Below are 71,211 nucleotides of genomic sequence, written 5' to 3' on the forward strand. Positions count from 1 at the left end.
GAGTCAGGACGCCTGGGTTCTACGCCCAGCTGTGGGGGGTAGGGGTCAGATCAGGGGTGGGGGGGAGTCAGGACGCCTGGGTTCTACGCCCAGCTGTGGGGGGTAGGGGTCAGATCAGGGTGGGGGGGAGTCAGGACGCCTGGGTTCTACGCCCAGCTGTGGGGGGTAGGGGTCAGATCAGGGGTGGGGGGGCGTCAGGACGCCTGGGTTCTACGCCCAGCTGTGGGGGGTAGGGGTCAGATCGGGGTGGGGGGGAGTCAGGACGCCTGGGTTCTACGCTCAGCTGTGGGAGGTAGGGGTCAGATGGGGGGGGAGTCAGGACGCCTGGGTTCTACGCCCAGCTGTGGGGGGGTAGGGGTCAGATCGGGGTGGGGGGGGGGAGTCAGGACGCCTGGGTTCTACGCCCAGCTGTGGGGGGTAGGGGTCAGATCGGGGTGGGGGGGAGTCAGGACGCCTGGGTTCTACGCCCAGCTGTGGGGGGTAGGGGTCAGATCGGGGGGGGGGGGCAGTCAGGACGCCTGGGTTCTACGCCCAGCTGTGGGGGGTAGGGGTCAGATCGGGGGGGGGGCAGTCAGGACGCCTGGGTTCTACGCTCAGCTGTGGGAGGTAGGGGTCAGATCGGGGGGGGGGAGTCAGGACGCCTGGGTTCTACGCCCAGCTGTGGGGGTAGGGGTCAGATCGGGGTGGGGGGAGTCAGGACGCCTGGGTTCTACGCCCAGCTGTGGGGGTAGGGGTCAGATCGGGTGGGGGGGAGTCAGGACGCCTGGGTTCTACGCCCAGCTGTGGGGGGTAGGGGTCAGATCAGGGGTGGGGGGGAGTCAGGACGCCTGGGTTCTACGCCCAGCTGTGGGGGGTAGGGGTCAGATCAGGGGTGGGGGGGAGTCAGGACGCCTGGGTTCTACGCCCAGCTGGGGGGTAGGGGTCAGATCAGGGGTGGGGGGGAGTCAGGACGCCTGGGTTCTACGCCCAGCTGTGGGGGGTAGGGGTCAGATCAGGGGTGGGGGGGGAGTCAGGACGCCTGGGTTCTACGCCCAGCTGTGGGGGGTAGGGGTCAGATCAGGGGTGGGGGGGAGTCAGGACGCCTGGGTTCTACGCCCAGCTGTGGGGGGTAGGGGTCAGATCAGGGGTGGGGGGGACTCAGGACGCCTGGGTTCTACGCCCAGCTGTGGGGGGTAGGGGTCAGATCAGGGGGGGGGGGGAGTCAGGACGCCTGGGTTCTACGCCCAGCTGTGGGGGGTAGGGGGGGGTCAGATGCAGGGGTGGGGGGGAGTCAGGACGCCTAGGGTTCTACCGCCCAGCTGTGGGGTTGTAGGGGTCAGCTCAGGGGTGGGGGTGGGAGTCAGGACGGCCTGGGTTCTATCGCCCAGCTGTGGGTGGTAGGGGTCCGATCGGGGTCGGGGGGGAGTCCAGGACGCCGGGCTTCTACGCCCAGCTGTGGGGGGTAGGGGTCAGATAGGGGTGGGGGGGGAGTCAGGACGTCCTGGGTTCTACGCCCAGCGGTGGGGGGTAGGGTCAGATCGGGGGGGGGCAGTCAGGACGCCTGGGTTCTACGCTCAGCTGTGGGAGGTAGGGGTCAGATGGGGGGGGGAGTCAGGACGCCTGGGTTCTACGCCCAGCTGTGGGGGGTAGGGGTCAGATCAGGGGTGGGGGGGAGTCAGGACGCCTGGGTTCTACGCCCAGCTGTGGGGGGTAGGGGTCAGATCAGGGGTGGGGGGAGTCAGGACGCCTGGGTTCTACGCCCAGCTGTGGGGGGTAGGGGTCAGATGGGGGGGGGAGTCAGGACGCCTGGGTTCTACGCCCAGCTGTGGGGGGTAGGGGTCAGATCAGGGGTGGGGGGGAGTCAGGACGCCTGGGTTCTACGCCCAGCTGTGGGGGGTAGGGGTCAGATCGGGGTGGGGGGGAGTCAGGACGCCTGGGTTCTACGCCCAGCTGTGGGGGGTAGGGGTTAGATCGGGTGGGGGGGAGTCAGGACGCCTGGGTTCTATGCCCAGCTGTGGAGGGAGGAGGGGGGGCTGGGAGTCAGGACGCCTGGGTTCTACGCCCAGCTGTGGGGGGTAGGGGTTAGATCGGGTGGGGGGGAGTCAGGACGCCTGGGTTCTATGCCCAGCTGTGGAGGGAGGAGGGGGGGCTGGGAGTCAGGACGCCTGGGTTCTACGCCCAGCTGTGGGGGGTAGGGGTCAGATCAGGGGTGGGGGGAGTCAGGACGCCTGGGTTCTACGCCCAGCTGTGGGGGGTAGGGGTCAGATCGGGGGGGGGGGAAGTCAGGACGCCTGGGTTCTACGCTCAGCTGTGGGAGGTAGGGGTCAGATGGGGGGGGGGAGTCAGGACGCCTGGGTTCTACGCCCAGCTGTGGGGGGTAGGGGTCAGATCAGGGTGGGGGGGAGTCAGGACGCCTGGGTTCTACGCCCAGCTGTGGGGGGTAGGGGTCAGATCGGGGGGGGGGGAGTCAGGACGCCTGGGTTCTACGCCCAGCTGTGGGGGGTAGGGGTCAGATCGGGGTGGGGGGAGTCAGGACGCCTGGGTTCTACGCCCAGCTGTGGGGGGTAGGGGTCAGATCGGGGGGGGAGTCAGGACGCCTGGGTTCTACGCCCAGCTGTGGGGGGTAGGGGTCAGATCAGGGGTGGGGGGGAGTCAGGACGCCTGGGTTCTACGCCCAGCTGTGGGGGGTAGGGGTCAGATCGGGGTGGGGGGGAGTCAGGACGCCTGGGTTCTACGCTCAGCTGTGGGAGGTAGGGGTCAGATCGGGGGGGGGCAGTCAGGACGCCTGGGTTCTACGCTCAGCTGTGGGAGGTAGGGGTCAGATGGGGGGGGAGTCAGGACGCCTGGGTTCTACGCCCAGCTGTGGGGGGTAGGGGTCAGATCAGGGGTGGGGGGAGTCAGGACGCCTGGGTTCTACGCCCAGCTGTGGGGGGTAGGGGTCAGATCGGGGTGGGGGGGAGTCAGGACGCCTGGGTTCTACGCCCAGCTGTGGGGGGTAGGGGTCAGATGGGGGGGGGGAGTCAGGACGCCTGGGTTCTACGCCCAGCTGTGGGGGGTAGGGGTCAGATCAGGGGTGGGGGGGAGTCAGGACGCCTGGGTTCTACGCCCAGCTGTGGGGGGTAGGGGTTAGATCGGGTGGGGGGGAGTCAGGACGCCTGGGTTCTATGCCCAGCTGTGGAGGGAGGAGGGGGGGCTGGGAGTCAGGACGCCTGGGTTCTACGCCCAGCTGTGGGGGGTAGGGGTTAGATCGGGTGGGGGGGAGTCAGGACGCCTGGGTTCTATGCCCAGCTGTGGAGGGAGGAGGGGGGGCTGGGAGTCAGGACGCCTGGGTTCTACGCCCAGCTGTGGGGGGTAGGGGTCAGATCAGGGGTGGGGGGGAGTCAGGACGCCTGGGTTCTACGCCCAGCTGTGGGGGGTAGGGGTCAGATCGGGGTGGGGGGGAGTCAGGACGCCTGGGTTCCGCTCCGGCCTGGGTACCCTCACGTGAGCCCGGCCCTGGCCGCCGCCCTCGGCTCAGCCCGGGCGCCGCCCGCTCGCAAAGCCCAGCGGCTCCTGCCCCGCGTGCCCCGCTAGGGGGCGCCCGCCGACCAGCCCGCGGGCGCCCGGCAGCGCCCAGGCCCGTGCGCTACGTGCGGCGGCGGCGGGGTCTCGCTCCGGGGCTGTTCTCGGAGCCTGCACCGCCGGCCCACGCAGCCCCGCCGGCCTGCGGGCCGGGGGAGGGGCGGGGAGCCCGGACGCCTGGGTTCTCGCGCTGCCATTCCCACCCCACCCCGCCTCCCTGCCTCAGTTTCCCCCTCTGGCCCACGCGAGGCCGCTGCCAACTCAGGGAGCCGGTGACAGGCCAGAAAAGCCACGCGGGCCACGTGACCGATTCCTTTGGCAGCATCATGGGAACAAGACTCACCCTTTCCCCGGGGTGCCCCGCCCTGCCTTTAAGCGCCGGGACGGGGGGGGGGGAACGGGCCTGGTCAGACCCGTATGGGGTGGAAAGCGAGCGAGGAACATGCAGGCCGGGGGAGAGCAGGGGGGGCAGGCGTAGCATCCAGGGCGGGGGTTGGGCGCCTGGGGTCCGGGTGAGTCAATGCTGGGGGGGGAGTGTGGGGTGCATGGTTGTGGCTGCGGGCAACTTTGAGCAACTCACATCCTGGGGCGCACTCATGCTCTGTGCCTCAGTTTCCCCATCTGTGCAATGGTGCTAATGAGCCTGCCGGTAGCTGGTGTGAGCGCGGAAGGGACTCGCTCACACTTGTGGCTAGACAGCGCCCGGCACAATGGGGCCCCTGCTGCTGCGCGGCACCAATCAGGGTCTGTGCACCTCCCCGGGGAGGGGGTCCTGAGTTCAGCTGGGCCGGCTTAGTGCTACCGTAATATACCTCATAACAGGCATTGAGCTTCCCCTGGCCGGGAAGATGGATTAGATGTGGGGGGTGGGGAGCAGCCTGAAGATGTCTGGCTGGGGCTGGCTCCAATGGGCCACTTGCTGGAGCGGTGCCCACCCCAGGCCTGCAATGCAGCAGCCACGCCACGGTTTTCCCCTGGCGCTTGAAACCAGAGCTCGGCTTTGCCTGGCTCGCCGTGGGGCCTGCACTGGCAGATGCTGCTAGGACAGCCCTAAAGCAGCCTGACCCCAAATGTCATGTGTGTGCCATGGGGAGGGGAGGGTGGGGGCTGGGGGTGCGACCAGGGATGGGGCTGGTTTTGATGCAGGGAGGAAGCAGGCGCTGTTGAGTTCGCTACACCCCAGACCCCCCCCAAACACTGGCTATTCCAGCCTTGTCTGTGCCGGGAGACGCCGGTGAAGGTTTTACAGCCGGGAAAGTGAGAACGGGATTATACTGCTCAGCCAGTCGGACCTGCTGTGGACACAGGCCAGAGTGTCTCACCCAGAGTCCTGACTCCCAGATCTGTGCACTAGCCACTAGCCCCGACGCCCCTCCTGGAACCCAGGCGTCCAGCCCCATCCCTACACCAACCACTCAGCCCCCCTTCCCCTTCCTCCATCCCCCAGGCGGTTGGCTCTCGGCAGGCGCAAGCTGTGACTGTCTGGGATTGGAGCCCGGGCGGGCGCGGGGGACTGACCGGGATATGGTTTCAGGATAACTCCATTTCCTTTGCTGCTATTTCTAGCTGACATTTCAGATCAAAGCAGCCCAGACAGACGACGACTTCCTGACAGGCTGCTGGCGAGTGACCCCTGCAGCCCCCCCCCCGCCCGCCCCCAGCGCCCCCAACCTCCCCGCTGCTGTCCAGGCCTGGGCACACATGTGGTGTTCCTCAGTGAGGCGTAGCTAATATTTTGCACAAGATCAAACACCCCTTTTTAAACCAGTGGCCCCCCCCCGTGGGTGAGCCGGGGGAGGGGTGGTGGGAAAGGAACCCAGACGTTTTGGCAGGACGTGGATGGGTGCAGATGCACTGTGGAGGCCTCGGGTGACAGCTTTGGGAGGGAGGGGGGCTTGAGTGGGAGCAGGGGTGTGGTGTCTAAGAGGCAGGACTCCTGGGTTCTCACCCCAGCTTTGGGCATTGGGTCTAGAGCAGGGGAGCATGAGTGTCTGGACACTTGGGTTCTAGTCCCAGCCCAGCTCTGGGAGGGGCGTGGGAGTCAGGACTCCTGGGTTCTATTAGTATCATCTTGGGAAAGTCCCTTCCCCGCTCCATGCCTCAGTTTCCCCTCTGTCTGTGGGGTTGTTGCCTCCTCCCAAGCACAGTTCTCAGTCAGCCCCAAGAGTAATTGAATTCAGGCCCCACTGTAGCAAATTGGAGGGGGTGTCTCAGGCACAACTCTGCAAGCACCTCCCCCTCCGCCCCATCCACACTCCCTCCAGGGATGGGGGGAGGGGAGCTAAGGCGCCATGGCATTGGCTAGGGTCGGCTTTGTAATGTGGACTCGGGTCCTGCTATGGGTTGTGCTGAGCCCCATGAAACTCACTCCATGCAGGGCAGAAGAGGCAGTGACCAGCCAGGCAGGGCTAATGAAGCCTGGGACTTGGCCAGGCTTTGAACCAGCAGCCCCGAGGCAACCGGTTCACTCCCCCCAGCTAGCCACGGCGCCATGTGTTACTGGGCGAGGCCACATGGTCACCTGCTAGCCTGGCATGCGCCCTCCCCCAATGTATCAACATCCTGTGTATGACATTCCAGCCCCCCCACCTCCTGCCTTGCACGGGGGGCAGGCCAGACGGGTCTAGGCGCCAACCAGCCAGGGAGCCAGTGACTCAGAGCGGGTGGGAGCGGATCCCCTTAATCCGCTAATTGCCCACGAGGCCTTGACTTGCTGAGAAACGTTCCTTTGAGCTGCCCTGGGCCAGGAATTTGCCCATGGGGCTGCCCCAGAGGGACTGCGTGGGCTGGGGCTATGCTGGGCGGGTGGGGACCGGGCTCAGCGCTGTGAACTTCTCGTTCAATTCAGCACCCTGTCCTGGCTTGTTTCGCACGCCTGCGATCACGGGCGTCACGTTGCTCAGTGTCAGAGCCCATGGGGAGACTAGCATCCCTGCATTGAGTGATGGCCGCCCTGCCCCTAGCGCTCGCCAGCTGCACGGGGGCAGAATCATCACCCCTATTTTACAGAGGGGGAAACTGAGGCACCAAAGGGGGGGTGACTTGGCCCCCCAGGTCACATGGTCAGTGTGTTAGCCACAACATCCTTGCCTAATGACTCTTCTGCCTCCCTAAATTTCCCTGTTTTCATGATGTGACTGATTTTTCCTTCACTTCCTGTCCTAAAGAGCTATGCAGCCGTGCAACTGCCATACTGCTGCCCCAGAGGTGGCTGCATCTCAGTGTTGGGTGAGCAATCCTTGTATAAAGAGCCCCTGTACCTGACGCCGGAGACGGCTGCATTTCAGTGCCAGGTGAGCAATCCTCCTGCAGCATGAAGTGGCAGCTGAACAGCTGCCATGTTCTCCGCACACACACCCCCCCAGAGACGCCTGCATCTTGGTGCTGGGCAAGTGGTCCCTAACCACGTTGAGCCTCCCCCCGCAACCCCATCCCATGGGTGGTGCCCGTCCCCGTCCCCCCTCCCTGTGTCACAATAGCCCTGCGGCTCCGTGTTCCCGTAAGAGGCCACTCCAGGAAGCCTGTGGTTCTCCCAACCGTCTCCTCCGATCAGGCTCCATGTGGCGGGTGGCGAGGGACATGGCCACTGCACATTTCCTCCCACCGCTCGGTTTCTTAACAGAGTTGCAAAGGAGGAACCGATACCCCCCACCCACCCCCCAGCCTGCAGGGCTGAGGCTGTACTGCGGGACTGTGGTGCTGAGGGCCTGCAGGCATTGGGGGGCGGGGGGAAGGTTGTGGGGAACATGGGAAACACCCCCTCAATTCCTTCTCATTATCCTGGGCAGCTAGGAAGAGCAGGATCCCCAGCCATTCCCCTCCTCCGGGGATGTTCGTTGACGTGCGTGGGCCGCATCTGGCCTCCAGCCCCCGCCGCTTCCTGCCCCTGGGGCAGAGGAACCCAGCCCTTCTGTGGGTCCCCTTTGCACAGATCCATGGGAGAAGGCTGGAGAAACACCCAACATGAGAGTTGGGGCTCCCTGGCCGCACCAGCGGCCCGGCTGGATGGGCTGGAGCTCAGGTAGGGAATCGGATTCTGAAACCACGCGACTCGGCTGCACGGACAAGGTCTGGGCCCACTGCTCAGACTGGGTCAGCCCAGGGAGGCCCCGCGCGCGCCGGTGTCCAGCTCGAGCTGTCAGCTTGTTCTCCAGACCCTCAGCTCTCCTCACAAAAGACATGACAGGAAGAAGCCTCCCACTGCCACGGTCGTGGAGACGACCTCAGAAAGGCCCCGAGGGCTGCCTGAGTTTGCAGAGAGCCCGAGCCTCGCCCAGAGAGGTGGGACCTGCCGCCTTCAGCTCCGGGAGAGGTGGACTCAGATGATCATTTAAACGGCCACATGGTTCACTCTCATCCCTGCTGTAAAATGTGTGGTTGGGCACTTGGGTTAGCAGAGGATTCAGAGGGGAGAGCACCCCTTATTGAGTGACGCCCGCCCCCCCGCCACAGCAGAGCACCCCCTAGCACCACAATGGGGGTCAGCACGGATTGCAAGGGGAGAGCGCCCCCGATGGAGATCCCCGCCCTGCTCCCAGCAGCACAGCGCCCCCTAGCACTGCACTGGGGCCTGGCCCTAGCTGCCAGGGGAGAGCCCCCCCAGATTTGGCCTGGGAAATGTTCTGCTGAGGCCGTGGGGGTGGCGAGTTGTGCACAGGGGCCATCCCGGCCACGTGGGGGCCAGCTGGGTCCCATCCCCCTGACAGCAGAGAGCCCCCAGTGTTTGTAATAACGTGGGTGTCCCTGTAAACACCAACCCTCTGGCCCCAGCTGCCTGGCAGGGAGGGGAACTCCGCTCCCCCACCCCCTCAGCTAAATTCTACTGGTCGGGCCGTGAACCCTTCCCCCCATGGCTCTGCTGAACAAAGAATCGGGAGAACTGGGACAGAACCCGAGTGGCCTGACTCCTATCCCCCACCACCTCCGTTCTAACCACTAGTCCCTACTCCCCTTCCTGAGATGGGACCAGAAACCAGGATTCCCATCCCCCACCCTCATTCTAAACACTATGCCCTACTCCCCTCCTGGGACCAGAACCCAGGAGTCCTGGCTCCCAGCCCCTCCCACGAGGTCACCACTCTCCCCCCCACCCCGGACATCCCGCAAGAAATGGCTTGGAGGCTCTGACTCAGCAGCAGCGTTTATTCCAGGAGCAACCGCCTGGGTTCAAAGCTTCTTAGCATCTCCCAGTGCAGACAGCAACACAACCCCCCCCACACACCCACCCGCCACAGGGGGCGCTCCGGGCACTTTGCCCCACTGACGCAAATTCCATGGGGTCCCCCGGGCACCCTGGGAGCAAAGGCGGAGCGGAATGAGGGAATGGGGAAGGCGCAGAGGAGAGGAGCGGAAGGAGGGAATGGGGAAGGCGCAGAGGAGGAGCGGAAGGAGGGAATGGGGAAGGCGCAGAGGAGAGGAGCGGAAGGAGGGAATGGGGAAGGCGCAGAGGAGGAGCGGAAGGAGGGAATGGGGAAGGCGCAGAGGAGGAGCGGAAGGAGGGAATGGGGAAGGCCCAGAGGAGAGGAGCGGAAGGAGGGAATGGGGAAGGCGCAGAGGAGAGGAGCGGAAGGAGGAAATGGGGAAGGCGCAGAGGAGGAGCGGAAGGAGGGAATGGGGAAGGCGCAGAGGAGAGGAGCGGAAGGAGGGAATGGGGAAGGTGCAGAGGAGAGGAGCGGAAGGAGGGAATGGGGAAGGCGCAGAGGAGAGGAGCGGAAGGAGGGAATGGGGAAGGCGCAGAGGAGGAGCGGAAGGAGGGAATGGGGAAGGCGCAGAGGAGGAGCGGAAGGAGGGAATGGGGAAGGCCCAGAGGAGAGGAGCGGAAGGAGGGAATGGGGAAGGCGCAGAGGAGGAGCGGAAGGAGGGAATGGGGAAGGCCCAGAGGAGGAGCGGAAGGAGGGAATGGGGAAGGCGCAGAGGAGAGGAGCGGAAGGAGGGAATGGGGAAGGCGCAGAGGAGGAGCGGAAGGAGGGAATGGGGAAGGCCCAGAGGAGAGGAGCGGAAGGAGGGAATGGGGAAGGCGCAGAGGAGAGGAGCGGAAGGAGGGAATGGGGAAGGCGCAGAGGAGAGGAGCGGAAGGAGGGAATGGGGAAGGCGCAGAGGAGGAGCGGAAGGAGGGAATGGGGAAGGCGCAGAGGAGAGGAGCGGAAGGAGGGAATGGGGAAGGCGCAGAGGAGAGGAGTGGAAGGAGGGAATGGGGAAGGCGCAGAGGAGGAGCGGAAGGAGGGAATGGGGAAGGCGCAGAGGAGAGGAGCGGAAGGAGGGAATGGGGAAGGCGCAGAGGAGGAGTGGGAACGGGGTGGGGCCCAGGAGTCCCCCCAGCCCCAGGAAGGATGAGCCCCTTGGCTGCGGAGGAATCATCTGGTCATGGTGATCTCCAGCCTGACCCTGGCTCGCCCACGAGGCTCTCTGGGCTCCCCTGTGCTGTGCGGGGTGGCACAGCGCCCCCCCCCCGGCAGCGGGGGCTCCTGGCCGGCGCGAGGCTGGAGCCGGACTCCTGTTCCTGCTGAACTGAGCCAGTTTAACCAAAGCGACTGAGTATCAGCTCAGTAGGCACCGGAGGCAGAGCCCGGGAGCGCGGCGCGCAGGGCCCCCCCGGACACAGCAGCGGCACTGGGAACGGAACCCAGGAGTCCTGACCCCCCCCCCCCGCAATGCTAAGCACTAGACCCCACCTCTGTGCACCTGGGGAGCCCTCCGGGTGGAGCCCAGCTGCTGAGGAGGTCCAGAGCCCGAGGAGACGGACCCCAGGGGGCGGAACTTAGCCACTGTGAACACGATACGGATGCGAACTCTGTTCACAAGTGAGCTAAGCCCTGCACCCCGGCGTCGGACAGGCATGGGGCAGCTCAGGGACTGGCTACACCCCCGGCCTCAGCTCCCTCCCCAGCTTCTGCTCCCCTCATGCAGCCCCCCCACCCACAGCTCCTCCTCCTTTGCCCTGGACCCCCCTACCTGGCCTCAGCTCCCCCTCCTGTAGAGGAATCCCCCAGCTGTCCCATACCCGGCTCTGAGCTGTTACCGTGACGGGTGGGCTGTTCCTCTTCATCTCTGGGCTCCTGCCGCAGGCAGCAGAAGGAAGGGATGGCTCGGGCCCACCCCCTTGGCCAAGCCGTCTCCTGGGCGCTGTGGCCCGCTGCCCGTTGGAAATCCCTGGCAATGTGATTTTGGGTGGTAGGATAAAAATCGCATCACCAGGAACCCCAGCTGGCAGGGGCAGGAGAAACTGGCATGGCTGCTGTCCCTGCTGGGTGGGAGAGTCTGGGGGGACCCCACACCCCATCCAGCTGCTGAAAAGACAAGAGAGGAAGGCGTCAGCATCTGGGGAGGAGTCGTAGAGTCTCCGGTCAACATTATGCCGGCACCTGCAATTGCTGAGCAAAGAGCAGGTCGGATGCACAGTTCCAGAGCGCCTTCCACCCCACAGCGCTGCGCCCTATGCTCAGATGCAGTCCCCTCTGGGGTGGGGCATGAGGGCTGTTTACACAGGGATCCCTCGTCCAGAGCGGAGATGCAGCTGCCTCTGGGGTGGGGGCTGTTTATACAGGGATCCCTCGCCAGGCAAACCTCCACACAGCACAGCGCCCCCTAGTGCACCACTGATGCAGGGAGGAGCGTGCCTGCTCCTTATAGCTTCAACGCAGGGGGAACAGCCCTCTGCGAATCCCTTTGGACAGGGGGCCTCCCCACTCTGGCTGCAGCGGGACCTGGGGACAAGGCTGGTGAACTCTGGCCATTCTCTACCTCCCAGGGGTCATGGGGGGCAGAACGCACGTTCCAGCCGCTCCAAGGCTGCTCTAACTTACACCAGGGGCTGGGCAAGATCCCCCAGGATATTGGGAGTAAAAAGGTGGCTCCAAGTTTCTCCCTCCCCATCTCCTCCCGCCTCAAGCTCAAGAATGGACTCCCTGCAATCAGGCCCCAGGCTGGGTTCACATCCCTCTTGGCTGGGAAATTGCCCCCCTCTCCCTGCCCCTCCCACACAGGGGCGCAGACCCAATGCCCCCACTGCAGTGCCTGACATGCCGAATGGCCTTAGGGCAGGGGGGCGGGGAGAGGAGAGATCAAGGAGCGTAAAGAGGAGGATGCTTCTGGTTTCCGCTTCAGCAGCTGTGAAATCTGGCTGCGTCCTGCACCAGCTGGGCCTCCGAGCCTCCGCTGCGGGGGGGGGGGGGGCTGTGTCTGAGCGTCCTGGGCCGGGACGAGCAAACGCAAGCGGATCTCGGACACCAGGCAGCCCCGGGGAGGCGGGAAACGGCTGGGGTCGGCTTGAGCGGGAAGGGGGAGGCTCGAAGGAGCCCCGACCAAGCTGCCCCGGATTGCGAGGCCAGAGAGCAGCGAGTGCTGCGGGCCTGGGGCGCTGCTGCACACCACGGCTCTCCGGCGGCCTGCAGGTGACTGCACCGTGCATCCTCGTGCGTCCTCGTGCGTCCTCGCCACACCTGTGCTTCGTGACACGCACACTCATACCGAAACCACACCCACGCCAAACCCGCCGCCCCCCAGACAGATCCCAGCCGCCCCCACGCTCCTCACACGCCTCCAGCCAAACCCGCCGCCCCCCAGACAGATCCCAGCCGCCCCCACGCTCCTCACACGCCTCCAACCAAACCCGCCGCCCCCCAGACAGATCCCAGCCGCCCCCACGCTCCTCACACTGCCCCACGCGCCTCCAGCCAAACCCACCAACCCCCAAGTAGATCCCAACCGCCCCCACGCTCCTCACACTGCCCCACGCGCCTCCAGCCAAACCCACCAACCCCCAAGTAGATCCCAGCCGCCCCCACGCTCCTCACACTGCCCCACGCGCCTCCAGCCAAACCCACCAACCCCCAAGTAGATCCCAGCCGCCCCCACGCTCCTCACACTGCCCCACGCGCCTCCAGCCAAACCCACCAACCCCCAAGTAGATCCCAGCCGCCCCCACGTTCCTCACACTGCCCCACACGCCTCCAGCCAAACCCACCGACCTCCAGACAGATCCCAGCCGCCCCCATGCTCCTCACACTGCCCCACGTGCCTCCAGGCAAACCTGCTGACCCCCAGACAGATCCCAGCCGCCCCCACGCTCCTCACACTGCCTCACGCGCCTCCAGCCAAACCCACCGACCCCCAGACAGATCCCAGCCGTCCCCACGCTCCTCACACTGCCTCACGCGCCTCCAGCCAAACCCACCGACCCCCAGACAGATCCCAGCCGTCCCCACACTCCTCACACTGCCCCACGCGCCTCCAGCCAAACCCGCCAACCTCCAGACAGATCCCAGCCGCCCCCATGCTCCTCACACTGCCCCATGTGCCTCCAGGCAAACCCGCCACCCCCCAGACAGATCCCAGCCGCCCCCACGCTCCTCACAGCGCCCCACGCGCTTCCAGCCAAACTCGCCACTCCCGAGAGAGATCCCAGCTGCCCCCATGCTCCTCACACTGCCCCACGTGTCTCCAGCCAAACCCGCCACCCCCCAGACAGATCCCAGCTGCCCCCATGCTCCTCACACTGCCCCACGCGCCTCCAGCCAAACCCGCCGCCCCCCCAGGCAGCTCACGGCCGCGTATGCAGAAATCACACCTACACACGCTCACACACTCCAACAGGCAGAAATCACACCTGTGCTTCATCTCACACGCACACGCTCCTTAGCGGTGTCACGCGCACTGTCTCACACCCGGCCCCGTGGCCAGCGAGGACTGACATGGCCGGGGGGGAGGGGGGGCTGGCATGCACAGCGGGTATGGACGCTGAGCAGAATGGGCAGTGGGGACTGGCCCCAGCCTTTGCCAGCATCGCTGCTGGGCAGGACAGCGTGAAGACCCGGCTGGCCCCATGACCTGGCCTGGCCGGGCCAGGTGCCGAGGGGAATTTCGCAATTGTGCCCACCGCGAGGAAGTGACTTTGCGCCTGCTGCACTGGGCTGATGCTGTTTCCTAGAAGCCGGCGCCCACCCGTCGAACCACAAGCCCATCCCCCTCCGCCTGGCACTGCTGCGGGCTTAACCCTTTCCTCCTCCGGGCATAGCCCCATTGCCCATCCCCCTGCGTTCCCATCCCCCAACTCCTGGGCCTCCCCGCAGCTCACTCCTTCAACCCATGCAATTCCACAGGCTGGTCATGTCTCAGCTGGGGTGGGGGAAGAAATCACCTGGTGGCAGAGCCTTTCTGATTGTACACAGGGAACACGCACCCGCCACAGAAATGCAGCCACCTCTGGGGTGCGGCGTGGGGGCTTATTACATAGGGATCCCTCAGCCCGGGCTGGGGTAGGGCGTGGCAGCTGTTTTCATCACCACACAGCAATGCTGCTTGGGGATTGCTCGTCCCACCCTGGGGCAGTTGTTTCCCTGCCCCTGGTGCCTACAGAGATGGGAGGCAGAGATTTGCTACATGGGGGAGCTGGGTACAAATCCCAGTCTCAGCTCCTCAGCCCCTGGGCAGCTCAGGCCCCAGGCCAGGCAGAGGAAGGAAGCAGCCCTTTCAGCATCGCCCCCGACCCCCGTGGCTAGTTAGGAGAGCGGCACTGGCTGCTAATCACTGGGGCACCCAGCCTGCATCTCAAAGGCCAGTGGGTGTGACGTGGGGGGAGCAGGGATGCAGTAAGAGGGACTCACCAGCCAAACAGGTACATGGGCAGTGTCTGGAGGGGCAGGGGGTGCCCAGTCTCTTCTGGATTCACCACGTCAGTCAGGTCCCTCTCTGAAATCTCCCAAGGGGCACCTCCACCTATACCTAGGAGGAAGGGAAGGCAAGGTGAGCAGCTGCCCACCTGATCAGTGACTCTCCCCAGCCCCTCATCCAGAGACCCCAACCTGATCAGAGACCCCCCCGTCTTGCTCCATCCAATCAGAGAACCCCCCCCATCAGAAACCTCTCTCCTGGTCCATCCAATCAGAGACCCCCCATCCAATCAGAAACCCCCCCCCCGCTCCAACCAGAGAGCCCCATCAGATCAGAGAACCCTCCTGCTCCACCCAGAGATCCCATCCAATCAGAGACCCCCACCTGTTCAGAGCCCTCTCTCCTGCTTCATCCAAACAGAGACCCCATCTGATCAGCACCCCCCCACACATCATCCCAAGCCCCCCCCCCCAGCCTCCTTGGGAGGATTTCCCTGGCGCTGAGCCTGCTCTGAGACCAGGAGCTCTGGAGCCAAACCAGACTCTCAGGTCTCCAAGCCACCCTCACGGCCCTCCCCTCCCCTCTCCCCCCAGGACGGGGGCATCTGGATTCTGGAGCAGTTAAAGAAAACCCTAAAAATAGATTTTAGAAAGCAGTGAGATTAAGTGGCAGCTCCGGAAGCCCTGTCTCAGCAGGGTGGGGCCCTGGGCGTTCGGCTGTTTCCAGCCATCCTGTCAGAGCTAGTCTTTATTCGTGTGTATCAAACAATACGAGCTCCTGGGGCCCCTCCTAACTGGGCCTGCGATGAACCTGCCTGGGCCCTGAGCTCCCTCGAACCAGGATCGGCACCCAAGCCCAGCGCTGGGGCCTCCTCTTCCCCCACGACTCTCTGCCCTAGAGTCCTGGTCTGCTCCAAATGCTGCCTGGCTGCAGAGAAGGATGCATGGGAAATTGAGAAGAGGGAAGGTCAGAGCAGGGCAGGATTGGCAGTCTCTGTTCAGGAGGCCCAGGGCGGGGATAGCAGGGGTCTGCGGGTCGGGAGTGAGGGGCACTGGCAGGGGAGGGCTGTGGGAGCCCAGGGCAGGGATAGCAGGCGGCTGCGGATCGGGGGTGAGGGGCACTGGCAGAACTGTGTGTTTGGGGTGTCCAGAGGTGGAATAATGGGGGGCTGCGGGTCGGAAGTGAGGGGCATCTGTGACTCAGCAGCTGAGCACCAGAACAGTGACTCAATCCTATGATGACGGGTGCACCAAAAATACCCGTAAGAGCATGGTGCACCGACTCCATTGCTAATAGAACCCAGGTGTCCTGGTTTCCAGCCCCACCCCCAACTAGGCCATGCTGCCAGGCCCACAAACCGGGGATCCTTCCTTCATCTGCCTCTGATGCCCCCCTGCCTGTCCTCCCCTAGCCGAGGGTCGGGTGTGGGGTGCCTCTCCCTGACCACATGGCCGGAGGTGAGCATGCTAGCGGGAACACCTTTGCTCAGCCTGGCCGCTCCAGAGCATGTGACATCTAGGTATCTCAAAGGCCAGTGAGTGTGACCCGGGCGGGGAGCAGGGCTGCAATAACAGGGACTCCTCAGTCAAACAGGGACATGGACAGCTAGTAACTAATGGTCCCTACTGAGGGGAACAGAGCAGGATCCGCACTCAGCTTTATGGCATTTAGAACAGTGCGGCTCCATGTCTGGGCTCCCTAATCCATAATTTACAGGGCCCAGCACTATGGGGTCCTGGGCCATGTCTGGGCTCCTTGGTGCTACCGTAAAACACCTAATACATAATGTACAGCGCCCAGCACAATGGGGTCCTGGGCCATGTCTGGGCTCCTAGGCGCTACCGTAAAACACCTACTAATTAATCAGAAAGGTGACACTCTTGCGCCAGCCGCCCCAGGACATTTCAGCACAGACCCCTGTCTGAGTTAACAAGGAGCTCCTTGCCCTGGAGACTGGTCACATGCCCCCGCCAGAACCCAGTACATCCGGCCAGCTGGCTTCCATCCCCTTTTGGGGTTACTTTCTATCGATCATCTGCTATCGATGTATTACATGGGCATTGCCAGTGGTCAGTATTATAACCATTACAATGGTGCTGGAGACCCTAACTGAGAACTTGGCCCATTATGCTGGGCATTGCTTAGACCCTGACCAAGATTGGAGCCCCCGTTATGTGGGGTGAGTGACAGTGGGAGGCAGTCTCTGCCCCACAGAGTTTACAATCTAAATTCCCCCAAGATGGGAGTCATCTTAGAACTCGGGTGTCCTGACTCCCCGTACGCTGCTCGACCCACTAGACCACGCTAGTGCATTCCGATGGCTTTGTCTTGTTTTAAACCCAAACTCACAAGGATCAGATTTCCCAACTGCCATCCAATTCCGGGGGCGTGAATAGGAACACAGCCCCCAGGGCACAGCAGTGAATCCATAATAACCAAAGTACAGCGCCCAGTGGGGTCATGGTGTTAGTGAGTCAACCAGCGAGGAAGCAGTAAGAGCTCCACGTGACCGAATGAACAGCCATTCGAACATGGAAGCAACACATCATCATCCCGACTTCGAATGGCGAACAAATTCGTAAATATCGGCTCTGTGGGAGAATGGATCGACTGTTGCTTGGAAGAGGTTATATCAGGAAAACATTACTCCCCTCTCAAACAATGGCCTTTAACTAGGCTTCAGGGATAGAGCTGAGAACAGGAAGACCCTCCAATAAGTTATTTAAGCTCTTTCTGAAACATTTTCCATCACTTCCCTGGGGCTGGAAAATATCAGATCATTTTGTGTGTTTTCCAACCATCTCCGGGGGTTCTGGAGAAAAACAATGTAAATGGAGTGACAATGAAATAATAACAATACTTTAAAATGACCAAATTCTTCACAATTCAGAGCATTCTTTTCCACCACTTGGAAATTGGTGATGCCTTTAAAAGGAAAATAGCAGGAAAAGAATGCCCAGAATTAATTAAATTTCATATAAAAAAGCCTTTTTATAGCAACTTCCAGCCTGTATGATTTAGTAAGCAGCATGCTGTATATAATTTTTTTCACCCAGCACTAAGATGCAGCCACCTCTGAGGTGGAGCAGTTAGAAAACTGAACAGCAATGTTACACAAGGCCTGTTTACCCAGCACTGAAACGTAGCTCCCTCTGGGGTGGGGCAAAACAGGTTTTTAACCAGCCTCGCGGCAAGGCTTGCTGCACAGGGATTGCCAATTCAGCACTAAGATGCAGCCATCTCTGGGATGGAAAATGGCAGCTGTTTAACTGCCACACAGCAATACTGCAGGGCGCAGGAATAGGACAGGAAGTGAAAAAGAATCCGTATCCGATTGAAAACACAAGGGGTAAGAATGTGATTAACGGTGTCAGACTTTGGACAACAGGATATTTTACTAAAGCTGCCGTCACCCAAAAGATGCATCTCCAGCAGCCCCGGGTCCCCTGGGGCGCCGCTGGGCCCTGAATTCGCTTGCTGAGAGTGCCCCTTGCTGAGTTCCCAAGCACCACTGACTCCCTGCTGTCTTTTCCAGGGAGAGTTCACCCATTCAAGTACCAGCCAGCCCTGCCTCTGCTTGAACGTGTGAGAAGTGAGCTCATCACAAGCACAGGTGCTGTGACCGCAGGCAGGTGACTAAGCGCCGCCAGCTTGGATTCAAGGGGTGGGGATTTAGGCAGTTCCATATGGAGCCTATTCATCTCAAGTTGTTTTAAAATTGAACTTCAAGGGGGGTCCTTCTCCTGGCTGGAATTTCCCCTGGGACTCCTGGTTCTATCCCCATGCTCTACCATAGACTTGCTTCCCTTCTCTGTATTTGCAAAATATGACAATACGTAGCACTTTCCAGTCCCCCAGATCTCAAAGTGCTTTACAAGGGAGCTCACTGTCATCACCCCATCGTACACATGGGGAAACTGAGGCATGAAGTGGGGCAGTCACGTCCCCGAGGGACCCAGCAAGCCAGTGGTGAGGCCGGTAATAGAACCCAGCACGAGGGATTATTACTCTTCAAGTCCGGATTTCCCAAGGTCTCAAGGACCATTTATCCCCAAATACCCGGCTGCTGTCTTAGTGCCTGCATTACGTTTGGATTTTCCAGTTGCAGCCGGGCCCAGTGAGGGCTGTGTCTCCTCTGGCCAGCTCTTCTTCAGCCCCTGAGATTGTTGAGCCATCTTGGAACAATCTGTCCCAAAGTAACAACAGTTACAATTAGAGCTTCATTTTGTCCAACAATACCCCTCCCCCGAATGCCGTCAAACGGCCACAGACTGAAACACTCATGGAGGGAGAACGACCCCCAAGGGGGATAAAAAACCAAGCTCCAATGGACGATGGGCAACAAGATGGGGAGCCGGGTGGGGAGAGGCGTGGCCTTGCCGATTCTCATGCTATGGGGTGTTTTACTTCAAGCCCCAGCTCCTGGAGTCATGTGCTAATCCCAGTTTTCATTTTAAAAATGTTTATTGTTTGTGTTCAACAGTGACGGGGAAGGAGTGGAAAAACGTTTGGGGAGCCGGCTCCAGGGCTCAGAAACCCACCCACGCAGCACGCTGGCATTTCTCCTGTTCTCCAACTTCATTTTCATTTTTTACAAAAAGTAGTGGTTGTGGTCACAAAGAAACCTGCAGGAATGTGACTCAAGCGGAAGCAATGTCTGCCTGAGTCTGCCGAGAGCCTGGAACAAGAGCTTGGAGAGATGTGACCTGCCCCATTCCGCTCAGGGAGAGGGGAACTCCGATGCCACAGTGCTACAAGTCAACAACCGCTCACTATTTCATCCCTCCTGTGCGGGAGGCTGGCAGATCGGTCCTGTTCACTGCAAACCACCTCTCATTTTGGTGCCAGAAGTGGGTGTCATTTGGGAGATGACACCGCTGATTTCTTTTCTTCAGGCAGGAAAGAGCTGAGCCCACGGACAAGTTCAAGCGCCAGCCCCGTGGAGTAGGATCATATGCGAATATCTGCGCAATCTACCAGGATCAGCACCTCATTTTGGCAACTTGCGTGGGCAGAGCTTAGACGAGTTCGCTCTCCCCTCCCATCTCTCCATGGCACAGTGGGAGCATCTGGGCGCTCTACAGGCCCAGAATGGCTTCGCCATCATGATCCAGAGCAGAGGAGCCTGGCGTTCACGTCCCACCAGAGATGCAGGCTTCCGGGGGGGGTGGGGCGCGGCGCACAGGATTTCAAGTTCTGGGAGATTGCTGGATTAAAATCCACTGAGGGTTTTAACCTGTGATCCAGCAGGAGCTGTGAAATTCACTCCCATGAAGAGGGATTTCACCCAGGGCGACTGGCTACAATTTCAGTCCCCTGGAGTAACTTGGCTCTTGGTGGAGAAGGAGATGCTCATCGGGTGGATGGGGAGGGGACCAGCGTAGTTTTGAGCTGAGTGCGCACATGGAAAGTAGCAGAGTGCAAGGGGGGTTGGCCTGGATCCGACATCCCCTTTCAGCTCCCAGATGAAACTGGGCTCCTGCTGGTTGCATGCAAAGCACTTGCAAATAAAAACCAGCTATTTTCTGCTTCTGCTATTTCTTTGGAAGGTGCTAGTCACAAGCGGGGGTGAGAAAGGGAGAGAATCCTGCTGTATAAGTAGGGGAAGCTTCCCAGAGGGAGAGAGACAGAGAGAAGAGTGTGAGACATGCACAGACAGACACAGAGAGGGAGAGCGCCTTTCTAGTTAGTCCTGCCAGAGGTGTAAAGAAATTGCCTTCCCCCAACCACGCCCCAGAGCCAACCTTCTCTATTTACACCCATCATCTTGATCTCTAGTCCCTGAGCAAAATTCAAAACCAATGCAAGGAAATCCTTTTCTCGCCCGACGCACTCTTGGAGTGTGGAACTCCCTACAACAGGATGGCCCCGAAGCCAAGAACTCAGCCAGGTTCAAAAAGGGACTGGAGATAGAAATGGAGGGTAAGGTTAATGCAAGCAGGCCTTTTGGAAGAGAAATTAAACCTCCTGCTTCAGGATTAGAGCAAGTCTGTAAATATCAGGGATTGTTCTGTGTCTGTACCGCACCTGGCACAATGGGGTCCTCCTCTGGGACGGGGTGCTCCTCGGCACTACCGTAATACACCTACTAGAGTGTATACACCTCTCCTCAGGTGCCTGCAGTGGGGGCGGGCAGCACACTGCTGAGATTGCTGGTATTTCTGGATCTCCATACGCTGTTCTTGCTTTCCCAGGCCCGCGTGTGCCTTCATACAGCAGCCAAGTCAGGCCGGGTCATAGCCTGACTGCTCCCTCCGGGCTCCAGCGTGTCTATATCGGGGCCGCCCCTTGTACGGTACTAACAGAGCCCTAGTAAAAATAACCCCCGGCCGGCCTCGTGCCATGTGGTGTCGAGAATGCACGAAGCTGGTGTCCAGCCCTCCTCCCCTCAAGGCTGCCAGCCCCTTGGCCTTCCCTTGCATGTGGTTGGCCTCACGCAGCTGCACGGGGGGGGGTTGTCCCTCTCCCCCCCCCATTTGTGGAGACAGGCTCAGTCTGCTGCTCCCCCGTCCCATCATGCATCTGAGATCTGACCCATGGCAGGGGATCCAGTCCTGCCAGTGCCCACAGCCCTGCTCTGTGAACGGGCTTTGCCTTGCATTACCTGGGCCCAAAAGCATAGGGCTGGGCGCTCAAGCATGCAGCTCCCCCAAAAGGTGCAGTCTGGGGCCAGGCCAGCTGGGAAGCCAGCGGGGGAACAATACCGCCGGGAAATACACGATGGGGCGGGAATGCAAAGTCAGCTCCACTGTGAAACCCGCCCTCCCGCCTCAAGCAGCAAAGAGCTAACTGGAGGAGAACGGCAAGGCTAACGCGCACAGCGTGGTACTCTGACACCACAAGCAACGCCTCGCCTGGGGTCTAAGAACTGCCACGTGGCATGGTTATGTGGTTAGAGCTGTGGGAGGGGAGTGGGGTCTAGTGCATTAACGCAAGGGCTTTGGGACCTAGGACTCCAGGGTTTTACTCCTTGCTCGGGGAGGGGAACCTGCTTAAGTGAAGACAGTGGGGGGGGGAGGGGGGGGCTGTGACTCAGGACTCCTGGGTTCTCTTTTTGCTTCTGCAGAGGAGTGTGCCTTTGCAGAGACAGCTGAAAAAAGACCGCCACGGCTGCCAGGAAGAGAAGCTCTAGAGGGCAATCCCTGGATATACTGGGGGATACCCTTCCCCCAAAACAGAGCTCCTACCGAAAATGAACAAACAAGTAAATTAAAAAGATGAGAAAACATGACCAAGTCTGGAGCAAACAATCATTCTTTCTGGAGGGAAGGCAGGGATGATCTGGATTTGACGGCAGGCGTTTGAGCCAATGAGCAACACCCCATTCTGGACACCCCTGGCCTCGGGGGGAATCAAGGGCTAATGGACAGCTTCAAGAAGAGGCGCGACCAAAGCTGCGGGCACTGAGGGCTTGTCAGAGGGGGACGCTTTTGGAGGCTCAGGCAGATCACCTGAAGCTGCGCAGTCAACGACGAACATGCCTTGGACGCCGGCGGTCAGGAGTAAGGCAAAGTTTGTTATAACTTTCATTCACCTGCAAGGGTTTTTTTTTTTTTTTTTTTTTTAGAGGCAGTTACATCTCTGTCCACCAGGTGGAGCAATTTTTGGTTTTGGCCTTTGGGGGACGAGAGTGACAGAAGGTGATGACTGAGCAACTGCAGTGTTATGAATTGTAGCCATGACAAAGCCAGGGGAGTATTGTTCTCCTGACGCCAGGCCTCGCAGTGTAGGTGTGGACGATCTGTTTTGGAGGAAATCACTTCTACAAATATTGACTCACGGCTGCCGATCTGGGTCACCCTGGTATGAATCTGCGGTGACTTCACCACGTTTATACCAAGATCAGAATCTGGCCCCGCATGTGAAAGCATGTTCCTGTTTGAAGGGCAAGGGCTAGAATCTGACCTGTAAATGTGGAGTAACTCCAGGGAAGTCAGTGGAGTTACACTGCTGGAAATCTGATCAGAATTACTCTTTCTATTCCCACTAGCCAGATAAAGCTGAGACCCAGGTGGATGGGAGACAGAGGCTGAGATTTCCACAGGGATCTGCAAACCCAAATGAATGAGAGCGGAGGAACGTCACAATGGCCAGGATACTAGTCTAGGGCCTTCCCCGCTCTGCTACAGATCTCCTGGGGGACCTTACGTCCAGGTCCTCAAAGGGAGTTAGTGCCTAATTCCCCTTGATTCACTCCGTCCCTGATCTTCAAACAATCAAAGCAAAACTCAATGGAATCTGTTGGGTTTTAACCTCATTTATCTAAGGAAACCCCCATCGGGGACCTAAAACCAGAGGCATCAAGATCTTCAGGATTCCCTGTCACTGGGAGTTTGCAAACTTCAGTCTGAATTTTAGATTTGCAACCAAACATCTTACCTAGATCTTGAAAATTTGAACCTCATGGTTCCTCAGCTTTTCAAGGTCTTTCTTGCAAGTAGACCTGATTGAAGTTTTTCAAAGAAGCATTTTTCCCCCTATCGAAAAATGCAGCTTTTTGTCTCAGTTGAAAAGGTTCAATTCCAATTTTTTTATTAAAAAAAATCAAAACAAAATGAAACTGGAATTTTTATCTCAGTCTCAAATTGATATTTTCATTTCATTTGGATTTCCAAAAACCAGGAAAAAAATCCTTTTTCTGGCCCCCACCTCTACTGTCTCTCCCTTTTTCAATCCAAAAAAAGGGGGGAAATGTTTCTTTTTTAAAGGCATCAAAATATCCCCAGATCTCCATACTGACATTTGTCCGATTTCAAAAAGCAAAATTTCCATTCAAAACAATCTGGCACAAAGGTTTCATTTTGAACGTTTCTCTTGAAAAAAAACAATCAATGGATTTTTCAGTCAAAAATTTTGATCAAAATAGTTTCTCTTAAATCTATTCAAAGAAATAACATTGGATTTTTCCATTAGTTCTATTCACAACCTTAACAACCTTGAAACCATTATCAATTTCCTTCTGAGAGACATTCTGACTCTCTCTTATCTGAGGTTCCTGAACAGTAGATCCAGGACTCCTGGGCTCTGTTCCTAGTTTAAGTTTAAAGCCGGAAATGACCTTTAGATCGTCTAGGCTGACCTCCTGTAGAACTAAGCTTGGAAGGATTAGATTTTTATTGGTAAATAGCAATTTCACCATGCACACACAAACCAATAGGAAACTATTTCCATGGATAATAATTGAAACTTAAAGACAGGCAGAGAAAGAGAAACGCTGCTTGAGAACTAGAGGTTGACTGAAGGATATTGACTTGATATATTTTGACGTGATGTTGACCATTTGTGTTTTAACAGTTATAAAGCTTTCACTTTTTGAATCTCAAGTGTCTCCTGTCATTAAATAATTATTGCCTGACCCCCATAATTTCCCACAACTGTAAAAACTGAAATGGATAAAATAAAAAATCTTCAAATCCAGAATTTTGCACAAGTGTTAAAATGTATATAGACAAAAACTGAAAAAAAAACCCCCACCAATGTTACCCCCCCCCAAATACATATGTATAAAAAATCAAATTCTGCCAAGCCTATGTGTTACTCAAGGCCTTCATTTTTATCCAGATACCCCTATATTGAGCCCAAAAACTTGAGTTAGGCTTAACCCATCTCAGGCCTCAGAAAACTAAACTATGTGTCGCTGGGAGAGACAAAGACATCACCAATGCCACTGACCTGCCTTGTGATCGTAGGCAAGTCACTTCCCTGCTCTGTGCCTCAGTTTCCCCATCTGTAAAATGGGGATAATGATACTGACCTCCTTTGGAAAGTGCTTTGGCATCTCCTGTTGAACAGTGCCCCAGCGAACAGCATTATTAAGATGCCAATCACACATATAGGACTGCAAGTTCCCTGTGTGTATAAAATGTTCATTTAAGGAGCTCATAATGGGCCCATCCAACATTTATCTTTAAACTCTGTGCCAAAAGCACGCTGGGCTTGCAGGCGGGGAGGTTTGGGCCCATCATTTGCTAATGTGTCTATTGATATTGCGTGCCCAACTCGAGACGCAACTTAAGCAAAGGGCTGAGCGCCCACAGCTCCAGCTGAAACCAGTGGGAGTTGTAGGTGCTGAGAGCATTCTGAAAACCAGGGACAAGGTTCTCCTCAACTCCAGCACCCCAAAAGTGAAGGCGCTTTGGAGAAATGGAACTTCAAGGATCTTTGACTGTTTCCACTCTCCCAAGTCAACAAAAAGTAAAGTCCACCAACATTAAAAAGAGAAGGGATCAGCAAACGGAAGGGGCAAATATCTCAGCTACTAGAGATGTCCTGACCCTCACTGTGGTGCAGATTATGTGGGAATGCTAATCTAATATGTAGATGTAGGAGCTAAGTAGGAATCATTATAACCAATTTATACACTCCAGAAGCTACCGCTTCTAAAGAGGACTTCTTCCCCTAGGCCCTGATTCAGCAAAGCACATAAGCACATGCTGAATCAGGGCCTTAATAACCAGGGATGCTGCCTCAGTATTTTTCAGCTAGATGAACATGATCAACAAAGCACAAGTACACAATTGCATGGGCTGGTATTTATCATGCATGTATCTTCATGTGGCGGGAGTGTTTTGTTGTTATGTATACACAAATGTGTAGGTATGGGGGGTGTTTAGCAGGGCCATGGTTTTCAAAAGTGACGACTGATTTTGCGTGCCACAATTTAGTGTGCCCAAATTGAGACACCTTTAAGGAGGCTGATGATTTTCAGAGGCCCTTTGTACTTTCTGAAAATCAGGTCCCTTTAAGGCATCTCAGATTGGCCCCCCAAAATCATTAGTCAACTCTAGTACATCCTGTCCCATATATGTGTATATATACACACAGGCCTGGTCCATATACTATCAATACCAGATTGTGTATATAGCCATGGCCTGTGTGTATGGTACACACACACACATCATATGTATAGTGAGACAGTGCAGTCTTGTAGGAAGATCACGGGACTGAGATTTAGGAAACCTGGTTCCCGGCTCTACCATTGGCCTACCGGGTGCCCTTTGGCAAGTCTCTTCACACCTCTGAGCCTCAGTTTCTCCATCTGTATAACATAGATAACAATACTGACCTCTTTTGTAAATGGCTTTGTGATCTACTGCTGGAAAGCCCTAGGTAAGAGCAAGGTATTAGTTAAGGTTGCCTAAGTGGCTCCATTCTAAAGGATCTTTTCCAACTGCTTATAACTTTCACCTTCAGGCTAAATCCTTCCACCTTGAGCCTCTGCGAGGGGGGTGAATTGTTTTGGAAACTGAGCAAAAATGGGTCAGCTGTTTTTGAGTACAAAGTGAAAAGAGGGTTTTTTGGTTGTTTTTTGCCCTGATAAATGTTATTTTTTTAACTTTTTACACACACAGAGAGGGAGCACAGTCTCACATATACAAGGTGACATTGTCATCCTAGTGTTTGCTCACGCAGTATATTTTATCAGCAGACTTTGGGTCAGTGCCAATAGTCCCGTTTTGCAGACAGGGAAACTGAGGCACAGAGAAGGGAAGTGACTTGCCCAAGGTCATACAGTGAGTCACTGGAAAAACTATGAACAGAACCCAGGAGCCCTGATTTGCTGCACCTCTAATCACTAGGCCAAGCTCCCTCCCATAGTAAGGAACAGAATCCAGGAGTCTTGACTCCCAGCTCTTTGCTCTAATCAGTGCCTGATCCTGTCTACACAGACTTACTATCAGTTGCAGAAACTCCTGGAACAAACGTGTAATGTGGCCTAGATCGATGTTATCCTGCCATTCTGGATCTAGCTAAGCTCCTCCCTCCCCAATGACATCACTGTATCCATAGTAACTAACGTACTTCAAAGGGGAAAGGGTGGAAGGAGACCGAAAAAATATGGATAAACAATGAACAAACTCAGCTGCTTAAACAAAATGTTTGATGGTGCCCAAGGGGGCTATAAAAGTTTTATTGCCACTTGTTTGGGAAAACCTGTGTGTACTCACTTGAAATGCCAAACGGAATGGAGCAGGGCTAGATCAAGCCTCGGAGCGGAAACCAGGACTCCTGGGTTCTTTCCCAAGCTTTGGCAAAGGGAGAGAGGTCTACTGGTCTGAACAGAGGTCTGGGAGTCAGAACTTCAGGGTTTCAGGAGGGGAGTGGTTTCTCGTGGCTAGTGCAGTGGGGACTGGGAGTCAGGACTCCTGGGTCTGTCCCCCGCTTTAGCAGGGGAGGGAAATTTAGTGAGTTAGAATGAGGGGACTGACCATCGGGATTCCTGGGTTCTGTTCCCAGATCTGCCTCTTCATGCAGCAACTCACTGCCCAGCTTTAGGCCTCAATTTTCCCCACCTGTAAAATGGGAATAATCCTGACCTGTCTCAGGGGATTTTTTAAGGATTAAATAACCTTTTCTACCACACCTGGTCACTGGTTTCTGAGCCCTGTAAGGAGTTACATGATTGCCGAGTGCAATCCTGTGGTGGTGACGCTCATTCCACAGTACAGATAGGTGCATCTGATTGTCATCATTAAGGTCTCTCAGGGGTGATGTCACTGGCTGAACTGTTTCTTTGCTGTGTTATTTCCCTCCAAAATATTTAAAAATTAGGGGACAGACCTACAGCTAGGGTCTAAGATCTGAGTCTGCCCTGGCTTCCCGGCTATTGGGGCCTAAGCTAGCTCAGGTCTGTGTACCTGGGCTGCAATCAGACCCCCATCTGGAGAAGTGGCTGGTAGCTGGGATAGTGAAACTGACACAGGATGCCACTGGGTGGGGTGAGGCGCTCTGCAGAACCTGCCCCTCCCCACGGCAAGCTTCGATCGAGTGAAAACCCTTGATTCGGCCCAGGCCAGCAAGTCGTACTTGCGCTGAACATTTTCATCATGTGTTGGGGAGGGGAGGAAGGTGGCTTCCTTCAAGGCAGCAGGGTCAGGGTTGGGGGACCAAAGCCCTGAACTGATTGCAAGGAATGGGCTGTAGGGACAAATAATCTAACTAGTTTGAAGATGGAGCCTGGTACATTTACGACCAGGATGATATGACAGGGCTTGTCTCCCAGCTTCCATCAGTATCAATGGGAGAACCCAGCCTATTGAGTCCAAGGGAGAGATGCCAATTAATACCACTTGGATCCACTGAGTCCCATGGGGTGAGGCTGATTGAAGCCAGCTGGGGATCTGGCCTAGGCTTTGTAGCAGTCCCACAGGAGAGCTCCTTTATAAAGCTGTCTCCTTCGTCCATGGTCAGTAGCTGCAATTGACAAGTGGGTCATTTCCCACTCAGCCTTACACTTCCAAACCGAGGCGTGTACGCTGCACCCGCGGGGTTCGCCCAGCGAGATGGGCTCACAAGCACCCATGTGACACATGCATCCACCGGCTGCTGCAGGAACCGCGAGGTCTCTGCAGGTGCAGCCTACGGGCCGTCTCTGCAAATCAGGTTACATATTAATGGCGTCCTAGTGATACGTAATCCCAGGCGGAGCTGTCTCTGCCGTTTAACCTTCTACTGGGGCGTCAGGTGACACAGCTGGGAAGTGTTAGATTTGTGGATCACCAGAGGGGGAAATCAACAAAGCTCTGTGCCTCAGTTTCTCTTCCCTCACCCTTTGTCTAGTTAGTCTGTGAGCTCTGTTGGAAGTGCTCTGCCTCCCACTCTGTGTCTGTGCAGCAACTGGTACAATGAAGATCCTGATCTCAGTGAGGGTCTGGGCAGCGCCTGACACAGTGGGGACTGTGCTTTCAGTCAGGGTCTGGGCAGCACCTGGCACTAAGGGGGCCCTGATCTCAGTGAGGGTTTGGGCAGCACCTGGCACCAAGGGGGCCCTGATCTCAGTGAGGGTCTGGGCAGCGCCTGTCACTAAGGGGGCCCTGATCTCAGTCGGGGTCTGGGCAGCGCCTGTCACTAAGGGGGCCCTGATCTCAGTCGGGGTCTGGGCAGCGCCTGTCACTAAGGGGGCCCTGATCTCAGTCGGGGTCTGGGCAGCGCCTGTCACTAAGGGGGCCCTGATCTCAGTCAGGGTCTGGGCAGCACCTGGCACCAAAGGGGCCATGATCTCAGTGAGGGTTTGGGCAGTGCATGGCACCAAGGGGGCCCTGATCTCAGTGAGGGTCTGGGCAGCGCCTGGCACCAAGGGGGCCCTGATCTCAGTGAGGGTCTGGGCAGCGCCTGGCACCAAGGGGGCCCTGATCTCAGTGAGGGTCTGGGCAGCGCCTGGCACCAAGGGGGCCCTGATCTCAGTGAGGGTCTGGGCAGCGCCTGGCACCAAGGGGGCCCTGATCTCAGTGAGGGTCTGGGCAGCGTCTGGCACCAAGGGGGCCCTGATCTCAGTGAGGGTCTGGGCAGCGTCTGGCACCAAGGGGGCCCTGATCTCAGTGAGGGTCTGGGCAGCGCCTGGCACCAAGGGGGCCCTGATCTCAGTGAGGGTCTGGGCAGCGCCTGGCACTAAGGGGGCCCTGATCTCAGTGAGGGTCTGGGCAGCACCTGGCACTAAGGGGGTCCTGATCTCAGTGAGGGTTTGGGCAGCGCCTGGCACCAAGGGGGTCCTGATCTCAGTGAGAGTTTGGGCAGCGCCTGGCACCAAGGGGGCCCTGATCTCAGTGAGGGTTTGGGCAGCGCCTGGCACCAAGGGGGCCCTGATCTCAGTGAGGGTTTGGGCAGCACTCAGCACAATGGGGGCCCTGATTTGGGTGCAACTTTTAGGCCCTACAATACTACACATAATAAACTAAACAAGAGTAAGGGGGCTCCTGTAAAACACCTGCTGCTGCTATTTGATTATTTTATTTTGATTCAGAGCAATAACGAGAGCCCAGGCACCAGCTCCACATACCCCACCAGTTCTTTAAAAAGACAAAACCAAATCCAGAAGCCATTCAGCTCCCCCTTCTACCCCTACTCAGCAACCTGACAACTTCTGTCCATCTCCCCAAAGCCAGGTCAAGCAGCTGGCTCCAAAAGCAGAGAGTTCTGGGCTCTGTCACAGCCAGACAGGAGACAAGGAATTTCGAGCCCTCGCTTGGGATGTCGACAGAGCTGGTTCACCACCCAGCTGGGGCAAAGCTCTCTCGGCCTCAGTTTCTCCCTCTCTAAATGAAGCTAATGCTGGCATTGTGAGGCAATGGTGTACTTTAGGTAGCTACCATAGAGAGGACACGCTGAAGCAGCCCCTCAGCTGTATAAACTGAGGTGTAAACCAAAGAGGGGGTTACTATCTTAGATGGAACATATGCAAAGATAGACAAATGCTAGATTGTGTGTGTACCTCCTGCACCCAAGATATAGTGTGTGTGTGTGTGTAAACACTCCCCCCAGCTAGTTCTCATATCTCTGATCCACAAATGTGACACCCCCCCAGTTCTCAGCAACAATTAGAGACTAGGGACCCAAGGCCTCCTCTTAACAAAGCTTCACACAGCTGAGCTGATACCAGGAGATTTCATAGCAGCCTGCAGCGCGTGATCGGCCTAAGGGGCACTTGGTCAGACTCAGTGGAACACGTGGTGGTGTCATCGCCTGGCCTGTTTACTCCATCCCCAACGCTGCTGCCAACCCCGAGAGCGCAAACTTCATGAGCCAGCCCTCTCCAAAATCCTGAGATTTGCTGAAAAATCATGAGATCGTAATCACAGCAGGAGCGGGTCTTTTTCTTTGCCTGCTAGTTTCTGCCCCTGTAGGGAGCACTCGGGCCATGTTTTCAAACTTTTCTCTCCAGCCACATTGGCCACAAATGTCCTTTTTTTATGAAAGCCAGGATTTTCATGTGATCACACTAGAAGCTGGGGATTTCAGAAACACACCGAATACCACCAGCATTGTGAAAGGCAGTGCGGAAAGAGATGGTGTCTTCCACACATCAGTGGGAATTAACTTGATTCTACTTCCTGGGTCTGATTTGCAGCATCCACTTCGGCAGTGCTCAGGGCCCAGCAGGCCCTGTTGTGACACTCGCAGCCAGATCCTTCTCAGCCCCTAATGGTGCTGAAGATCTGGCCAGATGTCTATGGACAAGTGAGGCAGGGACCGTCTTTTGGATCTGTGTCTATATGGCCCCAGCACAGTGGGGTTTTGGTCCATGAGTGGAACTCCTGGGTACTACCGTAATACACCAAACAAAAACACAGCACACGATTCCTGACCCTAGATGCTACCAAAATACAAAGGATAAGATCGCTCTCAGGGCGTGGACGCAGCTTCACAGAGGGATGTACTGAGCCCCACTCCAGAAATGAATGCACACGCCCAAAGCTCAGTGCCCCACAGATCCCCACCTGACGCTAAGGCCCCCTTTCAAAGCACAGCCCTTGACCGCGACAGGGCTAGGACGATATTCCTTAAAATGTTTGGGGAATAAAAGGAAAGGGGACCCCTCAACGAAAAGAGAGAGACGGACTGGGAGGTTGGGGGTGGGAGGGAGCATACAGAATAGCATAAGAAAATTGCAAAGAACAAGGCGAGACCCAAAGGAAGAAAAGTCCCCCATGCATGCAGTAATGTACTGGGAACCCTCCCCTTCCTGTGCAAAGGGGGATTGAGCATGGGGGGATGGACGGAGCTGGATCAGACTTGGGTACCCCCCCCACCGCTGGTTCTATCCTGAGTCTTGCTGAATTAGAAACACAACACACCGCAGTTCGCAGTCTCAGACTTTGACTCGCTCCGATCTGAATAACGATGGATCCAGCCAGCTCAGCCTACCCACGCCTGCCCCGGGCTGTGGCCGCTACAGAGGGGGTTTTGTTTCAAGGGAAGGGGTCGCGGCTTTTCGCTAGGAGGAGACAGATGAAGGATGCATCAGGTTGGCCTCAGAGTGAACGTGACAGCCAGCAGCGGTGTGCCTGGGAGAGGCCAGAGGCTGACTGTGAGGTCAAAGCTGTGACTGACGTCAAGGTTGTAAAGACAGTAAATGGGATGGTCTAGTGATAAAAGCAGGGGTGGAGGCTGGGAGTCAGGACTCCTGGGTTCTAGTCCCAGCTCTGTGAGAAGGAGTGGGGTCTAGTGGTTAGAGCGAGGGGGGGCCCAGGAGTCAGGACTTTGGGTTCCATCCCCAGCTCTGAGAGGAAAGCAGGCTCAGAGCAAGTGACGTGTAGTCTAGCCCTGGCCCTAGCCCAGCATGTGGCCAAGGGTTGAGAGGAAGAGGGAAACGGAAGTCAGGACTCTTGGGTTCTATTCCTAGTTCGGGTCTGGGAGCCTCGTCTAAGGTCAGAGCAGGACTCCTACGTTCTAACGTTGCCTTTTGGGCAGGTCATGTCCCTTCTCTGTGCCTCGGTTTCCCTGTCTGTAAAAGAGCACTAACCTCAACAGAGCAGGGTAAAGCTTAACCCTTTAACTCTGAGTTCCTGGGATGGACAACTCAGGAGACAGATAAACTGAGTGTTGTCGTGTTTATTTTGATCCATTTTAAATTTCCCCCCAATACTCCTTTTGGTCTGAAAATTAATACTGAGAAAAAAAAAAGGAAGAAGAAGAAGAGGGAAAAGAGCCTTTACAAATTAAAACCACAGCGTCTCTTTGCAAGCACCCAGCGCCCCTTCCTCTGCCAACAGATCACGCAGCACTGGCCTCATTTTGTCTGGAGAACTTCTTGTGTCTGGACGGACCCCAGGGCCTGAGCCAACAGCCAGTGGAAAGACCCCTGTTGGCTTTGTGTCAGGTCCTGAGAAATAGATTTGGAGACTGCTTCCTAGGATAGCCCAAAGGGGCCTGTTCTGTGTTTGTACAGCGCCTGGCACAGTGGGGTGCTGGTCCATGACTGGGGTGCCTTATGCACTACCGTAATACACCTAATAAATAAATAATAATAACTAGAGAGCAGCTAGACTGGCTGCTCTTAAAAGGGATCTGACTTCTGGGAAGGCAGCGGGTGGAGACCGAAGGCACCGGGGGGGAAGTGGAGTGGGAATTTTATCTGAGTAGTGTTAGCTTTCTTCTTAAACTAAGCACCAGGGGCATGGAAAATCCTGTCTGAAACCCCTGCCCCCCGCACCTGCCAGCACTGGGTCTCTGCAACCTGAACCAGGTGTATGATCCGCCCCCTAAAGTAGGACCCTAGTAGTCAGAGACGGCAAAGGCCCAGCACAGGAGATGTGTAAGGACCGAGGGTTACAGAGAGAGATTCTGCGCCCAACTCAGTGTGGTCTTATCCCTCACCCAGTCGTTTACACCAGTGCACAAGAGCGTTAGCCCAGAGACAGATGGAGCAGGCTTTCACGACACAGTTTCACTCTCATGATCTGTGTCACCAGAACTGAAATGTACACATCTCGAGTGCTTTGAACCAGTTTGTGAGGGCTTTCATTTCCCCGCACAATAAACAGCCGCTGGGTCAGAACCAGACCCCTGACCCAAATACTTCCCCCCAGCTTTGGGCAAATTCAGATACAAACTGCGGCTTAGGTCCCTCTCTAGCAGCTGGAACTTCATCGGATCCAAATTTCTTGTATACAGTTTCTACTATGCATGTATGTGGTTCACACACACACACACACACACACTGACACACCAATGACTGGGAGATCTATCTTGTGTATTGTCCAGTTGTGTCAATTAGCAAACAAAGAAGGTTACAAAAGAAATTAAAACCAAGGATTCAGCATTCCCACAATGCTCTTTGTTCCCTTATTGTGACAGGTATCATTTTCTTTTCACTCTTGAGGGCAGATCATTGAATGGACCGTGGGGTATTTTGTTTAACCATTGGCGCCTTACGAGATCTCGCTGGAGAGCTTACTGTGCTGAGAAGTTGGGAGAGGCTGCTAGGTGGGTGGGGTGAGTTGGAGTGAATTATCAACAGTGAAGAGAATTAGCTAGATGAAAACTAGCCCTGTTCTCCTATGGTTGTGTGGGACACAGAGCTTACATGTTCTCAATGCTGCTGAAGTCAAAAACCGATATTTATGTTTAGTCATTTAATGCAAGGTTGTCTCGTGGCTAGAGCGGGGGATGGTTTAGGGAGTCAGGACTCCTGATTTTTACTCTCAGCTGTGATAATTTGTCCAATCTAATGCTCAGAGCCAAGGTGGCTGGGAGTCAGGACGCCTGGGTTCTATTTCTGGCTCTGGGAGGGAAGCGCAAGCTAGTGTTTAGAGTAGGGCCGTGGATTAACCACAGTTAACTCACGCGATTAACTCAAAAAAATTAACTGTGATTAAAAAAATTAATCACAATTAATCGCACTGTTAACAATAGAATATCCATTGAAATTTATTAAATATTTTTGGATGTTTTTCTACATTTTCAAATATATTGATTTCTATTATAACACAGAATACAAAGTGTACAGTGCTCACTTTACAGTATTATTTTTATTACAAATATTTGCACTGTAAAAATGATAAACAAAATAAATAGTATTTTTCAATTCACCTCATACAAGTACTTTCGTGCAATCTCTTTATCGTGACAGTGTAACTTACAAATGTAGATTTTTTTATTACATAACTGCACTCAAAACCAAAACCATGTAAAACTTTAGAACCTAAAAGTCCACTCAGTCCTACTTCTTGTTCAGCCAATTGCTCAGACAAACAAGTTTGTTTACATTTACGGAAGATAATGCTGCCCACTTCTTATTTACAATGTCACCGCATGGCACTTTTGTAGCTGGCATTGCAAGGTATTTACATGCCAGATATACTAAACATTCCTATGCCCCTTCATGCTTTGGCCATCATTCCAGAGGACATGCTTCCATGCTGATGATGCTCGTTAAAAAAATAATGCGTTAATTAAATTTGTGACTGAGCTCCTTGGGGGAGAATTGTACGTCCCCTGCTCTGTTTCACTTGCATTCTGCCCTGTATTTCGTGTCGTGGCCGTCTCGGATGCTGACCCAGCACATGTTGTTCATTTTAAGAACTCTTTCACAGCAGATTTGACAAAATGCAAAAAAGGTACCAAAGTGAGATTTCTAAAAATAGCTATAGCACTCGACCCAAGGTTTAAGAATCTGAAGTGCCTTCCAAAATCTGATAGGGACGGGGAGTGGAGCATGCTTTCAGAAGTCTTAAAAGAGCAACACTTAGATGCGGAAACTACAGAACCCTAACCACCAAAAAAGAAAATCAGCCTTCTGCTAGTGGCATCTGACTCAGATGATGAAAACAAACGTGTGTCAGTCCACACTGCTTTGGATTGTTATCGAGCAGGACCCATCATCAGCATGGTCCCATGTCCCCTGAAATGGTGGTTGAAGCATGAAGGGACATATGAATCTTTAGTGCTTCTGGCACATAAATATCTTGCGATGCTGGCTACAACAGTGCCATGAGAACGCCTGTTCTCACTTCCAGGTGACATTGTAAATAAGAAGCTGGCAGCATTGTCTCCTGCAAATTGTAACCAAACTTGTTTGTCTGAGCGATCAGCTGAAGTAGGACTGAGTGGACTTGTAGGTTCTAAAGTTTTACATAGTTTTATTTTTGAATGCAGGTATTTTTGTACATCATCCTACATTTGTAAGTTCAACTTTCATGATAAAGAGATTGCCCTGCAGTACTTGTATGAGGTGAATTGAAATGTACTGTTTCTTTTGTTTTTTACAGTGCAAATATTTGTAATTAAACATAAATATAAAGTGAGCACAGTACAGGTTGTATTCTGTGTTGTAATTAAAGTCAATATAAACAGGTTTAGATGGAAATTAGCTCCTAGTGAAAGAACAAAGTCTCTATGTCTCAGAGAGAGCTTTTCAAAGGGGGCTCTGGTATGATTCCAGTTAGGGCCCATTACCGTGGGTGGCTGGCAGCCATGGCACGCCATCTTCTAACTCTGCTGAGACCATACCGGAGGGAGATGAGCCTTCGTCAGCCCAGCGAGGGCCGTCAGTGGGCACCTGCCACAGCTTACCACTGAGATCTTTCTCTCCACACTAGGGTGGTGGAGGCGTCCCAGTGTCTCATGCCTCTCAGCTGGAGATAGGCCCCAGCCAACGCCCAGGGCCCCGACTCTGATCTGGTGTAAATCTAGAGGAGCTCAACAAGGAAGGGAGAAAACCCCAGTGAGATCAGAATCAGGCCCCAGATCATGGGGGATATTTGGATGTGAAAAGTAACACTGCTGTGATTCAGATCTCTGCTTTCCTCTCTTGTGGTTGGGACATGTGTCAATCTCAGCCCCACGTATATTCCCAGTCAAACCCGCTCCCATCTAGCTTTGGAATTGATCACCACTTATTTCTGCCAGGGAAAACAGGCTGTGAAATGCAGTCAGTGAAGGGTGGGGGGAACACCCCCAAGAGTTACCCCTCACCTCCCCACCCCTCTGCCAAATCTTGTAACCAAGAGCCAGCCCTCTGCAGCTGGTGGGGATTCTGCTTGCGCAAAGACCTCACAGCTGTATCCCGGGGCCGATGGGCCTGTGGGTGACCCCAGCGCACCCAGAGCTGATTGACAGGGAGCGGCCCTACCACCTGGGGGGATATCTGAGGAAGAAGCCCCTTGACCCACTGGGTCAAGCAGGTCCCAAGCCCAGGGGGGTCCCAGTGCAGCCAGAGACAAGTCCCTCGGTTCAGCAAGAGGGAGAAGGAACTGGGCGTAAAGAAGGGAACTTGGCGTAAAGAAATCAACCCAGGCAACCCTTTCCGCTCTTGCCAACCTGCAGCCCCACGGAGAGAGGTGTCCCAGGAGGGGAGTGGCATTTGTGCTTGGGCTGCCTGGGCTGGAGGAGGCAGCCTTTACCAAGTGGCGCATGCGGCAGGGGAGACTGAAGTCCCGTGCCACGCCAGATCGTGGCGGAGGGAGGGGTGGGGGAAGAACTGACTCAGAAATGCCCAAGTGCTTGCTTAGGTCTAGGGCCTGCTGAAAAGGCCATTGGGGGCAGTGGAAAAGCTCCGGTTGACCTCAGTGAGTGAGGCCCTTACAAATTGATAGCCCCAAAAGGTGCGGTGTGTGTGTGCATGCACCCGTGCATGTGTGTGTGAGTGTGAGCACAGGTGAGTGTGCCCAAGTGCGTGTGCATAGGAGAAATCACCTTTCCGAGGGGCTTTCAGAGGAACTGAGCACCAAATCCCCCAGAAGTCAGCTGAACTCCCAGCCTCCCACAGGATCGGGCCCACACCTTGTCTTGCAAGAGTGCTGGATTGCCTGCCAGTGTCAACGGGGGCGGCTCTGCTCCCCCAGAAAAAGGCCCTGGGTGGGGCAGGAATCAATGATCGGGATTGGCCCTACCCTCTGCCTCCCATTCAGAGATCGCCAGGTGTATGGAATCGAGCTGCCTCGCTGCGTTCTCTGAGGCGGAGGGGGGACAACTTGCCCAAGGTGTCCCCATGAGCGGGAGGGAACAAACCAGATTCCCCAATGACCCAGCCTGTGCTCTCACTGCTAGACAATGCTCCCTTTCCCAGATAGCCGCAGCCCAAAGCAAAGCCCCCCCAGACCCAAAAGGAGTGAACACGTCCCGAATGTGTTCTCGGGGTGTGAAATCAGGAACCACATGGAACTCCAGGGGGGAGGAGAGTCCTTCCCCTGTGCATTTCAACAAGCTTAGCATCAGGTCCTCGTTGTGCAATATGGACCCATTGCTGGGATTTAACTCTACCCACCATGAGCTGCCAGGTTCTCCCAGCTCCTGCTAACACCTACAGGAGCGGAGGGTGCCCTGGGCTGCACAGGATATGGAGACCTCCCCCTTGGGAGCCAGTCCACTGCAGGCAGCAGACTCCTTGCCGGACTCTGAGCTGGCTGGTCCTTCCCAAGGCCCATAAATACCAGCTGGACTCCTATTCACGGCCTCACTTTTGCTGTATGACCTATCCACTGAGTCCGCTGCGCACGGATCCCTGCCTGCTTTAAACAAAGGGAGCTTGTTTCTTATCCAGGGAAGGGGCTTTTTCCAGGGGCCTCTTTATTTTATTTTGCAAGAAAAAAGAGCACCAAAAAAAAATTAATAAATAAAGCTGAGCTCAGCTTTGAAACAAAACCCAAGCTTCCTGGGGCTGCCCGTCCCCACAACTTCACACTGGGGAGGTGGTGGCGGGGCAGTGAGAGGGTCACCCCAATTCCCCTCGTTTGCAATCAAATTCAGGGTGAGAGCCAGATGTGCCCAGAGGGATCAAAAATGTCTTGGCCTTTTTAGGGTCATGAGAAGAAAAATCCCACGAGCCCCTTAGAGAAACCCCAGACCACGCGGGCGCTTTTCCCGCACGGCTCTACGGGCTGCTCATGGCGGTGGTCAGAGGCATCCAGATTCATGCGTGTCGCTGCTGTATCTGGCTGTAACGTGCAGGGCTTAACTCGAGGCAAACAAATCCAGCACTGTGTCTTCAGATCCTATCGCGGGAACCCCACCCAGCAACGAGACTTTCACAAAACGGGGAGAGAAAGATTGACGGGTGACAGGGGCACCTTGGGCTAGATCCAGAACCCATTCAGGTCAAGTTGCTGGGGCCCTCTGGATGGCGGGCGGGGTTTATAAAGGAAAGCGAGTTGATATGCAGGAAAAGTCTGGTGCTTGTCATGGGGTAGGAGCATTAATGGGGCGAGCTGCCACACAGCAAAGCGGGACCTCTGAGACATGACCCCACCCTGAGTTCCACGCTGCATTAGAAATCCAATTAATGCCCCTCTCTTCCCACAGAGAGACTCCTTTACCCACAGGAGAAGCTGCGCTGCGATCGAGTGACTAGTTTAGGGCTGCTATTGCTACGGGTTTGGGCCAGGCCTGAATCTGAGGCAGGCAGTCTGGCACTACAGCCTGGGCCGTATGCACTTGAGTGTGTGTGCGCGCGTGTGCCTGTGGTCGGGGGGGGTTGGCCATGGGCTGGGGATTGACTGGGCCCACCAAGTGGCTGGGAAGAGGTGGAAATTAAATGTGATTCTAACTGGCATGGGCTGCCTTCCCCAGGTAAACAGCACCAGAGAGAAAGACAGACCTGTTGAGTTGGTATCTAAAGCACATTTGTGGCTCAGAGAACACTTTGTTCTCCACCTTAGCTATGATACATTTGAGAGAGTTCCTTGTGGTCACATGGCAAAGTGGTCTCGGGCTCCCCCAAGCTAAGAGCTTGCTGGCTGATCCTCACTCCTGGGCAGACTAAAGCCTCAGCAATTTTGTGTCCCTGGCTTTTACGTCACAAAGGAAACCGAATTTTGGCCCACGAGTCACTTATTGGGACCAGCCCAGGATCCGAAAAGGAGGGAAATGACGCACCAAAAAAAAAAAAAAAAGTTCCCTCTCTTGCCGCACTCCCATGATGCAGGGCTGCTGGGGCGTTGGCAGGGGAGATTGATGACAGATTGATGGCGGGATCCGAGTACCCGAAGGTGCGCCCTCCCTAGGCAAAAGGCAAAAGCGGGAGCTGATGGCGCCATGCGAAGGGTCTGCGAGCCTCATCCCCTTCCCCGTCACGTGGGGCAGCACAAAATCAATCTTGCCCACACCCAGTTTTGTTTTGTTTTTTAACAAGCGCTGCAGTGTCTTCGCACTGCTCAGGGCATTTCCAGCAGCCCTGGCCAGATCCTTCCAAGAATTCTGCTGATTTACACCAGTGTCAGATCCAGCCCCAAGTCCTAAGAAACTGAGCACCAACCAACTCTAGACAGTGGTGGGCTAGCAAAGGAGACACCACACCATCCAGGCGCATAGCGCCAGCCACCAGAACGCTTGGATTTTTATTCTGCTTCACAATCACGCACGTGGCTTATTCATATTTTAACCAGGCCCCTTTGGACAATACCCAGTCCCTGGGCATGCTGGGCACCCTCACTTCCACGCCAGCTTTATTTATGAAACAGCTGAGCTGATGTCCTGAAGCTGAAAGATGCCTGGTGGGGGAAACTAAGAGTGTGTGTGCGTGTGCATGTGTGGGATCGTGGGATCATAATTTACGAGGATCAGAATACTTTAGTACACAAAAGGGAAGGGAGAAAGATCCAAGGAAAGAATGAATCATGGTAGAAAGAGACATGGGCCAAGTCAAATAGGTGGCTAAAATCCCGCCCCCCCATGTTCAGTCATAAGAGCTGCTTTGAGGGTTTGTGCTGGGTACCAACTCCACTTCATCCTTGACTCCCCCACCCAGCGATCTCACATCCCTTTCCAGTTGTCCTTATATAACTCAGCGGTAGGCGATTATACAACTACAAAGAGGGACTGGGGAGAGGGAAAAGCCAAAACGCCTCCTGGCAAAACTCCTCTTGGAGTTTGCCTTTTGGTAAATTCGACAGGAGAAGGTTGGATTTTCTGTCTCTGCGCCCCTGCCCCCAACCCCCCCATCCTTCCAGCCACAATGTTATGAAGCCCCTTCCTGGTTTTGATTTATTCTGATTTGGTTGCCAATTTCACAGCACGCCCGTTTCCGCCCGCGTTCCCTTCTCCCCCCACCACCTGGGGAACAGCTAATGTCCCATCATACCCTGAGCCCTCGCCAAGTGTCACCACTGAACCCGACTCAAAATGTTACTAGCTGAGAGCTTTGATAGAGATTCCCTCATTGCAACTGAAACTGATGACTTTTGCCTTGAACCTTCCACCCCCGAGGAAATCCGTCTGCACTGCACAGTCATGCCTGCGGCCTGAGGAGTGTCCCCTCCACTCCTGTCAGAGTGACCTTCCAAAACTGGGCAAGAGGCCACTTTGCCCAGAGCTGGTTTGGTTCATTGCAATGGACAATATGGGGTTAAACTCGCGCAAACAGAACCAAGACACTCCTAAAAGAAAAAAACCCCACACTCCACCCTCTCTAAATTCTTTCCATCCGCGCAAGAATAAGCCTGGTTTTGTTGTTTATATTTATATTATATATATAAATATTCCACTTTAGCCCAACTTTTCCCACCACTGGAATAATATAGAAGGAGCAGATTCTGCTCTCAGTTACAGCAGCCTAAATGTAAAAGAACTCAGGCAGCCGCAGATCAGGATCTGGCCACCACCAAATTGAGACCATGTCAAGAATTTCCCCCGTGTGCTGGGGAGCTGCACGTTGTTTTCAACTTAGGCAGGGAACGAAACCCCACCGAAACGTGGGCCTGCTTTTCCAACAAAGATCCACGTTCTGGAGTGCATAAAAATATTATTCTGTCTCTCCACTTAGAAAAAAAATATAGCTGATCTAAAGATATGGACAAAATCAATAGAAACCCAAAGAAGTTACTTACCAGTTTGGAAATTCTTTGCTGCAAAAGCTGTGATCCGCAGGTTTCCCCATATAATTCCACTGTGAAAGACAGAGGAAAGACAGACAGACAGACAGAAAGACAGAAGAATCTTTCTCCAGCTGCCTAAAGCCAGGCTGGGAGCTTACCCACCTAAAGTCACTGACTTTTACTCAAAGAAGGGAAATCCTTTTTAAAACCTTAGCCCCACCCACCTTGCTAATTACGAGGGCAGACGGACAGATGAGGCAGAGGTGGGAGGGACCTACTTACAGTAATGTGTGGAGTATGACTCCCTTTCTCATCTGCTGGACCTGCTGACTCAGTGGGAGGCAGGCCAGGGCACAGGATCGGGATTCCTTCCAGGAAACACGGTTTTGCAGGGGAGAGTAGCAGCAGCAGCACTCTGGAAAAAGGGGATATAACCCACCCATCCCATCGGAGCTGGACTCAGATCTGGAGCTGGATCCGAACGGATCCCCAAAGATCTGGTGTTGTTTTGGGTGTGAGCTCAGAGATGGGGCCCTAACCCTAATATTCAGGCTGTTCATGCCCAGGGGGTTTGCCCCTAGAGAATCTTCTGATCTAAGAAGCTTTGTCAGAGCAAAATGAATGGAAGCAATGCCTGATATTCCCTGCCTTGCATGGTCTGAAGCACACTGGGTTGAAAGCGAAGGCTCTTCCCCTGGGACCATGCTGAAAAGAGCCTGTGGTTTTTGGGAAGTTTGCCTAGGAGATGACAAATGAGGATGGAGATACAGTAGATTCAGATCATATGGAGACAGGCGCTAGGGAACTGCCTAAGTCAATGGGCTGTACAAACACAGAACAAAAAGACAGGCCTTTCCCAGAGAGTTTCCAATTCAAACCTGAAGCCAAGGATAATTTTACTCCCATCTAGAGCACTGGACTATGACTCAGCAGACCTGGGCTCTATGCCTGCCTCTGCCACTGGCCTGCTGTGTGACCTGGGCAAGTCAATTACCCCTCTATGCCTCAGTTTCCCCATCTGTAAAATGGGGATAATGATACTGACCTCCTTTGGAAAAGGCTTTGAAATCGACTGATGAAACGCCCTATATAAGTGCTGCGCATTGTTATCATTAGACACAATAATAATGTTAAATTCATGAGTAAGTGTTTGCAAGATTGGCGCCTAAACTGTTTTGCAGTTATGCCCACGGCACCTCGTCGGGACTGTGGTATCACCCACCCCAAGCATTCAGGAATCACAAGCCAGGGAGCCTCCTCCTTGGATCATGAGATCAGGTTAAAAACCATGAGGTTTTTTCATATGATATTTGGGGTTCTTTTAATCTATCTTCTGGTTTCTGAGCCTTCAAGATGCACTCAGGTCACATCTTCAAACTTTTCCCTGCAACCACTAGAAGCATTTCTTGAAACAAAAGCTGAGATGCTCAAGCAATCACCTGACTCTGGGAGCTGGGCCTTTATGAAATGCGCCAAATATCCCAGACTCACAATACAGTCACAAGAGTTGGCAAGTTTCAGAGTAGCAGCCGTGTTAGTCTGTATTCGCAAAAAGAAAAGGAGTACCCGTGGCACCTTAGAGACTAACAAATTTATTAGAGCATAAGCTTTCGTGAGCTACAGCTCACTTCATCAGTGAGCTGTAGCTCACGAAAGCTTATGCTCTAATAAATTTGTTAGTCTCTAAGGTGCCACAAGTACTCCTTTTCTTTTTAAGAGTTGGCAAGACTGGGATTCGATCCTAGCATTGAAAGGAAAAATGGCTCAATAGTCAGGGTGCTAGTCAAGGACCCAGGAGACCTGGGCTCAATTTCCTGCTTTGCCCCAGGCTCCCTGGCTGACCTTGGGCAAGTCACTGCAGCTCTGTGCCTCAGTTTCCCCATCTGTACAATGGGAATAATAGCAAAACCCTGCCTCCTGGGGAGTATAAGGATAAATGTGGTAAATATTGTGGGATGCCCAGACAAATACCTTAGCTAGATTGTGTGATGGTCTGTGGGGAACGGCCTGCAATCCGATCTGCTTCGGTGGAGCCCTCGCAGGATCAGACCTTAAAGACAGAGACAGCCAGATGCGTCTTCAAAATATACCCTGCCTGCTCCTCCATCCAGCGATCATTAATTGGCTGGTTTCTTACAGCTGTCAGGTACTAGTGTGTCTCAAGGAGGAGAGGTGAGAGCTGCTAGGCACAAGTCCAGGGAAGAGAGACGGGGTAAGGAGAGCTGGCAGCCAGGCAGCCATGGGTGGCAGGGTGGAGATGGGGCAACATGGTCGACTCAAAAGTAGCAGAGTGGAAAGGATCTGAATTGGGGGGAGGGGTGTGATGTGCTCAGAGAGATGATCTCAGCCCAAGGAGGGATGCATGAGGGCTGGAGGGGTCAGTAGGAGGCTGAAGGAGAAGATGGTAAGAAGAGAGGGAACCGAAAGAAGAAAGACGGGAAGACGACAAAATCATCACTGCTGAAGTTTGCAGATGACCCAAAAATTGGAGGAGGGCAATGAAAAGAACAGGTCATTTGTTCCGAGTGACCTGGGCCCAAGCAAACCACGTGCATTCTAACTGCAAATGTGTATGTCTCGGAACAAAGCCTGTCGGCCATACTTGCAGGACGGGGGACTCTGAAAAAGATTTGGGGGATGTGGTGGAGAATCAGCTGAACACAAGCTCCCTGCATGACACTGTGGCCAAAAAGGATAATGCAATCCTGGGATGCATAAACAAGGGAATCTCAAGCAGGAGCAGAGAGATTATTTTACCTCTATATTTGTCACTGGCGTGTCCGCTCCTGGAACACTGTGTCCAGTTTTTGGTGCCCACAGGTCAAGAAGGGAGTTGCTAAATTGGAGTGGGTTCAGAGAAGAGCCATGAGAATGACTGAAGGATTAGAAAACCTGCCTCACAGTGATGAGTTAAATAGACTGAGCTCTTTGAGTTTAACAAAGAGAAGGTTAATGGGTGACTTCACTACAGTCTATAAGTATCTACATGGGGAACCAATCTTTGACAATGGGCTCTTCAGGCTAGCAGAGGAAAGTCTAACACCAGCCAGTGACAAGAAGCTGAGGCCAGACAAATTCAGACATTTTTTAATAGTGACAGTAATTAGCCACTGCAACCATCTACCAAGGGTCATGGTGGATGCTGCATCACTGGCAATTTTTAAATCAGGATTAGATGTGTTCCCAAAAGCTCAGCTCTAGGAATTATTGTGGGGTAGTTCTCTGGCCTGGAGATCTATGAATCTATGGACCCGTGAGAGCGGTTTGGGCTTACCTTCCTACAGAAAGATCTGGCATGTAAATCAAACACCACAGGATGAGGGAAGATGTGTCCAGATGGCAATGTAATCTAGTGGTTAAAGCAGGGGGGGACTCAGGACTCTGGGTTCTGTGCCCAGCTCTGGGAAGGGAGTGGTGTCTAGTGGTAGAGCAGAGGGGACTGGGAGTAGTGGGTGTAATGCTTGGAATGGGGGAGTAGGACTGAGGGTCTACTGGAGTCTATTCCCAATTCCAGGAGGGGAGTGTGGGATGGTGGTTAGACAGGGGGTCTGGGAATCAGGGTGCCTGAATTCTGTTCCAAGCTCTGGGAGAGGAATGAGGTCTAGTAGCTATTGGGGAAGGGAGAGGAGGGGGGAATTTCAGGATTGCTGGGCTCTGTCCCTAGTTCTACCGTGGATTAATGGTACTACATATTATAATTATTGTACAGAGAGGGCCCATCGTCTCAGTGTGGGTGCGGGTTTGGATTTCAAATCCCCCTTTGTTTCCTGGATGCCTAACCCTGATAGGGCTTTGGCCCCGGCCTGTTTCTGGTCCCAGCCCCATTCCTGCTGAGTGAGTTATGGGTGTTGTTATTTAACCTTTGAGAGGGTTTTTTATTATTATTTTATTTTTTATTTCAAAACCCAAAAGCCTAATTGCTGCCTGTGTAGGAGGTGCTGATTGACTCAACAGTGACGCACCTTTGGGCATCTATTATCAGGAGTGTAGATCAACACTGAAGCTCTGCTTCTCCAGTTGTGCAAGGGGAAATGCTGGTTGGCTGGCACATTGACCAGGAGTATGGCAAGGGGACAGTTGTTGCCCAGACTCCATGGGATTATTCCAGCCAGAGTAATTTACAGACTACCTGCCTGAAAAATAAATAAATACATAAATCTCCTCATTTGCGGCCAAGATTTTCTTTGCCTTCCTAAACAACTGGTTCAAGTTGTTAAGACAGCTGCCAAGATCCACTTCAGAGGTGGCTGCATTTCAGTGGTGGGAAAGTGATGCTTAGATACACAGTTTGCAAAATGCTATAACAATCCTTGAATACAGACCCTGTAGGGATGGCAAGAATGCTTTACGGGCTTGCACAAGCTGTCTAGACTATAGGGATTGCTGGGATCATCCATCGCTGAGAGGCAGCCACTTCTGGGATGGAACCGGCAGCTATTTAACAAGGACCAATTCTAAGCAAGAGTTTAGGATAGGAAGTAAAGAATCCTGTATCCAGCTGAAACTGCAACAGCATGATTTAGTAAAGTATAATGGAATTTAACCTATCTGAGAAACCCAGCAGCTGTTTGCCTTTTGAGCAAGCAAAGGGAAGATTTAAGGGCATTATGCCCTGAGCAATTATTATTTGTTTATGGTAGCACCTAGGGACCTCCGTCATGGACCAGGACTTGATTGTACATTATATATTAGGTGTATTACTGTAGTGCCCAGGACCCGCAGTCATGGCCCAGGATCCCATTGTGCTAGGGGCTGCACAAACACAGAACAAAAAGTCAGTCTCTGCCCCCCAAAACTTCCAATTTAATTCAACTTCCCCTGCAACTTGTTTGTTCTTAAGGCAAAGCTGGATTGTCATCATGTCCCATGGAATGAGGCAAAATCCCAAACAATCTCCATTCATTTAATGGGACCTTCTTTTTTTAAAATTAGGCTTCTTTGGGACTTTTCCCTTATGGGAAGGCTAAGACGTTTTATTCCCCCACCCTGCATATCTGACTTGAGCCTGCAAAGACGCTGTTCCAGTCCAGTCCTCACCCCAAAATATCCCAGCCTCTCACCCCTAGAATAGAGAAACACTGATCCAAACCTCCAGAGTTACTGGTGCTGGAGAATATATGACCCCACTCCCTGAGCGGATGTGCATTTAGAACAAGCTCTCTGAGTGTCTACAAAAGGTGCCCCCCCCCCCCACTGGTAATAGCTCACCTTAAGTGATCACTCTGGATACAGTGTGTATGGTAACACCCATTGTTTCATGTTCTATATGTATATAAATCTCCCCACTGTATTTTCCACCGAATGCATCCGATGAAGTGAGCTGTAGCTCACAAAAGCTTATGCTCAAATAAATTTGTTAGTCTCTAAGGTGCCACAAATACTCCTTTTCTTTTTGCGAATACAGACTAACACGGATTCTACTCTGAAACCTGTCAGCTTTACCTGACTCAGACACCTGTTCTTGTCCCCACCCAAATTATTCCAGTTTCCACCAGCCCCCAACTGCCCTACCTTTAGTCTGATCCCCACCCCCCAATGTGCAGCCCCCAACTTTTCCTATACCTCTCCCCCCACAACCACATCTGGAACGGCTCATTGATCCTGTACTAATTCCCCAGCCTGTTTTGAGCAGATCATAGCATCACAGAACTGGAAGGGACCTCCAGAGGTCATCTAGCCCGGGCCCCCGGCACTCTTGGCATGATGCTCTGGCCCTCCTCCCGCTCCAAGTCTGAGGCCAGCTGTGTAGAGGATGCTGTCCTAGAACCTCCCAGTCTGGTTTAGATCCTCCCTCAGTTATGTCCTTCTACTCTAAAGCACCTCATCTAAGGGAGCAGAGAAGAGGCTGTTCTAGACTCGCTCCCTCTTCTACGACCCAGGTTCGAGACCTCTCTGGGCCAAGGTCCTAGTCCCCGCTGTGCTAGAATCTCCGGTCTAAGACTGGGCGGGCAGCAGCCATTGTTCTAGATCCCGCCCTGTTCTAGACCCTCCCCCCCCCCGCTCTAGAGCCCGCGCTCCCGGCCGCGCCTGCCGGGCTATTAGGAGGAGTTCGGCCCAGCCGGGCAGCCGGCAGCGCCCCGGGTGTCTCGCTGCCCGCCCCGCCCCCGGGCCAAACCCGGCCCCTTTCCCCGAGCTCGGGCGCCCCGGGACGGGCCCGGAGACACGACCCGGCCCCTGCCCGGCCCCGCCCCGGGTAACCCGGCAACGGGCCACACAAACTGGGGAAATGGGGCGAGATACAGAGGAGGTTTGGGGTTCAGGGGAGAGATGGGGGCCAGAGGGCTGGATGATCAGCTGGGGGGTGGGGCTCAGGAGGAAGAGGGGTTGGTGGGAATTTGGGGGTCCTGGATCTACAGGGGGGGCTTGGGGGCATCAGATGCTCCCAGACGAGCGTGGCTGTGTGGTACCCTAGTGCAAACCATGACATGAGATGTCCCTTGATTGAAAGACAGGAAGTGAAGGAGAATCCTGTAAGGGGAAGAGGGGGTGTCAGGATGGGGGGGTGCAGAATGGAATTAACCCCCCCGTCTTCCAGAAAGCCCTTTATTATTCACAAGGATTTCAGGGCAGCTGAAAGATCTGGGTGAAGCAGGAATAACCTATTGTCAGCCCACGAAACAAGGGGCTTGTTTAGGGTGGGGAAGTTCTCCCTCCCCCAAGCCCTTTAATAGCAGAGTGGGCAGTTAACATGTCAGGTTAATACAGGTGAGGAAACCGAGGCACAGAAAGGGGCAGATTCCATGACAAACAGGATAGGATTAAGAAAAGGAGTACTTGTGGCACCTTAGAGACCAACAAATTTATTTGAGCATAAGCTTATGCTCAAAGAAATTGGTTAGTCTCCAAGGTGCCACAAGTCCTCCTTTTCTTTTTGCGAATACAGACTAACACGGCTGCGACTCTGAAACCTGTCATTATGGATAGGATTAGAATTCACCACACCAAAGCTGCACGGTTTTAATGCAGTGCTAAAACCGCCTGCACCAGGATAAAAGGTGCTGATACAGGTAGGGAAGAGGACCAAGCTATACTGGTATAAGGCACCTTTATACTGATATAACGGCATCCACACTAGGGGTACTGGTGTAGCTATATCGGTAAGAATCAACCCCCTAATCAAAATGACCACACTTGTACAAACACTGGGAAGACCAAGTCTACACAATTAATTCAGGGCACAGGAACATAGCACTGGCAGGGACCTCCTGGGTCACCAAGCCCATTGCCAGCTATTGCAGGCTACTCCTTCCGATAATCCCATTCAGGAATGTATCAAGCAGACATTTGAGCACGCAGCCCCTTCTGCTAGGTGAGGAATGGATGTGGGTAGCAATCGTGTGGGCTGGAGTCTGTTCTGGTGTGGAGCTCTATTGAAATTGGTGGAACTGTCCCACCGTGTAATTTTTAACATTGAGGTAGCTATCTCGGTGTAAGATCTTAATGCAGGTAAGGCGGAGATGTAGCAAGTTGTGGTCACACCTGTATCCCCCCATTTGGAGTTTAGACCATGACTTGCGTGGAGGTTAAAAACAACAAGAGACTTTGCTAGAAGATAGCCACCCACTAGTGGCTCTCAACCAGAGGTACATGTACCCCTGGGGGTACTCAGAGGTCTTCCAAGGGGTACTCAACTCATCTAGATCTGTGTTTCTCAACTTGGGGCTTGCAGCCCCAAGGGGGGGCCTGGGATTAGTTTAGGGGGTCACCATAGGGGCCCCCCATGCAGCTAAGTTACATGTTTCAGCCCTGTGTGGCAGGGCTTGGTCTTCAGACAAGGCTCAGAAGTGAAAAACGGGCTCAGTATCACGCTGAAATACAAGTATAATACTTATATTCCAATGGATTTGTTTTATAATTATATGATAAAAATGAGCAAGCAAGCCATTCTTCAGTAACAGTGTGGCTGTGACACTTTCGTATTTTTATGTCTGATTTTGTAAGCAAATCATTTTTAAGTGAGGTGAAACTGGGGGCCCTCAAGACAAATCAGATTCCTGAGAGGGGTACAAATCATCTGGAAAGGTGGAGAGCCACTGCGCTAGATAATTTCCCTCCTATTGCTAGAGCTCCCCTGGATTTCCACACCGGATCAGAATCCAGCCCACTCCCGACACAGATGAAGAGAGAAGGGGCTGTGTGGATTCTTTTCTCAGCTCCGCTGTCCATCGCACCAGGAAATACAGGCCTTGGAGACACAAGGTGGCCCAAAGGGGATCAGAATCTCTCCTATTGTCTCCAAAGCTGCACATGCTGAATGAGACATGCCTAACTGTGGCAGCCATGTGCTCTCCAACCAGAGGTGTTTGCTTGCTGTGTTGTGGTACAACACACTGTTGCCAGTACAGCCGTCCACTCCATTGTCTGCCTGTGCCTTCCCCAGCAGAAGATTAGGGAAAACCCAGGAATTCCCCTCTGCTTTTGTCAGCCCATAGGTAACAGACCATCTCTGGCTTGCGTCAGACTCTGGTGGAGGCCAGATTTGCTTTCCTGTGATACGCGGGGCCCGCACACACACACACCAGCCTATTATCTCCATAGCAACGCTACACACAGACATTAAACAGTGTTTTACTCCGGAAGCCGGCAAAGCCGCAGGACGTCACGGTGGTTAGTCCAGCTATGTGAGGCCGATAATATAACACTTAATTCAGTGCAGGTTGCCCATGGGGGCAGAAGCTGAGAGATTTTTTCTCTCTCGATGCAAATCTCTGTAATTTGAGCAGCCTTCGACACACCCCACCCCCCCACTGTTTTTTTTCTGCCATAGCAACAGGCCGCTTTATTGACTGTGGGTATCCCTGCGTTGTTCATCATGCAAGGGTCTTTCCCGGAGTCCCAAACACAAAATAACCAAGAGCCCAGAAACGATAAGTCACACACACATGTATAATCCAGAGAGCTGAAAATACTTCAGACATTGGTTAACTGTGCCTTGCTACCCCTCCCATTGCCTTTGAGGGAAAAATTTTTAAACTCTTTGTATAAAGGGGGAAACTGAGGCACAGTGAGAAAAAGGAATAGCTCAAGGTCACATGGTGAGCCAGTGACTGAGTTTGACTGACTCCAAATCCTCTGCTCCAACTATTGGACAACACACTCCTCCCAGAGCTGGGAATAGAACCCAAGAGTCCTGAATCCCCCCCACACCTAGGAGGCTCCAAGTCTCCCCAATTTGGTGTTGAGAGGTGCTGAGAGCCAGGAAGTCAGATCCCCAGCCCATCTAAATCAGCCACAGACTTGCCACTGGAATCAATGGGGCCCAATCCCCAGCTGGCGTAACTTAACACGACTCTGGAAGTCAATGGAGTGCTGCTAATTTTCACCAGCTGAGGCCCTGGCCCAGAAGGCAGAGCGTTACCTCTCAGTGGTGCCACTTGCCGCTGGCTCTGTCCAGAGCTGGCACATCTTGCTTCAGCCTCACGTGGTTCTAGTGAGTCAACATGCCTGGGATGGGTACCGCCGTCTGGCCATGCCATGAGGGTGTCTCTGTCACTCAGACCCAAGGGGAATTGGCTAGTCGGGCCATGGCTTGGTTCCGCAACTGGGGAGCGCACCCAGGCACTGAGTCATCGTGAGTCGTGGGCACTGGGTTTAATACCGACTCGGAGAAGAGCACCTCTGACTGAGTTACCCACACCAATGCCTGCAGCACTGCCCCCTCCCAGCATCACACTGGGGTCACCCCTGACTGCCAGGGGAGAGCATCCCCTACTGAGCCCCCACCCTGCTCCCTGCAGCACAGCGCCCCCCAGCACCAAGCTGGGGCTTAGAGGTCAGCACTGCTGAGTTGCCCACATTACTCTCTGCAACACCGTGAGATTTCTTTGGTAGCCGCCCATTCAAGGAGTAACCCACGCCAATGCTGCTGAAACAACCGCAGCCCCATGTAGGTACTGAAAGAGTTTCACTGTATTTTAAAAATCTTTTTGCCTATGGGGAATAATTATTTAATTTCTTTTCAAGTAGCACTTTGGGCAGTCAGTGAAGTAGAAGAGTGTCTACCTACCTACTCTTTCTTTCTTTCTTTCTTTCTTTCTTTCTTTCTTTCATAGATTCCAAGACCAGAAGGGACCTCTGTGATCATCTAAGCTGACCTCCTGTGTAACACAGGCCAGAGAACTGTCCTCCACAAATTCCTAAAGCAGAGCTTTTAGAAGAAAACATCCAATTTTGTTTTTAAAATGACCAGTGTGGGAAAAGCCACCACAACCCTTGGTAAATTGTTCCAGTGGTTAATTACCCTCTCTGTTAAAATTCTGTCTATCTACCCATTCTCCCCTCCCCTCCCCATGCACACCTCTCTCTCCCTCTCACTGAGATAGGGTACTTATTCCCAGAGTGTCTGTCTGCCCCATGGTTCCTACAAGAAACAAATGCCCATATTTGCCAACCCTTCCCAACTGCCCCAGCCTGGCCCAGGAGGGGTTAACCAATGGCTCGTGCTGTGTGCTGTGCTCTGGCTGAATATTGCAACCTCACCACCTCGGTACTGGCTGGCATCACAGCGGGTCACCATGGAGACACTTGGAACTTCCTAAATACAATTATTGTGAGGTTTTAAATTTCCTCCATGCTCAGAATGAGGATAAACAATAGCAGGATAGAAACAATGTGCCTGGTGCATCCCACCGTGGGGACCAGCATTGGCTCTCACGCACACACCCTCGGCATGCTACCCCCTTGGTCCCACACTGCCTCTTCATCACGCTCTCTTGTGCAACACACTCACCTACACTTTTCTCTCATGCCCTTTTCACTTTCTGTATCTCACTTTCTTTTTCCTTTTAATACTCCTTTGGTCTGTGTTTGTACAGCGTCTAGCACAATTTGGTCCTGGTCATTGATGGCGCTCGTAGGCACTACCATAATACACCTAATTGATAATGGACAGCCGCCCTCACTCATCGCACGGATTCATAGCAATGAATTCATATGCACTGGTGCAAATGACTGCTCAAGGGGCAGAGAGACAATGATCCAGGCCCTGTCCCACATACAGAACTTCCAAGCCAACTACAAACCCTGCTCTATAACTGCAGGTTCTGGGAGGTGTCTTTGTAGCACAGATGGCCAGCGAGCATGTGTAAGAGCTTTTCACAAGCTAGTGACTCACTCCTCCGCTGGATGATAGGGCACAGGCCTCTTCCTTAGTTTTGCTTTTGTTTGGTATCCCTGCACCATGTTGTCATGTTCCACGCTCCAAATTTCTCCCTGAAATGTGGGCTGGAGCAGACCCACAATGAGGGCAAATGATGTTTCTGCCCAAACCCACGAAGCTTGGGAGAAATGTGACCTTAGTGTTTAAAAATAAACCCAGGCAGCATGACCAGGATATAGGGCCGGGTGGGGTTTTTTGTTTTTTCCCCCCCTTTCCTTTCTCCTCCTCAGGGCTCTACCTAGACAATCACAGACTGTGGCAGCCCATCCAGCTGTGTCCATTCCCCATCGCCTGGCCCAAAACATCTGGACTGCTCCAGAATGCTCACTTCCTGTTGGCGCCCAGACGATGAAAGCTGGAGGTAAAAATAAAATTAGTCCTTTGGAAAAGCTAAAGCAGGCAAACCACATTCTCTCAAGTGCCTCCAACTGCTCAGCACAGACATTTGGTATCGGTTAGGACAGACTTTTTTTTTCCAGTTACTAATTTTAAATGTACACACGCCGCACTCAGATACACACAAAGAACATTCATACACACGCACTGCATTCAAATAGTTACACATACATGCTATATGCAAATGCACACAAATGTTGCTTCAAAACACTATTCAAACACATGTACACATAGGCTGCATGCACACACAGACATTCAAATACACATACGGATGCTGCATTCTCTCTCTCTTTCACACACACACACGTACACAGAGGTACAGCAGAGCTGAGTTTTAATTTAAAAGACTCAAACTATGAATCTGTCAGTGATTATCCTTGAGTGTGACAATCTGGGTGAGAAATCACCAGAAGGCACAAATACTAGTACTTCGGGGGAAAATTTACAGCGGAGTGGCTGTACAGTGTTTCTATCCAAAGATTTCACAAACACAGGGATTACTAACTCCGTTGGAAAAAAGGGGAAACTGAAGCACAAAGCAAGGCAGTCATTCTCCCAGGTTCACACATGTTGAATCAGGATAACAAGCAAGTTGCCCAACTCATACTGCCACTTTTGGCCAAGTTATGGTGTCTCGCCAGGCGAGCACATAATGCTTTTGACAATGTTTGTACGTGGTTATGGCTTCTTTGATTCTAAAGGAACTCCCAAAGCACTTTACAAAACTGCTAGTGATCACTTTGCTTTGCCATGGACACCTAGGCACCTCCACGGTGGGACACTGCTCTGAGCTGTTTGGTTGCTGACCATCCAGACCATAGGTGGCTTCACTATAGGGGTTTACCTATGGATCAGCATCTTTCAAGATGAAACATACTAAACAACTGGAAGATATTATTCAAGACAGCTGAGAAGGCCTCAGAGGCAGTGTACTCTAGTGGTTAGAGAAGGTGGAGCTGGGTGTCAGGACTCCTGGGTTATATTCCCAGCTCTGGAAGGGGACTGCAGTCTAGTGCTAGAGGCTGTGAGAGTTGGGAGTCAGGACTCCTGGGTTCTATTCATCACTCTGGGAAGTAAGTGGGGTCTATTGATTAGAGTGGGGCGGGGGGGGTGGAGAGCTCTGACTCCTAGGTTCTATTCCTGGCTGTGGGAGGGGAATGGGATCTAGTGGTTAGAGCAGACAGTGAGGAGACTTAGGATGCATTCCCAGTTCCAGGAAGGAATGCTGATCGATGGCTAGTGGAGTAGGGATAAAAGCCAGGACTTCTGGGTTTCCTTCTTGTCTCTAGCAAGAAGTGTTGCCTAGGATTGAAAGCACAGGACAGGAGAGCTAGGGCCAGATGTACGTCAGCATAGCTCCATTAAACCCAATGGCACTAGGCCCATTTGCACCAGCGGAGAACCTAGATCCTGCATTCCACTGGCAGCTGTGCCACTCACTCACGGGGTTCTGGGGGACCAGCTTCTTCCCCGCTCTGTGCCTCAATTTCCTCTTCTGTAAAATGGTGGTAGGGGCTGGGGGAAGGCGGTGGCGACATTCCTCCATCTCGTGGCAGTGGGGGGAGGGTGCAGCGGGGGCTTGAAGTTGATCAGTGACTGCAAAGCTCTCCCCACTCCACAGAGAGGGCAAAGGAATCTCTCCGAGATCAAGTCAACTTGCCCTTAACCCAAGGCAGACATGTGCTGAACATGAATTCCACACGTATGTGCACACACTGGCAGTTTCTACCAGAGACACAGATTTTCCAAAGCAACTGCCTCACTCCCCTGGCACTCCCCTTCCCGTAAACAACTTCATTGCAGGCCGGTGGTGAAAAGGAGTTTTAATCGCTCTGGCATCGTCGCCGGTCTGAGGACGCTAGCTGGATTTAGCCCCAGCAGCAGCGGCTCTCCAAGATATTTCAGCAACCAGGGCCTGATTATGAGTTTAAAATCCCTTTTTCAAATGCTGTGCAGACCTCCATTAAGCTTTAATTTAAAATCTCTCTCTGCCCCCCTCCTCCGGCCTCTCTATAAATACAGGGTTGCTATAAACTGAAGTCTCATGGACTGTTGTTTTTTTCTTCTGTGGAAGGTTTATTTTTTGCATTTGATCTTCCTGGGTGGAATGCGCTTTACTTCCAATCTAACCGCGGTGATCACTCGTTCGAAAGAGAGATTCCGGCACAAAGGGATAGGACTCCTGGGTTCTATGCCCAGCTCCAGGAGGTCTAGAAGTCAGAGAGGAAGGGACTGGGAATCAGGACTCCTGCATTTTATTCCAGAATTTGGGAAGAAGTGTGGTCCAGTGGGTAGAACAGAAGAATGAGGGGCAGGACTCCTGGGCTCTGTTCTGAACTCTTAAACAGTGTGTGCTCCACAACAGGGATTGAGGGAATAGGAGTCAGTGCTCCTGTCCTCTCTCTACCCACAGCTCTGGGAGGGGAACATGGTAAAAAAAATAGTGCAAGGGATTTCAGGAGAGCTGTGTTCTGTTCCCAGCTCCGCCACTGGCTCATCTTTGGGAAGGTCACATTACTTGCTGTGCCTCAGTTTCCCCACCAATAATACATGGATGCTAATACTCCGAGCCTCCCCGGGGGACCATCCAGGCTTCATTAATTAATGTAAATACTCTCCCACGGGCACTGTTGCCGGTATTTCAGAGCAGTCACTGGGGACCCTGCCTGTGCTATATTAACTCTTAAAACACTGGCATCCTTCCAGCCTGGCAGCCAAATGAATACTTAGGAGGACGTCTGCCTGTCTATCTAATCTCTCCAGAGACTCGTCTAGTGGCTAAAGTGCAGGAGACAGCCAGTCACGAGGCCCAGCATCTATTCCTGGTCCTGAGATTGACTCCATGGGTGACCTTGGGCCAGTCCCTTCCCCTCCCTCTGCCTCAGTTTCCCCCCTCGGTGTAAAATGGGGAGGATCTTGACCTATCCCCCACTGGGGGGCAGGGAGATGGTGAGGCTGAATTTATTAATGATTGCAAAGGGTATGGAGATCTTCAGAGGGGAGTTGGTGGAAAGGGCAAATGCACTATTGGGGTCAATAGGAATTTTGCCATCAGCTTCAATAGGAGCTTAGAGGGCAGCTACCATTCTGGGATTTCAGAGTGCTCCAGAAATAGCAATGGGGCTGACCAGGGGGTGGGGAGGGGATGGCCTTGTGGTTATAGGGCACTGGACTAGGACCCAATCAATATAGCTTATAGTCCTGGGTCTGCCACTGATTTCCTGGGTGACCTTGGGCATGTCACTTTGTCTCTCTGGGTCTCAGTTCCCCAATCTACAAAAGGAGGAGGAGGATCTTTTATGTGTCTGATTCCTGTCTAGTTAGTCTGGGGCCGTGACTGTCTCTCACTATGTGTCTGTGCAGTTCCCAGCACTATGGGGCCCTAATCTCAGTCTGGGCAGTACATGGTACAATGCGGGCCCTGATCTCACATGGGGCCTCCGGGTGCTACTGTAATGTAATAGCAGCAGCATAGCAGCCTGCTAGGAAGCAGGGAGGCCATATGGGGAAACTGAGGCGGAGAGAGGGGAAGTGACTTACCAAGGTCACAAAGCAAGTTGGGCACAGAGCCATGAACAGAACTCAGGCACCCTGTCACCCAGTCCTGTACCAAAACCACAAGCCACCGTTCCTTCCTTATATGTTGTGTTTGTACAGCACCCACCACAACAGGGTCCTGGTCCAGGTGCTTCCACAATACACCTACTATATAATGGACAGTGCCCAGCCCACTAGGGTCCCGGTCCATCTGATTAATAAGAAGATACATTCGCCTTTAGTGGTGCAGGGTAGGGTGAAAAGGAAAATAGGGTGTTCAGGGCACTAAGTGATTACAGAGGGAGCAGGAAGACAGGGACAGTCCCACAGTTACCCCAGCCTTTCGCGGCGTTTGAGGCTGTCACGTGGCTGAATTATTAAAGCACCAAATGGTGTCAGCATCCCTGTTCTAAATGGATTTTAAATGTGAGGGAGATATAGTCACTGCAGACACGGGCGTGACAGGAGGGGGCCAGGAGCCAACGGAGCTATTTCTATATTAAACACGTATATATTTTAAATCCCTTGTGTCTTTCATGCAGACCCACAGGAATCAGACAGCCCCAGGACTGGATAGAGAGTTAAGTCCCATGCCCACGGCCCCAGCACCTGGAGTTGCATGGTGAGAGCAGAATCTCAGTTTTCACTACAAAACTACCATGTACTCCTAGCCCTCCTGGATACAAAGCAAAGCTGGATAATGCAAACTGAGGGGACACAACGCCTGCACGAGCCTGGGACATTTGCTCCAAGACGTGGGAACTGTCCTATTCATCTTCACCTGCTGGCAACCTAAGGGCTGTGAGGCCACAGAATAGGGGGGCAGCTGTCCTAGGGATGCCTAGGGTTGAGCTCTGGACAGCACCAGAGTTTGCAGGAGGCCTTTCTGAGCTGGTGCCACTCTGAATCTGATTGTTTTTAGGCCTTTGGAGCTATGGTTTCAAGTTCTCTGTAGCCTCAGGCAGGCATTGGTTACACTCAGCTCACACCATGCTATTTGGACACTTTGTTTCCATTCATTTGAATGGGAGCCAGTAATCCAAATCCCTTAATCCACTTTGAAATCCTCAACCCAATCCATGTTGCAGCCCCATGCCCGCCCACCTGCTTTTTCTGCACCACAAGCCTGTGGAACTCATTGCCACAACATGCCAAGCACTTACCAGAATTCAAAAACAGCTGAACCATTTTTATGGATAACAAGTATATCCAGCGTTGGTATAATAAGTATTAAATAAATAACCAGGTAAACTTTCCTGCAGGAGGACCCCGGGCAATAGCTCTACTTGCTATCCTCGTGCTGGCCCTGGCTTTGTACGCAGAAAAAGTTGTTACGGCACAGGTGAGCCGTGGAGTTTCTACAGCATGTTCGGGGGGGCTCAGAAAGAGGTTGAGAACCCCTGCTGTAACCAATGAGATGACGGTTCAGGTTTCCCACCTGCTTCTTTCAGTGTTTCCTGCGCTTTCCTCTGACACATCTAATGCCGGCCATGGCAGAGACGGCCTATCAGACGAGATGGGCCGCGGGGCTCTGATCTAGTTTGGCAGCGCCTGTGTGCCAGTCCCTCACACTGGGTAGACACAGACACATGCCACTGACTATAGCGTATCATTCCACCTCCCCATGTGTGTTACAGGGCCCCCCCCCGTTGTGCCAATCCACAGAAGAGATGAGTGCATTACAGCCCTAGCTACAACGCATCACCTCTTTAGCTCAAGCTTTTAGCTCTGCAGGTCTCCAGTTCCATCCCCGGTGGCAGTCAAGAGGGCAGCCATAAAATGGGGATAATACTATACTCAGAGTCAGCTCTCCTGACTCCAGTCCATTGCTCTAACTTCTAGGCATCGATGCCCTAGGGAAAGCGGACTTGCACTTTCAATCTGATGATCACCTAGAAAACCAGAGCAGCGCTGCCAACTATCACAGTATGCGGTGTTTCTCAAAGCCCCAGCTCCTGGAGCCAGGTGATGACCTAGAATCTCATCTTTCATTTAAAAAAAAAGGTCAGTTTCTAGTCCTTGTAATCATTCTCGTGGCTCTTCTCTGAGCCCTCTCCAGTTGATCAACATCCTCTTTGAATTATGGACACCAGAACTGGACACCGTGCCGGCAGCGGTCACACCAGTGCCAAGGGAACATAATCTCCCCCCTGCTGATTATCCACCAGGACACCCCAAGACCTTTCCAGAGTCACTGCTACCCAGGATCAGGCTTTGAGGAAAATCAGAAGCCTGGTAAATAATTTACCTGGCTTCATTTTTATTTGTACTGACACGGTGAGGGGCTGACGGGTTTAAAGAGATGCAGCTGCTGCTGTTCTTTGGGGGCAATAAAAATTAATGAGTCGGCTGCATCCGGGACCTCCGGCATGCTAGGGGAGCAGCTGCTTGGGCTGTGATGAGGGCAAGACAAGGGTTAATCAGGGGGGTGGGGAAGGGAGCAAGACCTTTCTCAGGAAAAGAGAGGAATCTGAAAGGGGGGATTGGAGCATTTACAACCTCTGGTCTCTTCAGTCTCTGCTAGTAAAACAGAACGCCCCTAGTAAGGAGGTGTAGGTAACTATGGCCACATGTAGTATGCAAGAGGGTTGAGTTGAGAAGGGGGTTGGCTGCTTTCAGGAGTTCTTGCTACGGGCCCTTTGTCCCTGGATGACTACTTCCTGGTATCCTGCAGTCTACCAAGACCGTTGGGGTCTCATCAAATAGGGAATGAGGAGTGTTCTCTGTGCATTTCTCCTGGCCAGGAGTCCTTGTCCAGCCCAAGAGGGACCATGGGGCTGAGATCTCAGGTGTTCATGTAGCCCAGGGCCGGGGAAGAGAGCCAGGGATCCCATGGCACTCACGGGTGGAGGTCCCACGACAGGACTATATGGATTCGGGAGGAGGTATATGCTAGGGAACAGTTTCAAGCCCCAGTATGCTGGCTTTTGCACACGCACATCAAAGATTGTCCCTCGCAAAGAGTTTATAATCCCCAAATGGACAAGACAGACAAAGGATGGGTGGGAGGCGAAACTGAGGCACAGAATGAGGCTATGAACCAAAGGTCACCAGTAGATTGGCAATGGAACCCAGGCGTCCTGACTCCCAATCTGCTGCCCTATGCACTAGGCGCCACTGCTTCTGCTCAGACGGAGCTTGCAGACTTGACACACAGAGCCTCAGTTCCCACAAAGCCTTTGGTCTCGTACTTCCTTTGCTCCAACTCTGACACTGCCCCTCCTCAGCTCACACTCTGCCCAGCTGCTCCCAGCTGTAACAAAAACTGTGACCCAGAGTCCAGCCAAGGCGCTGGCTGAGAACAAGTTCTTGCCCCGCCCCGCCACCCCCCCTGCGCCTTCATCCAGAGAGAGGGCCCCCGAGGTGGCTGGCAAGCGGCCCCACTCTCAGCAAAATCCCAAGGCAGAAATGTCCTTTCTAGGTAATTACTGTTAACCAGACGGCAGGGTCCTCCGAGCTGGCCCTGCGCTCAGCACACCCACACGCCCAGACGGGACGCATTCCACTGGCCTGACTCACCCGCGCAGTGTGGGGGGGGGGCGCCCGTGTAGCGGGAATTATTGTTTTGACTATTATGGGATGTGGGCAGCTAAGCCGTGAAGGAGCCAAGGAAAGGAGAGTAATGCTCTGTTTGTTCTCCATTTGCTCACACCCTGGTGTAAATCAGGAGTAACTGCACTGAAGTCAACAGGGTTCCGCTGGTAAATCAGGAGTGACTCCACTAAAGTCAGTGGGGTTCTGCTGGTGTAAATCAGGAGTGACTCCACTGAACTCAACGCGGTTCCGCTGGTGTAAATCAGGAGTAACTGCAGTGAAGTCAATGGGGTTCTGCTGGTGTAAATCCGGAGTGACTCCAGTGAAGTCAGTGGAATGTTGCTGGTGTAAAACTTGTGTACATAAGAATATCAGCCCTCCCTGCACCTTCCAGCAGACAGGCGCACAACCCTGCTCCGATTGTCCATTCACACAACCACATGCCTTCCCCCCATGCAGGCACTTGTGAGTGTGTTCACATGCAGCGCAAACACACACATAAACACCACTGTGTCCAGGCCCAAATGCTGCATATTGGCAAGTAACATTCACACCAACCACACCTACTCCTAGATACAGGCACAAATAATATGCCCACATGAGGAAGCATTCACATCCATCCACAAACTGTACGATACACTGAGTGTGATCAACACACATGGCAACACACAATATTCATACACACACCCCCTCACTCACAACCTCAAGCATACGCAAACACAAATCATACCAGGTTTCAGAGTAGCAGCCGTGTTAGTCTGTATTCGCAAAAAGAAAAGGAGTACTTGTGGCATGTTTGTCTGTATCTGTGCGAGTTTTTTCATGAAGTTGACAGATTTCCACAAGTACTCCTTTTCTTTTTACAAATCATACCATTACCAGTAATACTTGCCATAAACACACACAGGAGTCACAGTGTTACCTAGTGGATAGAGCACTAGATTATGATTTAGGAGACCTGGATTCTATTCCTGGGTATGGGTGACCTTGGGTATGTCACTTTCTCGCTATGTGCCTCAGTTTCCCCATCTGTAAAATGGGGATAACAATACTGCCCTCCCTTATAAAACACTTTGTAACCTGTTGAAGAGTTAGGTGTTATTATTTTAATATTAACACAACAACAACACAACACAAGGACTTATGCCCACAACTACATACACAATTATATGCAACACATATTCAAATGAACCCTCTCTTTGTCTCAATGCATGTTCATATATGACCACAAATATATCCCAACATACAACTACAACACACACTCAAGCTTCATGCTCAGCCACAGAGTACTAAGCCAGGCAGTACAACAAAGGAGAAGAAGCACAAAGAACACAAACAAACACTCCCCCACTCTGCAAATATTTGCACAAAACCACTAATAAGGCTCCAGCAAACCCCACACATGCACAATCATGAGATGGTGATGTGTTAATGTCTGTATGTGACCACACACACACACACACACACACACACACACAGAGCTATTACAATTGTGCAGCTAGTAGTCAAATGTAAACCCCACCACAGACTCAAATATTCACATGCAAGCAACATTCATAGCCAGAGTATGGATCACTCTCTCTCTCACACACACACACAGTCCTACTGAATTTGTACAATTAATATTCAAATACAGTATGGCCAACCCTGAAAGTGCAAAAATCAAGAGTCAAACCTAAAAAATCATGAGATCTTTTAGAAAAACATGGGTTTCTTTGCATTCTGGTTTCTGAGCTATTTGGGTGGGCACTTGGATCACATGTGCTGGATTTTCTCCGCAGTTGTGAGACGTAGGAACTTCCTTTTTTTAAAATGGAAGCTGAGATTCTCACCTAACCACAGGACTCTGGGATTTAAGTGAATCACCAACTATCGTGATCAATCGTGAGAGCTGGCAACACTACAAAGAACAACCATGCTTGGAATCCCAGATACCCAAATACAACTTCAAATCACAGCCTTGTTCACACACCCCTCTCCCTCCCTGGAGTCTGTTTCTGAGGAGTGGGTGGAAAGATTTGCCTGACTTGAACCCATTAATGAGTCACTGGGCTGCTGCTGTGAGGGGCACAGATGTAGTTGCTTGCAAACATACATCCGTGGCTCACACACACATGGCCAGACAAAGGCATTCCAGATGCTATGCGGACTCAAGCACCTTAGAAAGCCAGCAGACACTGAGAAAAAAGAAAAGGAGTACTTGTGGCACCTTAGAGACTAACAAATTAGGTGCCACAAGTACTCCTTTTCTTTTTGCGAATACAGACTAACATGGCTGCTACTATGAAACCAGACACTGAGAGATGATCATAGGCTGTCTTGAGGGATGGACTGCAGTCGTGTGTGTGTGTGTGTGTGTGTGTCTCCAGTTACCTTTAGATTATCCCCACCCAAGAAAATTCCATAGCAGTTTAACTGCTGCTGTCCCGGATCTGCGTGGGAATATGGGATGTTTTAATAACAGGCTGGATCCAAGACTTTATTCAAAGCTCCTCACTCAACAACAGCTTGACTCCATTAATACTTCCCCTGACTTCTCCTCTTTGTCCTAAATGTACGTGGCTTTATCAAGGGCCTGCTGGCACGCAAGCCTGAGCTGGGGTTTAATTGGGTCCTGGCCCTGCTGGGCTTTAGCCAGATCCCCCCTGATGTGCTTAATTTTGTAGCACAGAATAGACCTTTATTGCTGTTTTGTAACTGACTGAGTTTGTCCCAACCAGGGTGGTGAGTCCACATGCCTCTAACTCCCCGTCCTCTTTGTCCCACATTAAAATCCCGGGGCTACAAACAAGGGAAATAGTTCACTCTTTGCTAAGGGAAGGCAGGGTGTGTACTGGTTAGAGCAGGAAGGGCTGAGCTTCAGGACACCTGGGTTCTATCCTCAGCTCTGACGGAAGAGTGGGGTCTGTTGGTCAGAGCTGGGAATCAGGACTCCGGGGTTCTACTCCTAGGGCTGAGAAGAGAGCGGAGTCTCGTGGTAGTTCTCAGAAGGGAAGTGTGATCTAATAGTTACAATGAGGGGTGAGGAGGCCCGAGTCCTTTGTACCCCCACCTAGCACCTCCTCAGAACCACAGCACTGTCGCAGGGTCTCCTAGCATTACCTGGGCAGCACATTTCCTGGTGTAGGCCTTCCACTGGGCCACATCTGAGTAAGGAGATTGCCTTGGAACCCCTCCATTCTCATTCACTCACGACTGTGTGTGCAACACGCCCGCGGCCCATCTCCCTCCCTTTGCTGATGAAACAACACCCGGCCTATTGCTGCCATGGAAAACAGTATTAGGAGGAGGTTGTAACATCCTCTCTGCTTCTTTCAATGCACTTTGCCAGCTGGGAACAAGGGGGAGGAGCCAGAGGCTGGGCCAGGATTTTAGTTCAGGTTCAGCTCCAATTTAAGTACCATAGTAAGGAGCCAGGTTTCCAGCCCAGCCCAGAGCTCGAGGTGAACTCGGCACGCAGAGTCCTGCAAAACAATCCCACCTGGTGTAAGCTGTTCACCATTCACTGTTGCCTTGGGCTTCCCACAGAATTGTTTGTTGTAGCCACCTGTCAGCATCTGGTCTGACACGCCGAAGCTGTACTGTTTTCACGCTACTGGAGTGGATGCAGTTAGATTGGTATGAAGGGGCTTATCCTGGGACAGTGTACAGCTATATTGCCATGTGGACTCAGGCATTCCAAAGAGAATAGACCCCCAGAACTCCTAAATCCCTGTCCAGGGCTCTATCCACTAGGCCACCTGATTAGTTAAAGTAGAAAAACATAATCCAAAATCACTTTTGGGATTAGATACATCCTTACTCTCCTTCCCATACAGGTATCCATGGGACTTAGGGGGCTCCAGGTGCAATCCCCAACTTCACCACTGTCTTCCTGTGTGGCCTTGGGCAAATCATTTAGTCTCTCGTGCCACAGTTCCCCCACTGGTAAAATGGAGGAAACTGCCCTGCCCTGTTGTGGGGCTAAATACACTAAAGATTGTGAGGCACTCTGATAGTATGATGATGTGCACCGACAAGTAGCTGAGAATAACAACACCTTGCTTTCCTCGAGCATTTTTCATCTGTAGATCTCAAAGCACTTTCCAAAGGAGGTCAGTATCATTATTCCCATTTTACAGATGGGGAAACTGAGTCACAGGGTGGGGAAGGGACTTGCTTAAGATCACCGAGCAGGGAAATAGGAGAGCTGGAAATAAAACCCAGTCTCCTTAGTCCCACTCCAGTGCTCTCTCCACTAGACTTATGTCCCAAAGAAGTCATCCAACAACCAGACTTTGCTTTGCTACACCAGTGTGTTATGCCAGACTTTATCCTGGTGAGTAATACTGGGAATACTGACTAAGGATTGAGCAAGGATCTCCGGAGCTGGCTGTCTAATAATAATAATACATTGCATTTATAGCCAGCCTTTGATCCTAAAAGAAATTAACGAGGCGCTGCTGTAATTAGCAAAGTTCTGCTGTTCATTGAAGTAACTCACTTCAAAGCCTTTGTTGTGGGGGTGCTTTTAAATCTTGTTAGTCAGCCACTAGGTAATGGCTTCCCTTCTAATGGCTGCAGGTTCTAAAGGGCCCTGTGCCAGGGTTTTTACCCAGCACTAGAGAGGATCAGATTATTTGGTGCAAATGTTTATCCTGACAAATTTGCCTCTTTTTCCACTTCGGGACTCATTCTCAAATCAGTCCAGTCTGACTGTTGGTGCTGATTGGAAAAGATGGGAAATGTATGTCCCCAAATGGAAGAAGCAGGGAGGAGGAAAAATGGGAACAAAGGTAAGAGAGGAAGAGAAAAAGGGAAAAACATCAAGAAAACAAAAAACACACTGAAAAATCAGAATACTCTGAACAAAACTGTACATTTTGGGGATTGGAAAAAGGCCATTTTTTCATTAAAAAATATTGATTGAAAAATTTCAACCACTTCTAAAACTTCTCTTTTTATCTCCGAACACCCTCCCCTCCTTTCTAGCCATCCATCTCCACACCACCAACCACGTCTCTGCATCTAGCCATACAGTAGCAAAGCCAACAAACTAAAACAGGGAATTACCAGGTTTAGTAGCAGGAAGTTTGCCATTCCACTCATGCAAATTCACTGTATTTACCACTGCATGGGAGCACTCAGAGCCCATGGCCTCACCCGAGTTCCAAGATGGCCGCTGGTGAAAGGTGTGAATGAAGCAGGACGTTGGGGGGGGGGGGGGGAAGAGATGGCACCTGTGTCCAGGTAGCCAGTTGCATGGAGAGGAAGGATGGTTTTGTGGCTGAAGCACAAGCCTGATTCAGACCTCCCGGGCTCTCTTTGCAGCTCAGGGAGGGAAGTTGGGTTTAGCTGTTAGTACAAGTTAGAACTCCTGGGTTCTAGTGCTGGCTCTGGGAGGGGAGTTGGGTCTAGTGGTTAGAGCGGGGGGGGACTTTTGGTCAGAATTCCTAGGTTCCATTCCTAGCTCAGAGAGGGAAGTGGGGTCTAGTGGTTAGAGCATGGGGAACTGAAAGTTAGGACTCCTGGGTTCTATTGCCAGCTCTGGCAAGGAGGTGGGCTCTAGTAGGAGAGGGAAAGAACTAGAGAGCAGGTGAGCAGACCTGATGCTGCATTTCACCTTCGAACCTTGGCCCTACGGGCTCTGAGGAGCTAACCACCTGCCTGCGTAGATGATAAGCCAGAGGCACAAAGCATGAGTGAAGCAATCTGAACTCAGCCCTTTCTGTGCTTCACCTTGAGCCCTGCATTGCACCTGGCAGCCAGTGAGTTACCCTCGCTGGTGGGTAAAACATGCACGCACTCCCTACTGGGTGTTTTCCTTATATGCATGTGGGCCAGATCCCTCGCTGGTGGAAATCAGTCACTCCAGTGGAGTCAAAGGGCCCAGATGGTGTAAATCAGCACGGTTGACTGAGTTACACAAGCTGAGGATCCAGCCTTTATACAGTTAAAAGACTGCAGGGCCTAATTCTTAATTGCCACGTGGTCATTCGCACCAGTGAGTGTGAGATAGCAGCAGGTCAGAATGGCTGTGTTTTAACCTTGGAATAAGTGGCCACATACAGGGTGCCAGGCAGGGGAGCGTCAGGCCCACGAGTTTATACACTTTAATAAATCAGCAGGGCGGAGGCTAGTGTGGAGCCACTCATCTACCCAGAGGGCTGAGAAGAGGCAGAGTTGTCTCTCAATCAACAGCCGTTTGCTCACCCTCTGTAATGGTGGTAAAATACTACAATGAGAGCTACCTTGGGAATACCAGGAAAAGAGGGACGAATACGCAGAGATGCCCATTCTAGCACTAAAGATCCAATTACATATCTCCTACAAGTCGGGGTCTTATGAGATTCATGCACAAATCTGTTTGCAGGGTATAGCAATCGGGAGCGAATCCCAGGGTCCCAGCCAAACCCCATACTGGTTCCCTCGTCTTCGCACATGCGTTTCTTCCTGAGCTGCTCTGCAGCGTGGTCCTGCTCGATCCAACAGCTCACCCCCAGTGGTAGCCACATTTCCCCAGGCAGTATGCAGTCTGTATTGTGATCCTTTAGTAGGAAAGGGGCTGCTAAAGTAAATGCGAGGTAATTATCGTCATTATAATAATCTCTAATGATCAAGGGCATGTTCAGCAGGCTCACCCGTGGGAGGCAAATGCAGGGCTTGGAACTCACGATGAGTTTTATTATCCCGCGGCAGGTACCAGAAAATTGCCTGATGCACCTTGGCTGCCTAAGGGTGAATTTGGGGAAGACCTTTTGATTCACTGAGCGAGTAGGATCCAGTCCAAGGTTAATGTTGTGTGTCAGTTTCCACCCATCAATTATCTGAGGGAGAAAGAGAAAAGCATCTCTGCCTGCTGATGGAATCGGGCACCTTTTCACACACAGCCCGGGGGCTGTTTCACAATAACAGCCACAACAAAGGGCAGGCAGAAGAACTCTGTGTTCCAGCACAGAGTTACTAGGTGCTGTGGAGTTTCGGGATGAGTTTATTAATATGATCACAGCTGGGAGCTAGTGGAGAACCCGGTGGCCTGACTGGGCTGATCTCCTTTGAGGGACTTGGGATTGTTGTTTTGTGTGATGTGCTAGAGGGTTATGTTTAAATGCTACATAATTTATGGCAAGCATGGGGGGAGGGTGTGTGGAAGAGAAGCAGGGAGGTGCAATTGTCAATGATTTATCTGTTGAGAAGTAGCAGGCATGGGGAAGGGGAGAGGTGTAAGTTAGTTGTTTCCTACTGCAGGACCGAGGCAGGGCTGGAATTGGATCAGGTCAGTGACCCTACACTTCTCTTTCGATGCTGCTGTTGTATTCTCCCAAATCTTAGCTTCCGTTGGAAAAACAAAGTAAGTCTCTAGCACAAATGGTTGCGGAAAAAATATGAAACAAATGTAAACTGGGCCTGCCTGAGTTTGCAGAGAGCCTGAAACAACTGCTCTGAGAAGTATGGAGGCGAATGGCCCCATATATTCCAATGGGGCGTTTACTCAGATGCTGCTGTCCAACATGTGTAGAGGGATAGGCATCAGGCACTGGGAATAGCATCGCATTTAGGTGCCACAGGTGGGTGGGTTTTTGGGAGAGGTATTACCACTTTCTTTCCTCCACAATCTGACTGGTGGGTGGAGGAGTGGGGCAGAGGGAATGTCTACACTGCAATCCCAGGCTGTGATTGCTGCTTGTGTAGACATACCCGCAATAGCTTTAATCTAGCTAGCTCGGGTCCAGGAGCAGCGAAGCTCCGGCTGCACCAGCTTCAGTGCGAATTGTACAAGCCTGCCATGGCTTAGCCGTTCCGGTACCCAGCCAGCTCAATTAAAGTTAGCTCGGGTATGTCTACATGAGCTGCAGTTACCCTGTGATAGCAGTGTAGATAGCCATGTAGTTACCCAATGTCAGCTCGCAGGGGAGACTATTGCAGGGGTTCACCCAAAGTCCTGGTGCCACAGCTCCTAACTCAGAAAAAAAACAGTCAATGCCAAGTGGGGCTGGCCGGAAATGCCATGAGCAGTTCACCTGTGGCGTGTCTGGGTTGGGCTCACATTACTTGTGCCTCATGAGCTTACACCAGTGCATCCATGGGAACAGCTGCAATCAGGGGGAGAAGGGGCAGCTGGACCGCACTGTGCTATGGCTATTTTCTGCACCACAGGGCTCATAGGGGCAGACAGTGAGTTACAGCAGCCCTGAGGCTGCTCTAATTTACACCAGGCATCAGAAAGGTCCCTAGAATCCAGAGAGGTGGCTAAAAGCCTCTGCCGCTTCCTACCCCCCCCCCCCACAGAAACCGAGTCATTAAGAATCAGCCCCTCATATGTTTATCCACAGGACAGGGACAGTCTGGGCAGGAGCAGAGAGAGCAGCCCCCATAATGCCCCATTTCCACCAATCGAGATGACCTGATATCAGTGGAGGGAAGGAGCCCTAAAGTGGCTGTGGGATCCCTTACGCACTGCACCCCTTACACCATGACATGGGCAGGAACAACTCAGTAAGGGAGTCCTTGCCAGGTACGGAGTTGGTGTAGCCAGCTCTGCACAGCCTCCTCCCCTCCTCAGAGCAGGGGGCGGGTCGAGGGAGGAAGGGGTGTGTGGCTGGGGTGTTCTTTCACCCCACCTTTTCCCTGCTATTGGGCACAGCCTCAAGCTGCTCTACACTATGTTATGGGCCAAATTGGCTTCTGGTGCAATATTGGGGGTTTGTGCCTTTAAGGGCTCAGTGTCCTGCCCAGATTCTCTGTCTGGGAAGCTCAGCCCTTAATGGCACAGAGCCCCATATTAAACCCAGCAAGGGCTGGCACAGGGGAGGCCCAGAGGGAGTAGGACTGTCTTTGCCCTTCCCGGGCACCTTGGTGCCTGCACTCAGCCAGGGAGCAACACAGAGAAGAATATGAGCCAGAGAGGAAAAGGCAGAGGTGGGGAAAAAAAGAAAGAAAGATGGTGAGAGGCAGACATAAGGTCTTGTCAGTGGAGGACAGAGAAAGGCAGAGAGCAGAGGAAAGAGGAAGAGAGCAGGTTTGAGAGAAAGGGAGGGAGATATAGAAAGGCTGGAGCCAGACTGAGTGCTGGGAAAGAGAGAGTGAGTTAGTGGAGGGAGAGAGAGGTGGGATTTCCCTTTCCTCTCCCCGTCATATTTTCAGTTTTCTCCCGCACCCTGTTCTCCTCTCCACCTGCTTCCTTCCTTCCTTCGGAAGCATGTTTTGTTCTCTGTAAGAAATCGTGTTTCCACGGCCACACGCAGCCCCCCTCCCACCCGGCGCACACTGGCTTCCTCCAGCCCTTCTGGACTGCAGCTGGCCAGAGGGAGGATTCTAAAAAAGGAAAGTCTCCCAAGAGAAACCCAGCCCAGAGGCAGCGGGAAAAGCCCCAAATATCTGGGAAAGCCATTCCCAAGCAGAAACACAACGAGGCCCTGGAATCCAGCAGTGTGGAGGCCAGGCAACTGAGATTAGATAGGTGGAAGCTACCCACCTAGCTAGCTGTCTAGTCATGTAGCTGTCTCTCTAGCTACAGGGATGCCACACCACCCTGTCTTTTACCTATCTAGCTGCCTGGGCAGTGTGGTCCACTGGCTAAAATACTGGATCAGAACTCCAGACACCTGGATTCTATTTCCAACTCTGCCTCTGACCTGCTGGGTGACCTTGGGCAAGTCACTTTCTCTGTGCCTCACTTCCTCCCCCTCCCCCCATCCTTTATCAATAGCTGTGAGCTCTTTGGGGCAGGGCCTGTCTCTCACTCTTGTCTGGGTAGTGCCCAGCACAAGGGAGCCCTGCTCTCAGCTGGGGCCTCTGGATATGGCTGTAATATAAATACTGCTAATCATGTCTATCACCTGATTATACAGGGAGAGGGTGATCTTACTATTGGAGCACAGACCTGGGAGTCAGGACTCCAGTGTTCTCCTCCCAGTTCAGGGAAAGGGGTAGGTCAGAGCAGGGAGGCTAGGAGATGGGGTTCCTTGGTTCTGTCCCCAGTGGGAGGAGTGTGGGTCTAGGAGTTAGAGCAGACTGGAATGGAAGGTGGGTTAGCTGTGAGCCAGAACTCCTGGGTTCTATCCCCAACTCTGGGAGAGGAGTGGGGTCTAGTGGTTAGAATAGGGATGGGGGGGAGGCTGGTTGTCAGGACTCCTGTGTTTTATTCCTAGCTCTGCCATGGAGTGAGTAAGCTTGGGGAAGTCACCCCACCTGCCCACAACCCATGCCTCAGTTTCCCCCTCTCAAAGAGGCAGACACAGGGGATGAGGAGCACCAGAGAAGGGCTAAGTGTTATGAAAGGAAATAGCAGGATCCTGGCTGCCTGATGAGCAGAGCCGCATGTGGACAGCCATGCAATGGTCAGATGCCCACAGACAGACTGAGAGCCCTCCCCCGTTACAGGACGGAGCAATGGGAGGAGGATTGGGGTAACAGGATGCCCAGAAGCATGAGAGCTGGATTGCAGCCTAACCCTGACCACATCTGAAGGCAGAGGCCAGCCTCGTTCCCTGCCCCCAGGCCCCAGCTTCCTGGAAGCAGTGCGCTCCTTGCGAGCAGGGGGCTGGGCTGGGCCAAGATGCAGGACATCCTCAGCCTGGAAGCCTGTTTGTTTTGTTCCTCGTGGGTGTGGGGAACCTCGCTCCGTTCGGATCGCCGTTGCCAGGAGACGCCGTGTTTGTTAATACTCTGAAGGGCTGGCGGGTGGGGGGTGAGTCACGGCAGCATGACTCACCCGGACCAGAACCATCTCGGGCTGGTCGGCAGCCAGACAGCAGCCCTGTAAGACACCGTTCCAGCTCATGCAGCATCCCCTTTTCCCCAGGCGCAAGGCGCTCGTGATTTGCTGCTTTCCCGGGTAGCGCAGGGACGATTTCATTATGGGAGCTCATGTAAGAACAACCTGGGTCCCAAAACTGGTTGCCCCGACAACCTGGATCCTGAGTTTGATTGCCCCCCAACAAAAAAACAAGGACATGAATTGGTCCATTGGTAACACCATGGCTGCTACAATACATCCCAGTGGACCCTGAACGACCACAAAGGGTCAGGGCTTGCTTCCTACCTCCAGTGAAACCACACAATGTTCTTATCTGTACCAATAGCAGGTACGGGTCTGATTCATTCTGCACTGACAAGCCAGGCCAAATCTCTTCCGGATCTCGCTTCATGGAAGGCCCAGTGGTTCCCCCAGGGATGGATTGAATCCCTTCTGCATTCAGCATGTCTAAGCACTGCTGCGGATTTGCCCTGATCTGCTATTCTCTGAACATCTGTCTCCTGTGCTGGCCTGGCTGTTGGTAGGTGTGACGAGCTGCCGGTATACTGGCCTCAGCCAGGCTCACGGAGCTGGATGGACCTCTCTGAGCAGCCTGTGAGTGAGAGCATGATCTGCCCCAGGGGAGCAGCTGTTTGTGTATCTAATCCTTGTCCTCAGAGCTAAGTAAACTCCACAGAGGCAGGGCTCTTGCAGGATTGGGATGCCAAGGCCCCACTTGCACCAGGGGCATCAGCCAGCTCTGCTGCTGAAAGCCTCCCCGCAGACGCCACTCTGTGCAAACAGGCAAAGCTGCTATTTGCACCCATGCTGCCAAGCTCTGCTTGAAAGCAGGCTAAGCTGTGCCAATGCAAATTGTGCAAAGAGCAGCGTTACCCATCTTGGAGCTCGCACTGTAGGGACGATGCTGGAACTGGGGCAAAAGCTCCACTGAGGACAAGGCCAAATGGCTCTGTGTCCACAGTCCCCAAATTATGCTCCTCCTCCATTCCTCCTGCTATCATCCATCTGGGCCCCATCCCAGCAGCTGGGCATCTCCAACACAACTTCCTCCTTCTGCTTATCCACTGGCAGTCCATGCCTACCTACTTGGCTCCCAACTGCTGCTTGCTCTGGCCCCCTGGCCCCAAGCTTTGCCTGGCCATTGGCAATCCCTAAGGCAATGATTGTGGGCCACTCCCGTACAGCTCATATGGGAATCATCTCTCCAAGGGACTGTGTGTGTCTAGCTCTCATCCACAAAGCCCACCCAAGTTAATGAAGAGACTCTCACCAAGTTCAATGGGCTTTCGCCCCACTCTGCAGCTGCTCTAGTTACGGTAGAGATTCACGGTCTAACTTTTGTAAGTGCTCTAAAATCCACACACTGACTTAGATCATCTTGAAAATGGCTGAGCCTCATGGAGGTCTGGGGCAGGGCTAGGGAGCCAGATTTGGGGTCATTTGAGCAAGGGCTTTCCAAGATAAAGCCCCCTCCCAAATCTGTGTGATATGAAAATGTTCGGATTCATCCAACGGGGTTTTTTCCCGTCTCGACACACACCTGGAGTTCAAACCCATGGCATTTAACTAATTGCGTCTCAAACTATTTAACGCTGCACCGAGTTTCAGGACACACCTTGTGTTTGAAGCCTGGGTATGTGTGGAACTTACTACCAGCAGCGTGCTCTATATAT

The 71,211-nt window shown here is 53.2% G+C and overlaps 2 long non-coding RNA genes across 3 annotated transcripts; one reads left to right on the forward strand and one right to left on the reverse strand.

Moving 5' to 3' along the window:
* Positions 1-12,456: 12,456 nt before the first annotated feature.
* On the reverse strand, positions 12,457-40,329 carry LOC122458392. The gene is made up of 3 exons (XR_006278426.1): positions 40,188-40,329; positions 28,853-28,855; positions 12,457-14,259 (listed from the first exon to the last, which is right to left on the reverse strand). It is a non-coding gene; the product is annotated as an uncharacterized LOC122458392 (long non-coding RNA).
* On the forward strand, positions 14,150-23,465 carry LOC122458391. 2 transcript variants are annotated; one of them, XR_006278424.1, is made up of 2 exons: positions 14,150-14,280; positions 18,632-23,465. It is a non-coding gene; the product is annotated as an uncharacterized LOC122458391 (long non-coding RNA). The 2 variants fall into 2 exon arrangements; XR_006278425.1 differs by lacking the exon at positions 14,150-14,280 and adding an exon at positions 14,784-15,114.
* Positions 40,330-71,211: the final 30,882 nt, after the last annotated feature.

Source organism: Dermochelys coriacea, chromosome 20, assembly GCF_009764565.3.
Source record: "Dermochelys coriacea isolate rDerCor1 chromosome 20, rDerCor1.pri.v4, whole genome shotgun sequence".
NCBI classification, from domain to species: domain Eukaryota; kingdom Metazoa; phylum Chordata; order Testudines; family Dermochelyidae; genus Dermochelys; species Dermochelys coriacea.